Source organism: Triticum urartu, unplaced genomic scaffold (genome assembly GCF_056163025.1).
Source record: "Triticum urartu cultivar PI428250 unplaced genomic scaffold, HENAU_Tu73 scaffold2, whole genome shotgun sequence".
Classification (NCBI taxonomy): domain Eukaryota; kingdom Viridiplantae; phylum Streptophyta; class Magnoliopsida; order Poales; family Poaceae; genus Triticum; species Triticum urartu.
In genome coordinates this window covers 10147150-10204649 of record NW_028260368.1, presented here as the reverse complement: position 1 = coordinate 10204649, position 57500 = coordinate 10147150, and the positions used below count along the sequence as shown (strand labels likewise).

General features: G+C 36.8%; 10 non-coding genes across 10 annotated transcripts; 5 read left to right on the top strand and 5 right to left on the bottom strand.

Moving 5' to 3' along the window:
- Positions 1-12490: 12490 nt before the first annotated feature.
- Positions 12491-12578, bottom strand: TRNAS-GCU (transfer RNA serine (anticodon GCU)). The gene has a single exon. It is a non-coding gene; the product is annotated as a tRNA-Ser (tRNA).
- A 3628-nt stretch (positions 12579-16206) lies between these two features.
- TRNAS-UGA (transfer RNA serine (anticodon UGA)) lies at positions 16207-16294 on the bottom strand. The gene has a single exon. It is a non-coding gene; the product is annotated as a tRNA-Ser (tRNA).
- Positions 16295-19680: 3386 nt separating this feature from the next.
- TRNAT-GGU (transfer RNA threonine (anticodon GGU)) lies at positions 19681-19752 on the top strand. Its single transcript has one exon. It is a non-coding gene; the product is annotated as a tRNA-Thr (tRNA).
- Positions 19753-20259: 507 nt separating this feature from the next.
- TRNAY-GUA (transfer RNA tyrosine (anticodon GUA)) lies at positions 20260-20341 on the top strand. The gene has a single exon. It is a non-coding gene; the product is annotated as a tRNA-Tyr (tRNA).
- Positions 20342-20699: 358 nt separating this feature from the next.
- TRNAD-GUC (transfer RNA aspartic acid (anticodon GUC)) lies at positions 20700-20773 on the top strand. Its single transcript has one exon. It is a non-coding gene; the product is annotated as a tRNA-Asp (tRNA).
- A 2622-nt stretch (positions 20774-23395) lies between these two features.
- Positions 23396-23466, bottom strand: TRNAC-GCA (transfer RNA cysteine (anticodon GCA)). The gene has a single exon. It is a non-coding gene; the product is annotated as a tRNA-Cys (tRNA).
- Positions 23467-40989: 17523 nt separating this feature from the next.
- Positions 40990-41061, bottom strand: TRNAR-UCU (transfer RNA arginine (anticodon UCU)). Its single transcript has one exon. It is a non-coding gene; the product is annotated as a tRNA-Arg (tRNA).
- Positions 41062-49680: 8619 nt separating this feature from the next.
- On the top strand, positions 49681-49767 carry TRNAS-GGA (transfer RNA serine (anticodon GGA)). The gene has a single exon. It is a non-coding gene; the product is annotated as a tRNA-Ser (tRNA).
- Positions 49768-50986: 1219 nt separating this feature from the next.
- On the bottom strand, positions 50987-51059 carry TRNAT-UGU (transfer RNA threonine (anticodon UGU)). The gene has a single exon. It is a non-coding gene; the product is annotated as a tRNA-Thr (tRNA).
- Positions 51060-52727: 1668 nt separating this feature from the next.
- TRNAF-GAA (transfer RNA phenylalanine (anticodon GAA)) lies at positions 52728-52800 on the top strand. The gene has a single exon. It is a non-coding gene; the product is annotated as a tRNA-Phe (tRNA).
- Positions 52801-57500: the final 4700 nt, after the last annotated feature.

Below are 57500 nucleotides of genomic sequence, written 5' to 3'. Positions count from 1 at the left end.
GAGCATTCCCCGTAGAAGTATTCCGGAAATCTGGGCCTGGCGCTCTCCTCTATCTTCTGAGGTCCTTAACCATCTCCCTGAGAAAAGTAGACAGTAAAAGCCAAAATAGACTAAATATATATAGCCTGAACGATCCTAAAAATCCCTCGAAGGAGATAATAAAGAACCCAAAGCAGATGGTATCCTACTGCAAGGGTGGTCTTAAGAATCCAAAAGAGGTTGCTCAGAAGAGATAGATGTATCCCAACCTCTATTGCTCTCGCGTAAAGACTTTTTTTTTACGCGACAGGAAAAAGTGACTACGAATTCCCCTTTTTGTTTGCGAATCCCTGTTTGTATCCTTTGAGCGCACGCCCATTAAGTAGCGATCAAATCAAGGAAATCGATCAAACGATCCCCGTGCCAGCCCAAATCATGATCTTCACCAACTTGGATTTGGTTCTCTCGCGAAAATCGCGAGTTGCAGAGATGAGAACCATGAAAAGCAAGATCCCGAATAAGAAAACAGAAACCGAGGAAGAGGAAACCACAAGAGTGAAGACTAGTAGAGTCTCGTCTTTTGTCATTCTTTGCTCCTTTTTCACTCAATGATTCCTTCGAATTTGCCGACCAAAAATTCTATATGTCTATTCTATCTATGATATTTCTATATATATAGAATATGATATCTAATATGACATCCGATTTGTCAAAGGGATTGGATTGGTGACTTACCCATTCAGTGACTTTGGCACTGGACGTTCCAAAAACGGGTACTATCGGATCGGGTGAATTAGAGAATAGACAGAGGTCCGTTGGCATTTCAGCCTTTCTTCTCCTTTCAGGGCCTATCCGAAAGAGAATCCAGTACCTCTTGGTCCTGAATATCAGAATAGGACGAACGAACCGGCCTCCGCGGATATCTTTGCTTCGGAACAAAACCCTGCAATCAAATAGATTGTCCCAAGGGCGCCATATTCTAGGAGCCCAAGTTATGCTATTGAAAATTCGTTCCTCTAGCAGTTCCGGTTTGAGCATTCCGTTCCCTTTTTCAAACTCCACTTCTTTTCATATAGCAATCCCTGATCAAAGAGAGAACAATATCCATTTCAAAACATTTCTAACAGATTCCTTAGTTCGGACCGACGAAGTAATGTCACTCGACTATTATCAACCTGACTGCAATCTTTTTCTGTCGGTAAGGATTGCACCAGAGCACCTTCTACTTCTAATAGGCCATGAACTATAGATAGAGAAGAATCATTCTGAGCGAGTACATAAGAAGCGATCCACTTTTTTTCATCGGTTCCAGGGGAAGACCAAAGATCTTGCGCGGCAGGTCCGCCAGAAAAACTCAAAAGAGAAAGAAGTCTCGTTAATCTCTTCATGCTCGTTCCAAGTTCGAAGTACCTTTTGGCCAAAGAAAAACCCGCTTCCTGACACGATTGCCTCTTTATCTTTATATAGATAGATTCTATGGGGTTATTACTTAGTAAGTCTATTTTGTACAAGAGCCCCTCCTATCTGATAGAAAAGGGTCCCATGATCCCGAGCCGATCTTACCTTGGCTCGCAAACCCCAAGTTTGTCTATGAAGAGCTAATCTAATTGTATTTTTTTCTAGAATGGATTTCTTATGTGGAATACTAATGGATAGGGCTTCGTTGCTAAGTGCTACAAGATCTAGTGCACTGGAACTCGTGGTTATGGACCCGAATCCTTTAGTATGGAACATTGTCTTTTCCAAGTAAAAACCCCTAGTATATGAAAGAATGAAAAGGTGCTTTCGTTCTTGTGGAATAAGAAGCCCTCGTACCTTAATGAAAGGAAAATCGTAATTTTTCGTTAGGTATTTGACCAAATAGGATCGTCCAGTTCCTACAGAACCTATCACTAAAATACCCGATAGGGCTAAGCGGAACGAAAAGGGTTTTCCATGAGATGGTAAATGAAAACGATTAGTCCCACACGAGGTTTGGGAATAAGTGATTGTCTGATAATGAGCAAGGAATATACGTCTTTCTGCTAAAGAGGATCTATTAAACTCATAATTCATTAGATCCTTGTTATCAATGCCAACTAGGTATCATAAGTAAATGGATCCCGGTTGTTCAATCCTTTGATAACCAAGGTCATTCTTTGCTAAAGAGAAATGATCACTATGAGTCAGACTCAATAGAATTGGATCCATTCCAAATAGCGAGAATTAGGATTCTTGATCCCTCTCAATCTCTCTTTCAATTCGAGGATCCAGAGAGGTGTTTTCATAGTCATCTCCGAATATTTGCCATCTCGGAATATTTTCGATTTCATTTTTCTATGATATGTCTTTCTATATGAAAATTGGTTATTTACGATGTACGATGATCCCTGTTAAGCATCCATGGCTGAATGGTTAAAGCGCCCAACTCATAATTGGTAAATTTGCGGGTTCAATTCCTGCTGGATGCACACGAACGGGAACATTCCATAAGTCTATTGGAACTGGCTCTCTATCCATGGAATCTCATCCATCATCCATACATAACGAATTGGTATGGTATATTCATACCATAACATAAGAACAATAAGAACTCGAATTCTTATCGATACTGGAACTCAGAGCATAGGAGGGAAAGTCGATTTATGGATGGAATCAAATACGCAGTATTTACAGAAAAAAGTCTTCGTTTATTGGGAAAGAATCAATATACTTTTAATGTCGAATCGGGATTCACTAAGACAGAAATAAAGCATTGGGTCGAACTCTTCTTTGGTGTTAAGGTGGTAGCTGTGAATAGCCATCGACTACCTGGAAAAGGTAGAAGAATAGGACCTATTCTGGGCCATACAATGCATTACAGACGTATGATCATTACCCTTCAACCGGGTTATTCTATTCCACTTCTAGATAGAGAAAAAAACTAAAGGAGAATACTTAATAATACGGCGAAACATTTATACAAAACACCTATCCCGAGCACACGCAAGGGAACCGTAGACAGGCAAGTGAAATCCAATCCACGAAATAATTTGATCCATGGACGGCACCGTTGTGGTAAAGGTCGTAATTCCAGAGGAATCATTACCGCAAGGCATAGAGGGGGAGGTCATAAGCGCCTATACCGTAAAATAGATTTTCGACGGAATCAAAAAGACATATCTGGTAGAATCGTAACCATAGAATACGACCCTAATCGAAATGCATACATTTGTCTCATACACTATGGGGATGGTGAGAAGAGATATATTTTACATCCCAGAGGGGCTATAATTGGAGATACTATTGTTTCTGGTACAAAAGTTCCTATATCAATGGGAAATGCCCTACCTTTGAGTGCGGTTTGAACTATTGATTTACGTAATTGGAAGTAACCAATTAGGTTTACGACGAAACCTAGAAATCGATCACTGATCCAATTTGACTACCTCTACGGGATAGACCTCAACAGAAAACTGTTGAGTAACGGCAGCAAGTGATTGAGTTCAGTAGTTCCTCATAGAAAATTATTGGCTCTAGAGATATGGTAATATGGAGAAGACAAAATTGTTTGAAGCACGCACAGAACCGGAAGCGCCCCTTGTTTCAAAGAGAGGAGGACGGGTTATTCACATTTAATTTGATGGTCAGAGGCAAATTGAAAGCTAAGCAGTGGTAATTAAGACCCCCGGGGGAAAATAGGGATGTCTCCTACGTTACCCATAATATGTGGAAGTATCGACGTAATTTCATAGAGTCATTCGATCTGAATGCTACATGAAGAACATAAGCCAGATGACGGAACGCAGAGACCTAGGATGTAGAAGATCATAACATGAGCGATTCGGCAGATTTGGATTCCTTTCCTATATATCCACTCATGTGGTACTTCATCATATGATTCATATAAGATCCATCTGTCTAGAGATCGTCATATACATCTAGAAAGCCGTATGCTTTGGAAGAAGCTTGTACAGTTTGGGAAGGGGTTTTTTGAGAGAAAAGAAGAATCTACTTCAACCGATATGCCCTTAGGCACGGCCATGCATAACATAGAAATCACACGTGGAAGGGGTGGGCAATTAGCTAGAGCAGCAGGTGCTGTAGCGAAACTCATTGCAAAAGAGGGTAAATCGGCCACTTTAAGATTACCATCTGGGGAGGTCCGTTTAGTATCCCAAAACTGCTTAGCAACAGTCGGACAAGTGGGTAATGTTGGGGTGAACCAAAAAAGTTTGGGTAGAGCCGGATCTAAGTGTTGGCTAGGTAAACGCCCCGTAGTAAGAGGGGTAGTTATGAACCCTGTGGACCACCCCCATGGGGGCGGTGAAGGGAAAGCTCCCATTGGTAGAAAAAAACCCACAACCCCTTGGGGTTATCCTGCGCTTGGAAGAAGAACTAGGAAAAGGAAAAAATATAGCGATAGTTTTATTCTTCGTCGCCGTAAGTAAATACGTAACTAGGAATATGGAAAATTGCATTTTTGGAATTTGCAATAATGCGATGGGCGAACGACGGGAATTGAACCCGCGCATGGTGGATTCACAATCCACTGCCTTGATCCACTTGGCTACATCCGCCCCTTATCCAGCTAAAGGATTTTTTTCTTTTTTCCATTGATCATTATTCTATTTATTCTGACCTCCGTACTTCGATCGAGATATTGGACATAGAATGCCACTCTTTAAAAAGGAAAAAAGGAGTAATCAGCTGTGACACGAAAAAAAACGAATCCTTTTGTAGCTCATCATTTATTGGCAAAGATAGAAAAGGTCAATATGAAGGAGGAGAAAGAAACAATAGTAACGTGGTCCCGGGCATCTAGCATTCTACCCACAATGGTTGGCCATACAATCGCGATTCATAATGGAAAGGAACATATACCTATTTACATAACAAATCCTATGGTAGGTCGCAAATTGGGGGAATTCGTGCCTACTCGGCATTTCACGAGTTATGAAAATGCAAGAAAGGATACTAAATCTCGTCGTTAACTGAATTCTGAATAGAAAGATTAAGAAGAAAAAAAGATTCAAAATAAAGACAGAAATACCCAATATCTTGCTAGAACAAGATATTGGGTATTTCTGTCTTCAAAAATTCTTATATGTTAGCAGAAAAACCTTATCCATTAATAGATGGAACTTCAACAGCAGCTAAGTCTAGAGGGAAGTTGTGAGCATTACGTTCGTGCATTACTTCCATACCAAGGTTAGCACGGTTGATGATATCAGCCCAAGTATTAATAACGCGACCTTGACTATCAACTACAGATTGGTTGAAATTGAAACCATTTAGGTTGAAAGCCATAGTACTAATACCTAAAGCAGTGAACCAGATTCCTACTACAGGCCAAGCAGCCAAGAAGAAGTGTAAAGAACGAGAGTTGTTGAAACTAGCATATTGGAAGATTAATCGGCCAAAATAACCATGAGCAGCCACAATATTATAAGTTTCTTCCTCTTGACCAAATTTGTAACCCTCATTAGCGGATTCATTTTCAGTAGTTTCCCTGATCAAACTAGAGGTTACCAAGGAACCATGCATAGCACTGAATAGGGAACCGCCGAATACACCAGCTACACCTAACATGTGGAATGGATGCATAAGGATGTTGTGCTCTGCCTGGAATACAATCATAAAGTTGAAAGTACCAGAGATTCCTAAAGGCATACCATCAGAAAAGCTTCCTTGACCAATAGGGTAAATCAAGAAAACAGCAGTAGCAGCTGCAACAGGAGCTGAATATGCAACAGCAATCCAAGGACGCATACCCAGACGGAAACTAAGTTCCCACTCACGACCCATATAACAAGCTACACCAAGTAAGAAGTGTAGAACAATTAGCTCATAAGGACCACCATTGTATAACCACTCATCAACAGATGCAGCTTCCCAAATTGGGTAAAAGTGCAATCCGATCGCCGCAGAAGTAGGATAATAGCACCAGAGATAATATTGTTTCCATAAAGTAAAGAACCAGAAACAAGGCTCACGAATACCATCAATATCTACTGGAGGGCAGCGATGAAGGCGATATAAATACAGAAGTTGCGGTCAATAAGGTAGGGATCATCAAACACCGAACCATCCGATGTAAAGACGATTTTCAGTGCTAGTTATCCAGTTGCAGAAGCGACCCCACAGGCTTGTACTTTCGCGTCTCTCTAAAATTGCAGTCATGGTAAGATCTTGTTTATTCAAATTGCAAGGACTCCCAAGCACACGTATTAACTAGAATATAGATAATAGAAGGCTTGTTATTAACAGTATAACATAGACTATATACCCATGTCAACCAAGTCAGCCCAAAGATTAGCTATCCATATAACTAAATTAACCAAACCAATAATTTTGTATTTGTAAATGAAGTGAGTCAAAGTGAAAAACTTTGATGGGTCTTTTCTATATGGGTGCCCGGGACTCGAACCCGGAACTAGTCGGATGGAGTAGATAATTCTCCTTGTTACAATAGAGAAAAATCCCTCCCCAAATCGTGCTTGCATTTTTCATTGCACACGACTTTCCTATGTAGAAATAGCCAATTTCTATTCCAAAGAGAAGTTCTACTAATTTTTTTAATTAGTAAGTTGATTCACCTACTCTTTATTATAATAAAAAGAACATTTCAGAATGAAAAATAGAAAAGTTTTTTCTTGATCATTTATCAACCCTTTCTGTTTCTTAATTTCGTCTAATGATTAATTAAGAGGGTTGACCAGGTCATTGATACGTATAATATCCAAATACAAATACGCTCAGTGTGTGATCCACAGAAAGAAAAAAGAGTTGTTTTGGTGAACATCAAAGAAAAAACTTGCTCTTCTTCCATAAAAAATTCTTCTAAAAATGCCGAACCCAATCGTTGCATAAAAGTTCGTACCGTGCTTTTATGTTTACGAGCTAAAGTTCTAGCACATGAAAGTCGAAGTATATACTTTAGTCGATACAAAGTCCGTTTTTTCGAAGATCCACTATGATAATGAAAAAGATTTCTACATATCCGACCAAATCGATCAAGAATATCCCAATCTGATAAATCTGTCCAAATGGGTTTACTAATAGGATGCCCCGATCCAGTACAAAATTGAGCTTTTGATAAGTATCCTATGAGGAGAGTAGCGGGGACTATGGTATCGAATTTTTTCATTCGAGTATCTATTAGAAATGAATTCTCCAGCATTTGATTCCTTACTAACAAAGAACTTTTTGTACACTTGAAAGGTACCCCATAAAATCGAAGCAAGAGTTTGCTAATTGGTTTATATGGATTCTCGCGGCTGAGTCCAAAAACAGAAATAATATTTGCCAGAAATTGATAAGGTAGCATTTCCATTCTTCTTCAAAAAAAAGTGCCTTTTATGCAAGAATTGCCTTTCCTTGATATCGAACATAATGCATAAGAGGATCCATAAAGAACCATAGGGTTTTCCGAGAAAAACCAGGGTACATTATCCCAAAATGTTCCATCTTCCTAGAAAAGTGGATCGTTCCAGAAAAGTTCCAGAAGATGCTAATGGTAAGCAAGAAGATTGTTTACGAAGAAACAACAAAAAAAATTCATATTCTGATACATAAGAGTTATATAGGAATTGAAATAGTCTTTTATTTTCTTTTTGAAAAAAAAAAATGGATTCATTGAAGTAATAAAACTATTCCAATTCGAATAATAGTTTGAGAAAGAATCGCAATAAATGCAAAGATGGAACATCTTGGATACGGTATTGAAGGAGTTGAACCAGGATTTCCAAATGGATAGGATAGGGTATTTCTATATGTGATAGATAATCCAAATGCAAAAATTTGTCTTCTAAAAAGGGAAATATTGAATGAATAGAGCGTAAATTCTGAAACTTTGGTATTTCTTTTTCTTTCAGACAAAAAAATTCCCGTAGCGAGAATGGGATTTCCACAACGATCGCAAACCCTTCAGATAGAATCTGAGAATAAAACTCAGAATAAAAATAATTTTTGTAATCCAATAATCGATCTTGGTTAGGATGATTAACCGAGTTATCCAAAAAATTCTGCTGATACATTCGAATAATTAAACGTTTCACAAGTAGTGAACTAAATTTCTTGTTATTACAACTAACAACTATTTCCACAGGTTCAGAACCATTTAATCCATAATGGTGGGCAAATGCATAAATATATTCCTGAAAGAGAAGTGGGTAGACAAAGTATTGTTGACGAGATTTATGTTTTTCTGAATACCTACGAATTTTTCCATTTGTATTTCTACTTGAATCAGAGAGAAGAAGCATTTCTCGGTTTATCGAATGATGATACATAGTGCAATATGGTCAGAACAGGGTGTTGCATTTTTAATACAAACCCTGGAAAGAAAGGAGTCTAATCCACAGATCTTTTTCTGCTCCTTTTCTACCCAATTAGTTTATGTTTGTTCTAATTAAAAAAAAAGAACAGAACAAGTTTTTTATTTTTGCAGGCCAATCGCTCTTTTGACTTTGGAATACAGCCTCTTTATCAATATACTGCTTCTTTTACACATTCAATCCATAACATCCTTATTCAATCATAATCAAGAATAATTAGGATTTCTAAAAAAAAAAGAAAAAATAAAGGGTCCACTCATAGGAAAACCCAACCTTTCCCCGCATCCGGCACTAATCTATTTTTAACGTCTAATTAGAGCGGGGAATCAATTGCCAATTAGGAAGTTCAGCTCGTTGCTTTTTATTTACCAGAATTGAGCCAGCTCTATCCATTTATTCATTAGACCCAGAAAATCGTAATTTGGATTCCATTCAAAAAAGATTGATTTTATTACGACATCTATTTTTTCCATTCATTACCTTTGAGGATCAGTCGTGGTCTTCTAGACTCTACAAGAGTCTGGACGAATTTGTTGTTTCATCCAATGTGTAAAAGATCATAGTCGCACTTAAAAGCCGAGTACTCTACCATTGAGTTAGCAACCCAGATAAAAAAGGATCTTAGATACGATCGAAATCCAAAAATCAATGGAATTACACCGCGCGCTTCTGTCAAAACATTGAACTAGCAAGACATCAAAAGATTTTTTTTATCGACCATGAAAAACACTCAAATGCCAAAACGAACAGGTCCGGTGAAATTCCACTAAAGTAAAGTTAAAAAAGAGCGACCCTAATCACGATGGCCAAATTCTCCTTATTTTAGCGATTTTTATTACCAAAAAATATATATTATAAAAAATATATATTATATTGATGAGAATACATGCAAGAGGAACACCCTTATCATTTGAGCGAAGTGTAGGCGAAAAATTGAATATGGAGTGAGGATAAGAGACCCATCTATCTACAAATTCTATTTGTTCAATAGACCTTTGTCAATGGAAATACAATGGTAAGAAAACAAATTAGATAGAAAAAGTAAATAAAATAGGGGCTTATGTTGGATTGGCACGATATAATATAAATCCAAATAGGATTAAAAAAGAGGTAAATTGTGTCTAAATAATTAGACAACTAGGAATACTATTAATCTTCTCCTATCCTATTTTTTGATTCATTTAGTTCTTCAATTAACTCAAAGTTCTTTCTTTTTCTTTAAAGAATTCTGCCTTCCTTAAAATATCATAAACAGTTCTTGTTGGTTGAGCACCCTTTTCAAGGAAATAGAGAATAGCTGGAACATTTAAACAAGTTTGATTCTTTATCGGATCATAAAAACCTACTTTTTGAAGATCTCTTCCTTCTCTTCGAGATCGAACATCAATTGCAACGATTCGATAGACAGCTTATTGGGATAGATGTAGATAAACAACGCCCCCCCTAGAAACGTATATGAGGTTTTCTCCTCATACGGCTCGAGAAAATGATTCGAATTTCTGTCGATAATAATAGAAATTAGACTATGACGTGCATTAATTTCCTTACAGAAAAAACAAATTTCATTATACTCATGACTCAAGTGGCTAATTTTGCTTGACAAACTTCGAAGGCAAAATCCTTCCAAAATTTTTGAGTCGTCTTTAAACTCTTTTCTTTGTCTCATTTCGAACTGAATTGACTTTTATTCCTTATTCCTAATCCAACTCTGTTGTTGAGACAATTGAAAATTGTGTTTACTTGTTCTGGAATCCTTTATCTTTGATTTGTGAAATCCTTGGGTTTAGACATTACTTCGGGAATTCCTATTTTTTTCTTCAAAAGAGTAGCAACATACCCTTTTTTCTTATTTCCTTCGATAAAGCATTTATCTCTTCTATAGAAATCTAATAAGAGGGATTGATTCTGATATACTTTTATTGGACTTTCTTCTTATTTTAACCTTTCGATTTATTTCATATATTAGGATAGACTGACAAAGTTGGCCTAATTTATTAGTTTTCACTAACCCTAGATTCTTTCCCTTGATAAAAAAAATTCTGTCCTCTCGAGCTCCATCGTGTACTATGTTACTTAAACCCAGCGCAAATTTGGTTCGGAACGAATAGAACAGGCTATGTCGAGCCAAGAGCATTTTCATTACTATGGAAAATGATGGATAGCAAAATCCACAATCGATCATGTCCTTCAAGTCGCACGTTGCTTTCTACCACATCGTTTTAAACGAAGTTTTACCATAACAAACATTCCTCTTTTCATTGCAAAGTGGTATAGAGAATTGATCCAATATGGATGGAATCATGAATAGTCATTGGTTTAGTTTTTTTATACTAATTAAAACTTGCTATCTATGGAGCAATATGGATAAAAGAAAGTAAGTATTTATCCGGGAAGCCTCCGCCAAGATCCAATTTATTTAAACCCATATTAAAATTCTATCATATGAATGAAACATAGTTTGAAAAAGACGACTAAACAAGTTTGCTTAAAACTTATTTATTCTTAAATTTCCACCCTCAACGGATGGCTCGAGATGATCAATCTTGAAGTGAGAAAAGAAGGATTGACTCTTCCTCAATAAATAAACTATCAACCTCCAAAAAAGTTTAATTAATTTAATTACTAGAATTAGAATTCTAGTAGTAATATATTTTTTCAGTACCAAAAACAATTAACTATAATAACTAAATAAACTATTCCAATGAAAAGATTGAAAGTTTTTGGTAGTTATAGAATTCTCGTACTTCTTCAACTCGAATACCAAAAGGAAGAAAAAAATATGACTAAGTGATTTTATAGTAGAGGCATATCCTGAATGTGCTTGATAGATCCCATTTTTTCATGAAAATAAAGATAGTCAATTTGACTGGACTTAAGACTTTATTATGTTTTCTGAGAAAGAATAAGATATCATTATTCTCTTTAATAAACTTTTGTCTCGTACGGAATACTATATGATTTCACCGTTTGTTTCATCAGAAACAATCTGGGACGGAAGGATTCGAACCTCCGAGTAACGGGACCAAAACCCGCTGCCTTACCACTTGGCCACGCCCCATTTCGGGTTTTATGCGACACTAATAAACACTAGTATGTTTATTTGTTATTCGTCAATACCATTTCAATTACATAAAAAAGGAGGGATATTCTCTTGCTAGTATTCTACACATGCGGATAATATAGAATCAAAAAAATGCATTGATCATTACATGGAATTCTATTAAGATATTATATGAAAGTCGAATTTATTCCACTCTCATTTGAGAGTGCGAATACAAGGAGGTATTTTGTGTTTGGGAAAGTCCGAAGAAAAAAGATTTTGAATCTGCCTTTTCCTTCTTTCCCTTAAAAAAATAACTCAAGAAAAATCCAATTATTTACTCTACAAGAATGAAATGCTTGTTATGCCTAATATACTTAGTTTAACCTGTATCTGTTTTAATTCTGTTCTTTATCCTACTAGTTTTTTCTTTGCCAAATTACCCGAAGCTTATGCTATTTTCAATCCAATCGTGGATATTATGCCTGTTATACCTCTATTCTTTTTTCTATTAGCCTTTGTTTGGCAAGCTGCTGTAAGTTTTCGATGAAATCTTTAGTACTCTGTATGCCAAATTGAATGATGTGTTCATTCCAAAAAAATTTTAAAATGGGTAAAAGCCGAGAAGTTTTATATTTTTATATTATGAACCTTCGATTCTAAAATTTAAATTCTTCTACATTGAATGGGTAGCTACAGCAATAAATTTGGATCAGCCTTTCTACTCCCCTGCACCTAGGTTGAGCAGGTACCTAAAGGTACCTACACAATACCTAACCACCTAACCCTATTTTTGCTATTGATAAGAGTGCTTATTATAAAAGAATTCTTGCAATTTTTTTCAAGAATTCTTTTTTGCATTTTTAGGTATAAAAAAAAACCATCCTAGTGGATCCGTGTGGTAAGGAAAAACTGGTAATCTATTCCTTAAAAAAAAATCTTGGAGATTATGTAATGCTTACTCTCAAACTTTTTGTTTATACAGTAGTGATATTCTTTGTTTCACTCTTTATCTTTGGATTCTTATCTAATGACCCAGGACGGAATCCTGGACGCGAGGAGTAAAAATTCAGTTTTTTTTTTTCTTATTGGATTTGTTTCGTACATTTATCTATGAGAAAATCCGGGGGTCAGAATTCTTTCCAATTCGAAAGTCCCAAATGATCCAAGGGAGCGGAAAGAGAGGGATTCGAACCCTCGGTACAAAAAAATTGTACAACGGATTAGCAATCCGCCGCTTTAGTCCACTCAGCCATCTCTCCACGTTCCAAAGCGAAAGGTTTCCGTGATATGATATAGGCAAGAAATAAGAAATAACGGTTGCAAAAAACCCCTTTTTTTTCTTTCAAAAGTCTATAAAAATTATATTGCCAATTCCATTTTAATTATATTCTTTTTTCTTAATGTTAATAAAAAAAGAAGAAAATTCTTGTTTTTTCTTTCTAAAAATCGATATTGGCCGAGAGACAATCAAATAGATTTTCTCTTTAGCGGGCATTTCCATATAGGACTTGTTATAATTATAATAAAACAAGCAGGTTATATAAAAAAAAACGCTTTTTTTGTCGATTATTTATCAAGAAAGCAAAAAGGGTTCTTATCAAATCCACCATAAAATTGGAAAGAAGCATAAAGTAAGTAGACCTGACTCCTTTAATGATGCCTCTATCCGCTATTCTGATATATAAATTCGATGTAGATGAAATTGTATAAGCGAATTTTTTTTATTTCCTTAGACTTAGACCGCGCAAGACAAGAATTTTTCGCTATTTACGATTTCATATTCTTGTTACTAGATGTTCTATAGGAATAAGAAGAAATCGCAACTCCTTTGCGCTACACATAAAATTGGATTTCGAAGGTCCATTTTTTTTTTTCAGAATCCTCTATTATTTTAGTTCTTCCACCCATGCAATAGAGAGGGAATGGGAAAAGAAGGGTTACTTTTATTTGCATTTTTCCCTTAAAAGATAGACTTTGAAATAGGAGTCTTGGAATAATGCTGAATTCAAAGGTTTATTTCTTTCTATAGTATAAGAAAAACAATTTATTTCTATTTCTATAGTATAAGAAAAACAAATAAATAGTATAAGAAAAACAAATCGAATCAAATTCATGGATTTACCACGACCTCGGTTGTGACTGTGACTCCATAGATAAAAATGGGAAATTTCTCTCTTCGAGACCATTGAAAAAGGGCATTGAACGAGAAAGAAATCGTCCACAGATAATAAAACTATCATATGCCTTGGAAAGTGATATGAGGTGCTCGGAAATGGTTGAAGTAATTGAATAGGAGGATCACTATGACTATAGCCCTTGGTAGAATTCCTAAAGAAGAAAATGATCTATTTGATACTATGGATGACTGGTTACGAAGGGACCGTTTCGTTTTTGTAGGATGGTCTGGCCTATTGCTCTTTCCTTGTGCTTATTTCGCTTTAGGGGGTTGGTTTACAGGGACAACTTTTGTAACTTCTTGGTATACCCATGGATTGGCTAGTTCCTATTTGGAAGGTTGTAATTTCTTAACCGCAGCAGTTTCTACCCCTGCCAATAGTTTAGCACACTCTTTGTTGCTACTATGGGGGCCCGAAGCACAAGGAGATTTTACTCGTTGGTGTCAATTAGGCGGTCTATGGACTTTTGTAGCTCTCCACGGGGCTTTTGCACTAATAGGTTTCATGTTACGCCAATTTGAACTTGCTCGGTCTGTTCAATTGCGGCCTTATAATGCAATCTCATTCTCTGGTCCAATTGCTGTTTTTGTTTCTGTATTCCTTATTTATCCACTGGGGCAATCTGGTTGGTTCTTTGCGCCGAGTTTTGGCGTAGCAGCGATATTTCGATTCATCCTTTTCTTCCAAGGATTTCATAATTGGACGTTGAACCCATTTCATATGATGGGAGTTGCCGGAGTATTAGGTGCGGCTCTGCTATGCGCTATTCATGGAGCGACCGTAGAAAACACTCTATTTGAGGACGGTGATGGTGCAAATACCTTCCGTGCTTTTAACCCAACTCAAGCTGAAGAAACTTATTCAATGGTCACTGCTAACCGCTTTTGGTCCCAAATCTTTGGTGTTGCTTTTTCCAATAAACGTTGGTTACATTTCTTTATGCTATTTGTACCCGTCACCGGTTTATGGATGAGTGCTATTGGCGTAGTTGGCTTGGCTCTGAACTTACGTGCCTATGACTTTGTTTCCCAGGAAATCCGTGCAGCGGAAGATCCTGAATTTGAGACTTTCTACACCAAAAATATTCTTTTAAACGAGGGTATTCGTGCGTGGATGGCAGCTCAGGATCAGCCTCATGAAAATCTTATATTCCCTGAGGAGGTTCTACCACGTGGAAACGCTCTTTAATGGAACTTTCGTTTTAGCTGGTCGTGACCAAGAAACCACCGGCTTTGCTTGGTGGGCTGGGAATGCCAGACTTATCAATTTGTCCGGTAAACTGCTTGGAGCTCATGTAGCTCATGCCGGATTAATCGTATTCTGGGCCGGAGCAATGAACCTATTTGAAGTGGCCCATTTCGTACCAGAAAAGCCCATGTATGAACAAGGGTTGATTTTACTTCCACACTTAGCTACTCTAGGTTGGGGAGTAGGGCCAGGGGGGGAAGTTCTAGATACTTTTCCGTACTTTGTATCTGGCGTACTTCACCTAATTTCCTCCGCAGTCTTAGGCTTCGGTGGCATTTATCACGCGCTTCTGGGACCCGAGACTCTTGAGGAATCTTTTCCATTCTTTGGTTATGTCTGGAAAGATAGAAATAAAATGACTACAATTTTGGGTATTCACTTAATTTTGTTAGGTCTAGGTGCTTTTCTTCTAGTACTCAAGGCTCTTTATTTTGGCGGTGTATATGATACCTGGGCCCCTGGGGGGGGAGATGTAAGAAAAATTACCAATTTGACCCTTAGTCCCAGTGTTATATTTGGTTATTTACTAAAATCTCCTTTTGGTGGAGAAGGGTGGATTGTTAGTGTAGATGATTTAGAAGATATAATTGGTGGGCATGTATGGTTGGGTTTTATTTGTGTATTTGGCGGAATTTGGCATATTTTAACCAAACCCTTCGCATGGGCTCGCCGTGCATTTGTATGGTCTGGAGAAGCTTACTTGTCTTATAGTTTAGCTGCTTTATCTGTCTTTGGTTTTATCGCTTGTTGTTTTGTATGGTTCAATAATACAGCTTATCCGAGTGAGTTTTATGGACCCACCGGGCCAGAAGCTTCTCAAGCTCAAGCATTTACTTTTCTAGTTAGAGACCAGCGTCTTGGAGCTAATGTGGGATCCGCTCAAGGACCCACAGGTTTAGGTAAATATCTAATGCGTTCCCCAACTGGGGAGGTTATCTTTGGAGGGGAAACTATGCGTTTTTGGGACCTTCGTGCTCCATGGTTAGAACCTCTAAGGGGCCCCAACGGTTTGGACTTGAGTAGGTTGAAAAAAGACATACAACCTTGGCAAGAACGACGCTCAGCAGAATATATGACCCACGCTCCTTTAGGCTCTTTAAATTCCGTGGGTGGCGTAGCTACCGAGATCAATGCAGTTAATTATGTCTCTCCTAGAAGTTGGTTATCAACTTCTCATTTTGTTCTAGGATTCTTCTTTTTTGTGGGCCATTTATGGCATGCAGGAAGAGCCCGAGCTGCTGCAGCAGGTTTTGAAAAGGGAATCGATCGTGATTTGGAACCTGTTCTTTACATGAACCCTCTTAACTAAGATTTTCTTATTTATACCTGTTCTACTTTTTTTCTGTTCTGGCTCGGTTATTCCATCTAGCCGAGCCATTCATTCCTTTTTATGAAAGAAAGATAAGGGACAGAAAAAAAAAATAAATAAAAATGAAAGAAACAAACGTATTCAATAAGCAAAAGGAGAGAGAGGGATTCGAACCCTCGATAGTTCCTAGAACTATACCGGTTTTCAAGACCGGAGCTATCAACCACTCAGCCATCTCTCCACAGCCTAATCCTTATTTTACTCCTACAAATAGAACATAGCCATATAAAAAATAAAAAGATTTATTAGCCTCTAGAAAGATATCAGATACAAGTTCCTTTTCGATATATCTCTGTATACTGTATACACGGATACAGGATCCGCTATACCCGCTTGTGAAATAAAGAGTAAATAATCTCTTCTCACCCCCATATCCAAATAAAAAAGCGGTTTAAGTAATAAATTTGAATTAAAGAGAAGAATCAATGGATTCATGATTAAACCCCTCCTACTTCTTGTATTTTTTTACAATTTTGGTTTAAGTGAGGGATCAAATATGTAGTCAACTTTATTTGATGGTAGCTTGGAGGATTAGAAATATGACTATTGCTTTCCAATTAGCTGTTTTTGCATTAATTGCGACTTCCTCAGTCTTAGTAATTAGTGTACCCCTTGTATTTGCTTCTCCTGATGGTTGGTCAAATAATAAAAATGTTGTATTTTCCGGTACATCATTATGGATTGGACTAGTCTTTCTCGTAGCTATTATTCTGAATTCTCTCATTTCTTAAATGAAATTTGGTTAATATTTATTAACCTCCATAAAAAAGAAATAATAAAGGCCATTTCTTCTAAAAAATTAGAATAGTGAGACGTATTAAAACGCGATTTGCGTTCGAATTGCTAGCTCTTCTCTTTCAGTATTATGAAATTCCATTCCCATTAGAATATTCAGTGACAGATATAAAAAAAGGAAAACTCTAATATAATAGAAAATGAAATGAAACGGTCGACCCAGACATAGAAGGTCGACCCAGGGCGGATATACGCTATAAAATATATACCGTAGCGAGCGTAGTTCAATGGTAAAATATCTCCTTGCCAAGGAGAAGATACGGGTTCGATTTCCCGCCGCTCGCCCGCTTAATTATCAAAGTACTATGATAAAAAGTTTAGTCTAGTAACTGTTTAACCTACTTATATTAAATTAAGTATTAATTAGGTGTTAGTCTAGTGCCGTATCCCTTACTATCTTACCCTTCCTTGGCATCCCACCTCAAAAAAAGAGGGCGCTCCAGAGGCAGAACTAGAACTCGCCAACTGAGCTCCTAAATTTGGGTATTAACTGAGACAAACAACGGGGCAAACTTTTTTAAAGGGAAGGGAGAGGTAGACGGTCCCTTTCGTTTCATTTTTATTTTCGCAGGGTAGGGAGGAGGCCTTGCGCCTTCTTTTTTGAAGGCAAGTGACTTCGCAACTGCTCAATTTTGCCCTCTAGGGCCGGGAACTAATGAATAAAAAAGGGTTGGATACGCCCCTCTACCATACATATCTAGAGAAAATAGAATAGTTCCTTTTATACAGACTGGCTAAGTGCGGAGACGGGAATCGAACCCGTGACCTCAGGTTATGAGCCTCGTGAGCTACCAAACTGCTCTACTCCGCTCTGGAGTACCAGAAACTGGTGGACAAAAAAGGCTTGAATACAAGCCTCTAACAGGTCTAGACAAATAGAATACTCCTTTTATACAGAATGGAGCGGGGTAGCGGGAATCGAACCCGCATCGTTAGCTTGGAAGGCTAGGGGTTATAGTCGAACGTTGGTTGATTATTTTTAACGTCTCTAATTCAAAACCGAACATGAAATTTGATTTCATTCGGCTCCTTTATGGATATTCTCACCACTTAACATCTATGTCAGCTTTTCTATTTGAATGGAACCAAAGCTCTCCGCTTTCTAGATGATCCTTATAGAGTAGGAGATAGAAATTCTATCTAAATTCATCTAATCTACTTACTTCGTTCCCCTATTGTCATTCAGAGATCCTGAGGAAAAGAATTGGGTTTCCACCGAGCTGAAACAATATGCGGATGGTTCTAGTAAACCAAAACTATCGTTTGTTAGCTATTTGGCTTCCTTATTCCTTATTTTAAGAAGATTTAGTTACGATTGGAAATACAACCTTTTTTGTATCTTCATCCATAGATCCTTTACTCATATTTCAAAATTGGAATACTTAATCCAATGCAAAATTATGCTTCGCGACTCTGTACTCATAATCCTATTTATTTTGGATGCAATTTAAATTAGTCTTTGTGATACAAATCGCCAGAATGTATTCTTCTCAATATGCTATTGAGAGGAAAAGGATTTAATCCTTTATAAGAACTAAATTTTCATCGGAATATAAAATAAAAAACTTAAGGATGCCTTAAGTATATTCATTTCAAATTCAGTTATTAATAGAACGAATCACACTTTTACCACTAAACTTATACCCGCTACATTGTAGATTATGGTATAAATGGTACCCTTTGTCAAGGATAGCCATTTGACAAGAAGGCTAATTCCCCCTTATTGAATCAGATGGAGAAGGTTCATGACACTGAGCCGTTGGTACTTCTACTTCGATCGCTCTGCCTTTACTTAGGATTTAGATAGCCCCTCTGGTCTGTAAAAAAAATCTTTTCTTACCATGCTAATAGCGCCTGAACCAAATGTATTTATTTTGATTAGGTTAGGATCCTATTCTACGGTTACGACTACAATAATAATTATTTACTTTGCAAGGACGTAAGTGTGTCAGACTGCTAAATTGTTTTATTATTCCTACAATATAAACTAGGGGATATAGGGGGTAACACTGTCCCTATAAATTCCTTTTTTCCTTTTCTTTTTTGTCCAGAATTGAACAAAAAAGAAATTATGGAAGATGTTTTCTTCCCCCATTAAGTCCGAGCCATAGAGTAAGAGTGAGATGAGTTTTCCAAATTCATCATAGACTTTCCCTATGGCTTGATAGAAGTAAGCAGCAAAGAGTCGTAACTTAAAGAAAAAAACGGACAGGGCCGACAGATTTACCTGATGTAAAGAAGATCCTAAAAGTCTCTGATTAGTCGACTCTCTCCATTTAACACTTTCCTCTCTCTCCTTTTTTCCACTGACTCAATTCTAGTTTATTAGATTCTTGTTTAAAAGAATGCAAAAAGTTCAATAGAACTAAGAACACATAAAAAATAGCATAGAGGATCAAGGCCATTACCAAAAGTTCCTCCCAAGGATCCTATATCCTATTGGGTATCTGTTCCCCGCCTTTTCCCGCTAGGATCGGAAATCTTATATTTTCCATATCCATATACCGTTGAATCCTTGGGGTTCCAGAATCCGCCTATTTTACTAGTCTTCGGAAACGGAAAACCCTGAACCAAGAAGAGTTGGATATGTTATGTAGGGTATGTTTTTTTTTATTAATTTTATTTTGAGCTCTCAAGATATCGATATATACATATACAATCTCTACATAATGTCTCTCTCTCTATCTCTATATATTATATATATAATATGTACATTATGCAGTAGACCCATAATGGGAAATCCAAGTGGCTAATTTTTGAATTAAATAAAAAGCCCTTTTAACTCAGTGGTAGAGTAATGCCATGGTAAGGCATAAGTCATCGGTTCAAATCCGATAAAGGGCTTTTTAAATTAGTGGTAGAGTAATCTCGTGCTAAGACGTAAGTCGTTGGTTCGAATCTGATAGAGTACTTTTCTACTAAATTGATTCACTTTTTTTCTTTGTTTTTGAAACTTTCTCTATATTTTTAGAGAATTTTATGACTTAGTGCGGGATGGATGCATTTTTGGTATGAACACTAAATGAAGCACGGAGAATTAATCTATAACGATCAACTAAAAAAAATCCTAGATGAAAACATAACAGAAAAGTTGGAAAAACTCTTTGCTTTGGATCTATTTATACTTTTCGAGTATATTGACAATTCCAAAAAACTGCTCATACTATGATTATAGTATAATCACGAGCGGTTGTATATGGCCCTATCGTCTAGTGATGCCCCTATCGTCTAGTGGTTCAGGACATCTCTCTTTCAAGGAGGCAGCGGGGATTCGACTTCCCCTGGGGGTAGGGAGTATTATGAAAGGAGGTTAATCATAGATTAGCAAAAACCCTAGAATAAATTCTTCCTGGGTCGATGCCCGAGTGGTTAATGGGGACGGACTGTAAATTCGTTGACAATGTCTACGCTGGTTCAAATCCAGCTCGGCCCAAACCAAAAATCTAGGGCTTCGTGAGTATGAACTAAATCCTTTTGTTTTTCTTCCATAAAATAAAATGTCTGATCTATAGAAATAAAAGATAAAGAAAAAAGGGAAATTTTTTTTTCTAATCCATATCTCTCTCATTCCTTTCTTACAAACAAAAGAGTTTTTCTTATTGAAGGCTGGATTATTATCCATTTTTAGTGATAAAAAATCACGACATACTAGTTATGTCACTCTCACTATACCCACGTATAATATAATATGTGGGTATGTAGTATATGATTCGTCTATTTCTTAGAGTACGAAAGACGAATCGAATCTTCTTATGGTTCTATTTAAGAATGGGTATGCCATACACCCCGCGGGGATTGTAGTTCAATTGGTCAGAGCACCGCCCTGTCAAGGCGGAAGCTGCGGGTTCGAGCCCCGTCAGTCCCGAACTAGGGTTCAATGAATGGAGAAATTGATATTTCCTTTTTCCATGAAAAAAAGGGGCAGGGAGCAAGATCAAATACCCACAGGGCACCCTTACTTCACTTTTTTATTTTGCATCTCTCATTAAAGAGGGAGGGAGGGCATATAGGAATTTTTTTTTCACTACTCCCAATCGATAAAGAAAGACACACATACGATATGTGGATTAGTAGAATTTAGGATATTATATTACTCTATCTTTCTTTATGATGATACCATCCTCATCTTAATTTCCTATTCCACTCTTATGGAATAGAGTACCGGTATTTTACCGGAATCCATACATAAATCGTATTCCCTTTTTATTTCAGACCTCTTTTCCCCATCTCACTTCTACTGCTTATTTGGATGTCTATGTGACCCATAGAAAGTGAAAGTTGGTCATATAATACATACATAATTGTATGTATAACTATAAGAAAAAGGAAGGGAAATTGTATAAGATTAAGAAAGTATAAGATTAAGAAAGCTCGTGGGTTAGAGATATAGAAAAGAAAAAGTAGAAAAGGATTAAAAAAGAGGGAATTCCTAATCCAATCAAAAAACCCATTTTGGTCTTAGTGTGGATAGAGGATCTTCCTATGTTATACTATATAACTCTCATCCGTGAAATATAACTCTCATCCATGAATTGATTTGATAGATCCGATATTCATAATATTGAATTGATTCAGTATTATCAGAATGCAAGCCCTACCCTTGAATTTACAAGATACCCCTTTTTCCTCTCCATGGGATTACATCCCGAGTTATTGTGAAAATAAAAAATAAAGAGGTTATGGAAGTCAATATTCTCGCATTTATTGCTACTGCACTGTTCATTCTAGTTCCTACTTCTTTTTTACTTATTATTTATGTAAAAACAGTCAGCCAAAATAATTAATTGGAATTCCAATTAATCATTGAAGAAATTAAAAAGGGATTAAATAAAAAAAATCCAAGTCTTAAATGAAAGGATCTGGTTGGAATCTTAAAGTGTGGTAGAAAGAACTACATATAGTTTTTTCTACGACACTTTAGATTCTTTCTATTATATTATCTTTGAATCTACATAGAATAGATTAGTAGATTGAAATAGTTAAGTAGTCTAATTCAATTTCTTTTTTCATTGCATCCACTTAATTTCAATCAGGTCAAAATAAAAAAATCTAAGACAATTCTTGACCAAAGAATCCATGGAAGGAAAGAAAAATAATATGAAGAATAGACTATAGTAAAAAGTAAAAGGAAATGGAAAATGTGTGATATGCCGTGAATAGTTCCGTGGAAGAAAGTCTAATTTTCTTATGTATAGAACTTTTTTTAACCATTCGTCATTTCTAGTAGAAATTCTGAATTGGTATAATGGCTCTTTCTTACATTACAACTTACAATACAAGAGTTTCTTACAGGAGTGAAACAAAACTAAAGAAAAAGATTAAAGAATAACGTTTGACAAAATGATTAATGCAAAATGATCCATTAAAGAAAAGAATTGATACAACAATTTGATTACTTAATCAATTAGTAGTATCCCTAGAGTCCACTCCTTCCCCATACTACTAGTGAAAGAGAAAATGTAAAGACTACCATTAAAGCAGCCCAAGCGAGACTTACTATATCCATCTAAATTATGTCTCCTCCATCTAAATTATGTCTCCTATTTCTATGAAGGGATTATCTACTATTGATCAATAATCATAGTGGAATCAAGGGTACAGAGTCAAAAAGGGATCTCCGCCCTAAGGCCATGGATCAATCAGTTCAAGGAATTTACTCCCTAACAAATTCTTATAGGAATTCTGGTAGAATTAGAGAGCATTAAAAATACGAGATACTATAGCCCTTTTTTCCTTAAAAAAGAAAGAGTACGGGAATGATGTCCTGAATAGAAGAAGCGGGAATAGGAAGATTTTTTATTCCTTTTGTTACTCTTTTTTTTTTTTTTTAAGCAAAGGACGCCGAATATACCATAAAATTATCGATAGATAAATATTTATTGGATACCTACCTTACCTAATGTTTATTTTTGACCTAAACCCTGCAGCCTTGCTTTGTATCATTCTATGAAAGAATGAAGAGATTTTATCCATAATACAACTCCTAAATTGATTTTTGATCGACCTATTTAATCTGATTCTCGTTAGAATTAAGTAGTCCCTTACTTTAGTGTATGTAGGTAACATAAGATGTCGATAAAAAAATGTATAATAATTAGTAAGTCTTGATATTCTTTCGTGGAGTCCCTTCTTGAATCTTAGATTGAAAAAAAAAAAAGAATGCCCCTTAGGGACCTTTCTTTGGATACCAAGATTTCTGACATCTTATCCTCGTATTTTAAAATTATCAAATCGAATCTCAATTAAGAACCAATTCAAATTCCTATAATAAAAAGAATAAGGAAACACTACCTCACCCCTATTGATAACCATTTTGGCCACTACCGTCAAAACAAACCCTAACCCTAGTTTGAGGATAGAACTATGGTATGGTTTCTCTAAACCCAGTATCGGCAGGCCCAGTTACTCTCTTGCCCGAACTTATGCGAAGTAAAAATTTATCGAATTCGATCAGCACTATAAAAAAAACCTAAGTATTTTATTGATCAGGCGGCACCCAGATTTGAACTGGGGATAAAGGATTTGCAGTCCCCTGCCTTACCGCTTGGCCATGCCGCCAAAAAATCCGATCAAAAATCTAGAAAACAGCAAGTATTCATCCACGTTTTCTTACGAAAAGCCCCTTTTATTTTGAATATAATTCTACTTACTTTTTTCCAATCTTTTTCAAAAAATCTATTCCTGCTTTTTTGATCCAGTTTCTATTATTCTCCTCGATAGATTCTATCTTAAAACATACATTGTTAACACAATAAAACTTCCCCATTTCTTTCTATTGAGATGAAAAAGAAGAAAAAGTGGATTTCTATTCACAGGCTGCAAAATTCAGAATAAATTGGAACCGTAACTAGAATTCTCTTTTTTTTATTGCAGTAGTGAACTACTCTTAAATCGGTATTATCTCCCCCCCCTTCAATGGCATAATAAAATATTATGGCTTTATGCTTAATCCGTGTATAGGTAAAACTTTAGGTCCGAACAGCATTATTATCCAAAGATCCCCTTTATGTACATATCTCTATGGGGAATCATGCTTTAATTTTTCAAAGTATTAAATTAAATATCTTGAATAAAAAAAGGAAATTTGCTCTGATATAGAGTATAACCTGACTATCTTGGCGTACCCAAGTGAAATTACGATAAAAGAAAAGCATGGATATGGGGAGAGGTGGATAACTAGATTGGCATGTACTTAAAAAAGGGACTTACTTTATTTTAGAATTCCACAATGAAATACTGAATTTTCTAGCAATTATACTACTCCGATCCGAAATAAAAAAGAACCCTCAAATTATTTTGAGAAATTAAAGTAAGCACGCCTATTCTAAATCGAAGTAAAGTCAAACTTTCTAGTATATTATATTACGGCTTTATTACATTCATAGAAAGGAGATAAAATGAGAAATCTTTGCCATCCAATCTGATTAGAATATCATAACATAAAGTATAAGTGGCAGAATTTTTTTTGTAGGAATGTTTTATCAATTTCATTTTCATTTCATTTGTACCCCTGGCAAACTCGAACTTTCGTCCAAATGGTCTCTATTCATATGTATGAAATACATATATGAAATACGTATGTGGAGTTCCCTAGAATTTCATGTGATTCAGTAAACAGAATATAGATTCCATGATTGCTAGATCGATCCATAGGGATTGATGAAGAGTGAGCTGATAATGGAATTTTTCTTTGATAAACAGGAAACTTAAGATTAAGATGCTCCGGAATGGAAACGAGGGAATGTCCACAATACCCGGATTTAGTCAGATCCAATTCGAGGGATTTTGTAGGTTCATTAATCAAGCCTTGGCAGAAGAACTTGACAAGTTTCCAACAATTAAAGATCCAGATCACGAAATTGCATTTCAATTATTTGCGAAAGGATATCAACTGCTAGAACCCTCGATAAAAGAAGAGATGCTGTGTATGAATCACTCACCTATTCTTCCGAATTATATGTATCTGCGAGATTAATTTTTGGTTTCGATGTGCAAAAGCAAACCATTTCTATCGGAAACATTCCTATAATGAATTCCTTAGGAACCTTTATTATAAATGGAATATACCGAATTGTGATCAATCAAATATTGCTAAGTCCTGGTATTTACTACCGCTCGGAATTAGATCATAAGGGAATTTCTATCTACCACTGGCACTATAATATCAGATTGGGGGGGGGAGATCGGAATTAGCAATTGATAAAAAAGAAAGGATATGGGCTCGCGTGAGTAGAAAACAAAAGATATCTATTCTAGTTCTATCATCAGCTATGGGTTCGAATCTAAGAGAAATTCTGGATAATGTTTCCTACCCCTGAAATTTCTTGTCTTTCCCGAATGCTAAAGAGAAGAAGAGGATTGAGTCCAAAAGAAAAAGCTATTTTGGAGTTTTATCAACAATTTGCTTGTGTAGGTGGGGACCTGGTATTTTCGGAGTCCTTATGCGAGGAATTACAAAGAAATTTTTTCAACAAAAAATGTGAATTAGGAAGGATTGGTCGACGAAATATGAATCGGAGACTAATCTTGATATTCCTCAGAACAATACATCTTGTTACCACGAGATGTATTGGCCGCTACGGATCATTTGATTGGAATGAAATTTGGAACGGGTTATACCTTGACGATGACCGATATGAATCACTTGAAAAATAAACGTATTCGTTCGGTTGCGGATCTGTTACAAGATCAATTCGGATTGGCTCTTGGTCGTTTACAACATGCAGTTCAAAAAACTATTCGTAGAGTATTCATACGTCAATCGAAACCGACTCCCCAAACTTTGGTAACTCAACTTCAACTTCAATTTTATTAATAACTACTTATGAGACCTTTTTTGGCACATACCCGTTATCTCAAGTTTTTGATCAACGAATCCATTGACACAAACTGTTCATGGGCGAAAAGTGAGTTGTTTTAGGTCCTGGAGGGTTGACGGGGAGAACCGCAAGTTTTCGGAGCCGAGATATTCATCCGAGTCACTATGGGGCGTATTTGTCCAATTGACACGTCTGAAGGAATCAATGTTGGACTTACTGGATCCTTAACAATTCATGCGAGAATTGATCACTTGTGGGGATCCATAGAGAGTCCGTTTTATGAAATATCTGCTGAGAAAGCAAAAGAAAAAAAAGAGAGACAGGGGTGGTTTATCGTATCACCAAAATAGAGATGAATATTATATGATAGCAGCAGGAAATTCTTTGTCCTTGAATCAAGGTATTCAGGAAGAACAGGTTGTTCCGGCTAGATACCGTCAAGAATTCTTGACTATTGCATGGGAACAGATTCATGTTAGAAGTATTTTTCCTTTCCAATATTTTTCTATTGGGGGTTCTCTCATTCCTTTTATTGAGCACAATGATGCGAATCGGGCCTTTAATGAGTTCTAATATGCAGCGCCAAGCAGTTCCGCTTTCTCGGTCCGAGAAATGCATTGTTGGAACTGGATTGGAACGCCAAACAGCTCTAGATTCGAGGGTTTCCATTATAGCCGAACGCGAGGGAAAGATCATTTCTACTGATAGTCATAAGATACTTTTATCAAGTAGTGGGAAGACTATAAGTATTCCTTTAGTTAACCACCGTCGCTCTAACAAAAATACTTGTATGCACCAAAAACCCCGGGTTCCACGGGGTAAATCCATTAAAAAGGGACAAATTTTAGCAGAAGGAGCTGCTACAATTGGGGGCGAACTTGCTTTAGGAAAAAACGTATTAGTAGCTTATATGCCATGGGAAGGTTACAATTTTGAAGACGCAGTACTAATTAGCGAACGTTTGGTATATGAAAGATATTTATACCTCTTTTCACATCCGGAAATATGAAATTCAGACGGATACGACAAGCAGGGCTCCGCTGAAAAAATCACTAAAGAAATACCACATCTAGAAGAACATTTACTCCGCAATTTGGACAGAAATGGAGTTGTTAGGTTGGGATCCTGGGTAGAAACTGGTGATATTTTAGTAGGTAAATTAACGCCTCAGATAGCGAGCGAATCATCCTTATATCGCGGAAGCTGGATTATTACGGGCCATATTTGGCCTTGAGGTTTCCACTTCAAAAGAAACTTCTCTGAAATTACCTATAGTGGAAGAGGGCGCGTTATCGATGTGAAATGGATCCAAAGGGACCCGCTCGACATAATGGTTCGTGTATATATTTTACAGAAACGTGAAATCAAAGTTGGGGATAAAGTAGCCGGAAGACATGGGAATAAAGGGATCATTTCCAAAATTTTGCCTAGGCAAGATATGCCCCTATTTGCAAGATGGAACACCCGTTGATATGGTCTTCAATCCCTTAGGAGTACCCTCCCGAATGAATGTGGGACAAATATTTGAAAGCTCGCTCGGATTAGCGGGGGATCTGCTAAAGAACATATAGAATAGCACCCTTTGATGAGAGATATGAGCAAGAGGCTTCAAGAAAACTTGTGTTTTCAGAATTATATGAAGCCAGTAAAGAAACAAAAAATCCATGGGTATTTGAACCCGAGTACCCGGGAAAAAGCAGAATATTTGATGGAAGAACAGGCGACCCCTATGAGCAACCTGTTCTAATAGGGAAGTCCTATATCTTAAAATTAATTCATCAAGTTGATGAGAAAATTCATGGGCGTTCTACTGGGCCCTACTCACTTGTTACACAACAACCGGTTAGAGGAAGAGCCAAGCAAGGGGGACAACGAGTAGGAGAAATGGAAGTTTGGGGCTTTAGAAGGATTTTGGTGTTGCTCATATTTTACAAGAGATACTTACTTATAAATCTGACCATCTTATAGCTCGCCAAGAAATACTTAATGCTACGATCTGGGGAAAAAGAATACCTAATCATGAGGATCCTCCAGAATCTTTTCGAGTGCTCGTTCGAGAACTACGATCTTTTGGCTCTAGAACTGAATCATTTCCTTGTATCTGAAAAGAACTTCCAGGTTAATAGGGAGGAAGTTTGATCGGAATAAATATAAATTCTTTTCTTATTTCTATTTTATGATTGACCAATATAAACATCAACAACTTCAAATTGGACTCGTTTCCCCTCAACAAATAAAGGCTTGGGCTAACAAAAACCTACCTAATGGAGAAGTCGTTGGCGAAGTCACAAGGCCCTCTACTTTTCATTATAAAACCGATAAACCAGAAAAAGAATGGATTGTTTTGCGAAAGAATCTTTGGACCCCATCACAAAGCGGGATTTGCGCTTGTGGCAATTCCTCGAGCGAGCGGAGCTGAAAACGAAGACGAAAGATTTTGCCAAAAATGCGGGGGTCGAATTTGTGGATTCTCGGATACGAAGATATCAAATGGGATACATCAAACTCGCATGTCCCGTGACTCATGTGTGGTATTTGAAAGGTCTTCCTAGTTATATCGCGAATCTTTTAGATAAACCTCTTAAGAAGTTGGAGGGCCTAGTATACGGCGATTTCTCTTTTGCTAGGGCCCAGCACTAAAAAACCCACTTTTTTACGATTACGAGGTTTATTCGAAGAGGAAATTGCATCCTGTAACCACAGCATTTCTCCCTTTTTTTTCTACCCCAGGCTTTGCAACATTTTCGAAATCGGGAAATTGCGACAGGAGCAGGTGCTATTAGAGAACAATTAGCAGATTTGGATTTGCGATTATTATAGAGAATTCTTTGGTCGAATGGAAGGAATTAGAAGACGAAGGGGTATAGTGGAGATGAGTGGGAAGATAGAAAAAGACGATTAAGAAAAGTTTTTTTGATTAGACGCATGCAATTGGCGAAACATTTTATTCAAACAAATGTAGAACCAGAATGGATGGTTTTGTGCTTATTACCGGTTCTTCCTCCCGAATTGAGACCTATTGTTTATAGGTCTGGAGATAAAGTGTGACTTCAGACATTAATGAACTTTATAAGAGAGTTATCCGTCGGAACAACAATCTTGCCCTATCTATTAAAAAGAAGTGAATTAGCGCCAGCAGATTTAGTAATGTGCCAGGAAAAATTGGTACAAGAAGCCGTGGATACACTTCTTGATAGTGGGTCCCGCGGGCAACCGACGAGGGATGGTCACAATAAAGTATACACAATCACTTTCAGATGTAATTGAAGGTAAAGAGGGAAGGTTTCGCGAGACTCTGCTTGGGAAACGGGTCGATTACTCGGGGCGTTCTGTCATTGTTGTGGGTCCTTCGCTTTCATTACATCAATGTGGATTACCTCTAGAGATAGCAATAAAGCTTTTTCAGCTATTTGTAATTCGCGATTTAATCACGAAACGCGCCACTTCTAATGTAAGGATTGCTAAAAGGAAAATTTGGGAAAAAAGAACCCATTGTATGGGAAATACTTCAAGAAGTTATGCGGGGACATCCTGTACTGTTAAATAGAGCACCTACCCTGCATAGATTAGGCATACAGGCCTTTCAACCCACTTTAGTAGAGGGGCGTACTATTTCTTTACACCCATTAGTGTGTAAGGGTTTCAATGCGGACTTTGATGGAGATCAAATGGCTGTTCATCTACCTTTATCCTTGGAAGCTCAGGCAGAAGCCCGTTTACTTATGTTTTCTCATATGAAACTCTTATCTCCCGCTATTGGGGATCCTATTTGCGTACCAACCCAAGACATGCTTATCGGGCTTTATGTATTAACGATTGGAAAGCGTCGAGGTATTTGTGCAAATAGATATAATAGTTGCAGAAACTACCAAATCTAAAAGTAAATTACAATAATAATAATAATTTTAAATATAGGAAAGATAAAGAACCCCATTTTTCTAGTTCTTATGATGCACTGGGAGCTTATAGACAAAAACTAATCAGTTTAGATAGTCCCTTGTGGCTACGATGAACCTGGATCAACGCGTCATTGGGTCAAGAGAAGTTCCGATTGAAGTTCAATATGAATCTTTGGGGACTTATCATGAGATTTATGCCCACTAACTAATAATGGGAAATAGAAAAAAAGAAATTCGTTCGATATACATTCGAACCACTCTTGTCATATTTCTTTTTATAGAGAAATAGAGGAAGCCATACAAGGATTTAGTCAGGCCTATTCATACACTACCTAAACAAGAAAGTTAGATTCGGCGATGCCCCTCCCCTTTCGGGGGGCATTCCGATTTCCCTAGTATCATCATTATTTGCCACGCGAATCCAGATTGAGATTGAGGCAATTAAGTTAATTAAATTTTCGAATCACTGACTCAGGCCCATTGTCGAATCCTACTCAGCAATTGTCGAATCCTACTCAGCCGAAAAGGGGGTACTTATGTATGGCGGAACGGGCCAATCTGGTCTTTCATAATAAAGAGATAGACGGAACTGGTATGAAACGACTTATTAGCAGATTAATAGATCATTTTGGAATGGGATATACATCCCATATACTGGATCAACTAAAGACTCTGGGCTTCCATCAAGCCACTACTACATCGATTTCGTTAGGAATCGAGGATCTTTTAACAATACCCTCTAAGGGATGGTTAGTCCAAGACGCGGAACAACAGAGTTTTCTTTTGGAGAAACACTATTATTATGGGGCTGTACACGCGGTAGAAAAATTACGCCAATCTGTTGAGATATGGTATGCGACAAGTGAATATTTGAAACAAGAAATGAATTCAAATTTTCGGATAACGGATCCTTCTAATCCAGTCTATCTAATGTCTTTTTCAGGAGCCAGAGGAAATGCATCTCAAGTACACCAATTAGTAGGTATGAGAGGATTAATGTCGGACCCTCAAGGACAAATGATTGATTTACCTATTCAAAGCAATTTACGCGAGGGACTTTCTTTGACAGAATATATAATTTCCTGCTATGGAGCCCGCAAAGGGGTTGTAGATACTGCTGTGCGAACAGCAGATGCTGGATATCTTACACGTAGACTTGTTGAAGTAGTTCAACATATTATTGTGCGTAGAAGAGATTGTGGTACTATCCGAGGTATTTCTGTAAGTCCTCAAAATGGGATGACGGAAAAACTTTTTGTCCAAACACTAATTGGTCGTGTATTAGCAGACGATATATATATCGGTTCACGATGCATTGCCGCGCGAAATCAAGATATTGGAATTGGATTAGTCAATCGATTCATAACTGCCTTTCGAGCACAACCATTTCGAGCACAACCAATATATTAGAACCCCCTTTACTTGCCGAAGCACTTCTTGGATCTGTCAATTATGCTATGGCCGGAGTCCTACTCATAGTGATCTGGTCGAATTGGGAGAAGCCGTAGGTATTATTGCAGGTCAATCAATTGGGGAGCCAGGGACTCAACTAACATTAAGAACTTTTCATACTGGCGGAGTATTCACAGGGGGTACTGCCGACCTTGTACGATCCCCTTCGAATGGAAAAATAAAATTCAATGAGAATTTGGTTCACCCCACACGTACCCGTCATGGGCAGCCTGCTTTTCTATGTTATATAGACTTGCATGTAACTATTCAGAGTCAAGATATTCTATATAGTGTGAATATTCCCTCAAAAAGCTTGATTCTAGTGCAAAATGATCAATATGTAAAATCCGAACAAGTAATTGCGGAGATTCGTGCCGGAACGTCCACTTTACATTTTAAAGAAAGGGTACAAAAGCATATTTATTCTGAATCAGACGGCGAAATGCACTGGAGTACTGATGTTTACCATGCGCCCGAATATCAATATGGTAATCTTCGCCGATTACCAAAAACAAGCCATTTATGGATATTGTCAGTAAGTATGTGCAGATCCAGTATAGCGTCTTTTTCACTCCACAAGGATCAAGATCAAATGAATACTTATGGTAAAAAAGATAGGGAAATTCTTGATTATTCAACGTCGGATCGAATCATGTCCAATGGCCATTGGAATTTTATCTATCCTTCTATTTTTCAAGATAATTCAGATTTGTTGGCGAAAAAGCGAAGAAATAGGTTCGTCATTCCATTACAATATCATCAAGAACAAGAGAAAGAACTAATATCCTGTTTTGGGATTTCGATTGAAATCCCCCTTATGGGTGTTTTACGTAGAAATACTATTTTTGCTTATTTTGACGATCCCCGATACAGAAAAGATAAAAAGGGTTCAGGAATTGTTAAATTTAGATATAGGACCCTAGAAGAAGAATATAGGACTCGAGCGGAAGACTCAGAAGAGGAATATGAGACCCTAGAAGACGAATACAGGACCCGAGAGGACGAATATGTAAATATGGAATCCTAGAAGACGAATACGAATATGAAACCCTAGAAGACGAATATGGGAGCCCAGAAAACGAATATGGGAACCCAGAGAACGAATATAGGACTTTAGAGAAAGACTCAGAAGAGGAATATGGGAGCCCAGAGAGCAAATATAGGACCCAAGAGGACGAATATGGAACTCTAGAGGAAGACTCAGAAGACGAATATGGCAGCCCCGGGGAAAGCGCAGAGGAAAAATATGGTACTTTAGAGGAAGACTCAGAAGAAGATTCAGAGGACGAATACGAGAGCCCAGAGGAAGATTCCATCTTAAAAAAAGAGGGTTTGATTGAGCATCGAGGAACAAAAGAATTTAGTCTAAAATACCAAAAAGAAGTAGATCGGTTTTTTTTCATTCTTCAAGAACTTCATATCTTGCCGAGATCTTCATCCCTAAAGATACTTGACAATAGTATTATTGGAGTGAATACACAACTCACAAAAAATACAAGAAGTCGACTAGGCGGACTGGTCCGAGTGAAGAGAAAAAAAAGCCATACGGAACTCAAAATATTTTCCGGAGATATTCATTTTCCTGAAGAGGCGGATAAGATATTAGGTGGCTGTTTGATACCGCCAGAAAGACAAAAAAAAGATTCTAAGGAATCAAAAAAAAGGAAAAATTGGGTCTATGTTCAACGGAAAAAAATTCTCAAGAGCAAGGAAAAGTATTTTGTTTCCGTTCGCCCTACAGTGGCATATGAAATGGACGAAGGAAGAAATTTAGCAACACTTTTCCCGCAGGATCTCTTGCAAGAAGAAAATAATCTCCAAATTCGACTTGTCAATTTTATTTCTCATGAAAATAGCAAGTTAACTCAAAGAATTTATCACACAAATAGTCAATTTGTTAGAACTTGCTTAGTAGTGAATTGGGAACAAGAAGAAAAAGAAAAGGCTGGTGCTTCCCTTGTTGAGGTAAGAGCAAATGATCTTATTCGCGATTTCCTAAGAATTGAGTTAGTCAAGTCCACTATTTCGTATACACGAAAAAGGTATGGTAGGACAAGTGCAGGACCGATTCCCCATAATAGGTTAGATCGCGCCAATATCAATTCTTTTTATTCCAAGGCGAAGATTGAATCACTTAGCCAACATCCAGAAGCTATTGGCACTTTGTTGAATCGAAATAAAGAATACCACTCTTTGATGATTTTGTCGGCATCCAACTGTTCTCGAATTGGTTTATTCAAGAATTCAAAACATCCCAATGCGATAAAAGAATGGAATCCTAGAATTCCTATTCGAGAAATTTTTGGGCCCTTAGGCGCTATTGTAGCTAGTATATCGCATTTTTCTTCATCTTACTATTTACTAACGCATAATAAAATCCTGTTAAAAAAATATTTGTTCGTTGACAATTTAAAACAAACCTTCCAAGTACTTCAAGAACTTAAATACTCTTTAATAGATGAAAATAAAAGGATTTCTAATTTCGATAGTAACATAATGTTGGATCCATTCCTTTTGAATTGTCACTTTGTCCATCATGATTCTTGGGAAGAGACATTGGCAATAATTCACCTTGGACAATTTATTTGTGAAAATGTATGTCTATTTAAATCGCACATAAAAAAATCCGGTCAAATTTTCATTGTAAATATGAATTCCTTTGTTATAAGAGCAGCTAAACCTTATTTGGCCACTACAGGAGCAACTGTTAATGGTCATTATGGAGAAATCCTTTACAAGGGAGATAGGTTAGTTACGTTTATATATGAAAAATCGAGATCTAGTGACATAACGCAAGGTCTTCCAAAAGTGGAACAAATCTTTGAAGCGCGTTCAATTGATTCATTATCCCCGAATCTCGAAAGGAGAATTGAGGATTGGAATGAGAGCGTATACCAAGAATTCTTGGGGTCCCTTGGGGATTCTTGATTGGAGCTGAGCTAACCATAGCCCAAAGTCGTATCTCTTTGGTTAATAAAATCCAAAAGGTTTATCGATCCCAAGGGGTACAGATCCATAATAGACATATAGAGATTATTATACGCCAAGTAACATCAAAAGTGCGGGTTTCCGAAGATGGAATGTCTAATGTTTTTTCGCCTGGGGAATTAATCGGACTATTGCGAGCGGAACGAGCAGGACGAGCTTTGGATGAATCGATCTATTATCGGGCAATCTTATTGGGAATAACAAGGGCTTCCCTGAATACCCAAAGTTTCATATCTGAAGCAAGTTTTCAAGAAACTGCTCGAGTTTTAGCAAAAGCTGCCCTACGAGGTCGCATTGATTGGTTGAAAGGCTTGAAAGAAAACGTAGTTCTGGGGGGGATTATACCTGTTGGTACCGGATTCCAAAAATTTGTGCATCGTTCCCCACAAGACAAGAACCTTTATTTCGAAATAAAAAAAAAAAATCTATTCGCGTCGGAAATGAGAGATTTTTTGTTTCTCCATACAGAATTAGTTTCTTCAGATTCTGACGTAACAAACAATTTTTATGAGACATAAGAACCCCCATAAAAATATTTTTTACTTTACTAGACTTTTGAACTTAGAACACTAACAGGTCAAATTTTAGATTTTTAAGATTTTTATTTTAATAAGTAAAACAAGTCAGTTAATTCATTAAGGTGGTTATGTTTATACCATGTATCAATGGCCAACTCTTATCTTAGTACAAGGTTCTCTCGGAACAATTATTATTTATTTCAAGCTATTTCGGATCTTTCTTAATCTTCAAAAAGAACTAAATTCCGTAATGGAATGGTAGGATTAAAAAAAAGGAAGTGTGGAAAAAATGACAAGAAGATATTGGAACATTAATTTGAAAGAGATGATAGAAGCAGGAGTTCATTTTGGTCATGGTATTAAGAAATGGAATCCTAAAATGGCCCCTTACATTTCGGCAAAGCGTAAAGGTACTCATATTATAAATCTCGCTAGAACGGCTCGTTTTTTATCAGAAGCTTGTGATTTAGTTTTTGATGCAGCAAGTCAGGGAAAAAGTTTCTTAATTGTTGGTACCAAAAAAAGAGCAACAGATTTAGTAGCATCAGCTGCAATAAGGGCTCGTTGTCATTATGTTAATAAAAAGTGGTTCAGTGGTATGTTAACGAATTGGTCGATTACGAAAACTAGACTTTCTCAATTTAGAGACTTAAGAGCAGAAGAAAAAATGGGAAAATTCCACCATCTCCCAAAAAGAGATGTGGCAATCTTGAAGAGAAAATTATCTACTTTGCAAAGGTATCTCGGCGGGATCAAATATATGACGAGATTGCCAGACATTGTGATCGTCCTTGATCAGCAAAAAGAGTATATAGCTCTTCGGGAATGTGCCATTTTGGGGATTCCTACTATTTCTTTAGTCGATACAAATTGTGACCCGGATCTCGCGAATATATCGATTCCAGCCAACGATGACACTATGACTTCAATTCGATTGATTCTTAACAAATTAGTATTTTCAATTTGTGAGGGCCGTTCTCTCTATATAAGAAATCGTTGATTAAGAATATATAGTGAATTCTTGGGCAACTGCGTAAATTTATGGAATCACTTACTTTACTATATCTTTTTTTTTGCATAGAATTTTTTTTGCATAGAAAAAAGAAGGGGAATATTGATATATATTAGAGGGTATTGATATATATTATGATCTGATGTGCTTTCTTGGTATCCTAAATATAAGATTAATACTTCAAGTTGCTGAGTTGAGAAAGAGATGGTTGAATCAAAAGAATTCCTTTTTTGAAGTTCAATTTTTATCAGAGGACAATATGAATATTATACCTTGTTCCATTAAAACACTCAAGGGGTTATACGATATATCGGGTGTAGAAGTAGGCCAACACTTCTATTGGCAAATAGGAGGTTTCCAAATTCATGCCCAAGTACTCATCACTTCTTGGGTCGTAATTACTATCTTGCTAGGTTCAGTTGTCATAGCTGTTCGGAATCCACAAACCATCCCGACCGACGGTCAGAATTTTTTTGAATATGTCCTTGAGTTTATTCGAGACTTGAGCAAAACTCAGATTGGAGAAGAATATGGTCCCTGGGTTCCCTTTATTGGAACTATGTTCCTTTTTATTTTTGTTTCGAATTGGTCGGGTGCTCTTTTACCTTGGAAAATTATAGAGTTACCCCATGGGGAATTAGCAGCGCCCACGAATGATATAAATACTACTGTTGCTTTAGCTTTACTCACGTCAGCGGCATATTTTTATGCTGGTCTTAGCAAAAAAGGATTGAGCTATTTCGAGAAATATATTAAACCAACTCCAATCCTTTTACCAATTAACATCCTAGAAGATTTCACAAAACCATTATCGCTTAGCTTTCGACTTTTCGGGAATATATTGGCGGATGAATTAGTCGTTGTTGTTCTTGTTTCTTTAGTCCCCTTAGTAATCCCTATACCGGTCATGTTTCTTGGATTATTTACAAGCGGTATTCAAGCTCTTATTTTTGCAACATTAGCCGCAGCCTATATAGGTGAATCCATGGAGGGTCATCATTGAATTGACTCTTTTTGGAAATAGTATTTTTTTTTTTTGCAGCTTAGCTCAATTCATGCATGGTTCCAGATAATCTGCTTGGTTGCAAAAAAATAGTTAGAAATGCGTATGAATATATAGCCTAGAGTTGTAGGAGAGAGAATAGAATAGACTATATTATGGAATTTTCAAAGTATATATGCATTAAGGAGGGTGGAGTCAGGCTAGATCTATACTATAATATCCTTAATGTCTATAAGTGGAGTCCTCTTTTATGCAGGTTTCCACTTTAAGCAATGATTTTAGAATCCGATTCAATAGAAAATGAGAAAATATGCAAACAAAATAGAAGAAACAAATGTATATATATAGGATATTATATTATATATTCCTAGGTTAGATTCATTATCTAATCCGATATATGGATATGGAATTCCCTTCTATGTAGTTCGGACAATTCACATTATCATTTCAATTTGATTTCAATTTGTACTTTTTAGTTACTTTACTTCTCCCCAATAGAGCTTAGAAGTAAGAATTTATTGGTTGATTGTATCCTTAACCATTTCTTTTTTTTGACACGAGGAACTACTCACCATGAATCCACTAATTGCTGCTGCTTCTGTTATTGCTGCTGGATTGGCCGTAGGGCTTGCTTCTATTGGACCTGGAGTTGGTCAAGGTACTGCTGCAGGACAAGCTGTAGAAGGTATTGCGAGACAGCCAGAAGCAGAAGGTAAAATACGAGGTACTTTATTGCTTAGTCTAGCTTTTATGGAAGCTTTAACAATTTATGGACTAGTTGTGGCACTAGCGCTTTTATTTGCGAACCCTTTTGTTTAATCTTAAAAAAAAAATTCTTTCGATTTCGATTAGATACTTTTTTCTTTTTTTAGTAAATTGGTATTTGCTTCCACAATTCCAATTATATCAATACTTTATTTAATTTACTCCTATTTATTACTCCTGGAATTATCTATTTATCGGGACAGATAATACCCCATTCTAGGAAGGGCTGAGTTGAGTATTATTAATTTAGAAGATATGCTCACCTTCTTATTTCCCGTCCTTAGTTTAGGAAAGTGGAAAGTTTTTTCCTTTTATTTTAGGAATTTTGGGAACAGAACATTTCAACAAAGGAAGTCTTTCACCGGTCAAACAAGACGTAAGACTTAATCTAAAAGAAATTACTAGATTGAATCTATTTGCATTAAAAAAACCGATCAAAAAAGGGCGAGCGAAGTAAGTGATCGAAAAACTTTGTTCTTTGTTCGTCCTATCTATAAGAGGAGAGCATATGAAAAATGTAACCCATTCTTTCGTTTTTTTAGCTCACTGGCCATCCGCTGGCAGTTTCGGGCTTAATACCGATATTTTAGCAACAAATCTAATAAATCTAACTGTAGTGGTTGGTGTTTTGATTTTTTTTGGAAAGGGAGTGTGTGCGAGTTGTCTATTTCAAGAATAGATTGGATCTATCCGGCTGCACTTTATAATATTTTTTAGTATTTTTCGGATAAATAAGAAAAGGGTGCACGATCTCGACGAATTACTTCTGAATAAATTCAGAAATCATATGGAAGAACCATAGCATTTCGCGACTCATTGGTAAATCAACTTTGATTCTCTATAAACCAAGAATGTGAGACCATTAACACGGTTAAAGCTAAACTGCTTGAAGTCCAGGCAAAAAGAGGTACTCTTTCTACAACTATATTAGTATTAGTACCAATTTAAACGGGAAATAGCTAATGTAAAATTTATCTGATATAGAACACTCATATCGATAAAATGGTTTGAACTATTTACTAGAAAAAAAAGGGGGCACCCTGCCCTTTTTTAACCAATGCCGAATCGACGACCTATGTATAAAAAAGAGAAATTTTTTGGATTTGAAGAAAAAAAAAATAAAAAAGAATTCTATTAATTTTCATTTTCCATTTATTTAGTTAGTTTTTCTTAATGAAATTGAAATTATTAACTAGAGGGCAAATAAAAATAAAGAAACAACTTTGCTGACCATGATATATTTTTATCTAGGCGGAAGAGTCCTCTTAATATTTATCTAGTCTTATATAGGTTTCGGTATATTGAAATATAAACATAAAAAAGAAGATAGAGGATAGGCTCATTACTTAAAAAAAAGATATGGAAATAGCTATAGAAAAAAAAAAAGGAGCGTGAGAGCCAAATGAATCGAAAGATTCATGTTTGGTTCGGGAAGAGATCATAAAAGTTGTAAACTTACAAAATAATCTACTTTCATTAAAAGATTTATTAGATAATCGAAAACAGAGGATCTTGAGTACTATTCGAAATTCAGAAGAATTGCGTAGAGGGACCATTGAGCAACTCGAAAAAGCTCGGATTCGATTACAGAAAGTCGAACTAGAAGCGGATGAGTATCGAATGAATGGATACTCTGAGATAGAACGAGAAAAAGCAAATTTGATTAATGCTACTTCTATTAGTTTGGAACAATTGGAAAAGTCTAAAAACGAAACCCTTTATTTTGAAAAACAAAGGGCAATGAATCAGGTCCGACAGCGGGTTTTCCAACAGGCCGTACAAGGAGCTCTAGGAACTCTGAATAGTTGTTTGAATACCGAGTTACATTTCCGTACGATTCGTGCTAATATTGGCATTCTCGGGTCCCTGGAATGGAAGAAATAATTAAATTAATTAGGCCTTGAACTTCTACTTTCGTTTAGAATTTAGGCATTATTTTTCCCCTTGCTTCCGAAAAAAGAGTCAAGAAACACTAATGGCAACCCTTCGAGTCGACGAAATTCATAAAATTCTCCGCGAACGTATTGAACAATATAATAGGAAAGTAGGGATTGAGAATATAGGTCGCGTAGTTCAAGTGGGGGATGGGATTGCTCGTATTATAGGTCTTGGTGAAATAATGTCAGGTGAATTAGTCGAATTTGCAGAAGGTACTAGGGGTATTGCTCTGAATTTGGAATCCAAAAATGTTGGGATTGTATTAATGGGCGATGGGTTGATGATACAAGAGGGAAGTTTTGTAAAAGCAACAGGAAGAATTGCTCAGATACCCGTGAGTGAGGCTTACTTGGGTCGTGTTGTAAATGCTCTGGCTAAACCTATTGATGGGAAAGGCGAAATTATAGCTTCCGAATCTCGCTTAATTGAATCTCCTGCTCCAAGTATAATTTCCAGGCGTTCCGTATACGAACCTCTTCAAACAGGGCTTATTGCTATCGATTCGATGATCCCTATAGGGCGCGGTCAGCGAGAGTTAATTATTGGGGACAGACAGACTGGCAAAACAGCAGTAGCCACAGATACAATTCTCAATCAAAAAGGGCAAGGTGTAATATGTGTTTATGTAGCTATCGGTCAAAGAGCATCCTCCGTAGCTCAAGTAGTAACTACTTTCCATGAGGAGGGGGCCATGGAATACACTATTGTAGTAGCTGAAATGGCGGATTCACCTGCTACATTACAATACCTCGCTCCTTATACGGGAGCAGCCCTGGCTGAGTATTTTATGTACCGCGAACGGCATACTTTAATAATTTATGATGATCTCTCCAAACAGGCACAAGCTTATCGCCAAATGTCCCTTCTATTAAGAAGACCTCCCGGACGTGAGGCTTATCCAGGGGATGTTTTTTATTTGCATTCACGCCTTTTAGAAAGAGCCGCTAAATTAAATTCTCTTTTAGGCGAAGGAAGTATGACCGCTTTACCAATAGTTGAGACTCAATCTGGAGACGTTTCCGCCTATATTCCTACTAATGTAATCTCCATTACAGATGGACAAATATTCTTATCTGCGGATCTATTCAATGCCGGAATTCGACCCGCTATTAATGTGGGTATTTCTGTTTCCAGAGTAGGATCCGCGGCTCAAATTAAAGCCATGAAACAAGTAGCTGGCAAATCAAAATTGGAACTAGCGCAATTCGCAGAGTTACAAGCCTTTGCACAATTCGCCTCTGCTCTCGATAAAACAAGTCAGAATCAATTGGCAAGGGGTCGACGATTAAGGGAATTGCTTAAACAATCCCAGGCAAATCCTCTCCCAGTGGAAGAGCAGATAGCTACTATTTATACCGGAACAAGAGGATATCTTGATTCGTTAGAAATTGAACAGGTAAATAAATTTCTGGATGAGTTACGTAAACATCTAAAAGATACTAAACCTCAATTCCAAGAAATTATATCTTCTAGCAAGACATTCACCGAGCAAGCGGAAATCCTTTTGAAGGAAGCTATTCAGGAACAGCTGGAACGGTTTTCTCTTCAGTAACAAATAAATTTTGCATGTCTACTCTTGTTAGTAGAATAGGAATCGTTGAGAAAGCTTTTTCATTTGAATCATGCAAAAAAGTTTTCTTTGTTTTTAGTTTAGTATAGTTATTTAAAGAATAGATAGAAATAAGATTGCGTCCAATAGGATTTGAACCTATACCAAAGGTTTAGAAGACCTCTGTCCTATCCATTAGACAATGGACGCTTTTCTTTCATATTTTATTCTTTCTTTTATTTTTTTGCTTCTTCCGAGAAAAAACTGTTAGACCAAAACTCTTTTAGGAAATCAAAAAATCCAGATACAAATGCATGATGTATATATTATATCATGCATATATCATAAAGAAGGAGTATGGAGGCGGTAGTGGGAATCGAACCCGCAACCCCAAGGTTATGAGCCTTATGAGCTACCAAACTGCTCTATACTCTTAAACTAAAGAGGGGTAACTAGTGGATAAAAGAGGGTTGGATACGCCCCTCTACCAATATCTATACAAATAGAATAGTCCATTTATACAGAATGGTAAAGAGGGCTCCTCTATGATTATCAATTCCAGAAATCCATACAAATACGAAAGGGTATTTTATCCTTACCAACTGGATCTTGTTGCACCCGGTAACAAACATTCATAAACCATTTCTCGAAGTACGTGTCCGGATAGCCCAAAATGTCGATAGTTAGCTCTAGGTCTTCCGGTCAAAAAACAACGTCGATGAAGGCGTGTAGGTGCACTATTACGCGGTAGGGATTGCAATTTTTCTCGCATTTTCGTTTTTTCACTCAAACTCAAGGGAGAAACTTTGCTTCTTATCTTTTTTTTTAAAGATTGACGAATCAAATGATATTTCTGTTCTAATTTCTGCCGCTTCTTCTCCCTCTGAATCAAACTTTTTTTTGCCATAATGTGTCGTTGCTATTATTACCAAGTATACGGTTCTAATCCTAGATGGAAAAATAAATAGAAAAAGAAATCTAAAAAGGCAGATCCTCCCTCTCTATCAAGAGTAATGAACTAGGTGCTGATACAGTACAAAAAAACAAACTAAATTAACCAAACTTGCCTGATGTTGAGGCAATCAAGAAAGCTGCATAAGTGAATATATAACCCACGGAAAAGTGAGCTAATCCAACCAATCTTGCTTGCACAATGGAAAGAGCCACGGGCTTATCTCTCCAGCGAATTAAATTAGCTAAAGGTGTGCGTTCATGAGCCCATGCTAAAGTCTCAATTAATTCCTGCCAATACCCCCGCCAGGAAATTAAGAACATAAATCCAGTAGCCCAAACAAGATGTCCAAATAAGAACATCCACGCCCATACCGATAAACTATTCATCCCAAAAGGATTATATCCATTGATAAGTTGTGAAGAGTTTAACCATAGGTAATCTCTTAACCATCCCATCAAATAAGTGGAGGATTCATTAAATTGTGAAACGTTGCCCTGCCATAATGTGATATGTTTCCAATGCCAATAAAAAGTAACCCACCCAATGGTATTTAACATCCAGAAAACTGCCAAATAAAATGCGTCCCAAGCAGAAATATCACAAGTACCGCCGCGCCCTGGGCCGTCACAAGGAAAACTATATCCAAAATCCTTTTTATCTGGCATTAATTTGGAACCGCGTGCATCTAAAGCGCCCTTTACTAAAATCAATGTAGTTGTATGCAAACCTAGAGCAATAGCATGATGAACCAAGAAATCCCCAGGTCCTATTGTTAAGAAAAGCGAATTACTATTCTCATTAACAGCATTCAACCATCCGGGCAACCATAGGCTTCGACCCGCATTGAAAGCGGGGCCATTCGTTGAAGATAAGAGTATATCGAACCCATATGTCGTCTTGCCATGAGCAGATTGTATCCATTGGGCAAATATAGGTTCGATCAAGATTTGCTTTTCTGGAGTACCAAAAGCAAGCATGACGTCGTTATGAACATAAAGGCCCAAGGTATGGAATCCTAGAAAGAGGCTAGCCCAACTTAAATGAGATATGATAGCTTCTTTATGGTCTAACATTCTTGCCAATACATTATCCTCATTCTGTTCCGGATTGTAATCCCTAATGAAAAAAATAGCTCCATGAGCAAAAGCCCCTGTCATGATGAACCCTGCAATATATTGGTGATGAGTATATAAAGCAGCTTGAGTAGTAAAGTCTTGTGCTATGAATGCATAAGGAGGTAAAGAGTACATATGTTGAGCTACTAAGGAAGTAATAACCCCTAAAGAAGCTAGAGCAAGACCTAACTGAAAATGAATCGAATTGTTGATTGTGTCATAAAGGCCCTTATGCCCACGCCCTAATCGACCCCCCGGAGGAGTATGCGCTTCTAAAAGATCTTTAATACTGTGCCCAATTCCGAAGTTAGTTCGATACATGTGACCGGCAATGAGAAAAATAAATGCAATAGCTAAATGATGGTGAGCCATATCGGTCAGCCACAAACTTTGTGTTTGTGGATGGAATCCCCCAAGAAGAGTTAGAATGGCAGTTCCCGCTCCTTGAGCGGTACCAAATAAATGATTACTCGAATCAGGGTTTTGGGCATAAAGATTCCATTGACCCGTCAAAAGGGGTCCCAACCCCTGGGGATAGGGTAATACATCTAAGAAATTATTCCATCGAACGTACTCCCCCCTGGATGCGGGAATAGCAACATGAACTAAATGTCCTGTCCAAGCCAAAGAACTTACCCCGAAAAGTCCTGACAAATGATGATTGAGACGAGATTCCGCGTTTTTGAACCACGAAAGGCTTGGTTTCCATTTGGGTTGTAGATGTAACCAACCCGCTATTAAGGACAGCGTAGAAAGAAATAATAGAAAAAGAGCTCCAGTATAAAGATCCTCATTGGTGCGTAATCCTATTGTATACCACCACTGATAAACTCCAGAATAAGCAATATTCACTGGACCAGCAGCACCTCCTCGAGTAAAGGCTTCCACAGCGGGTTGACCAAAATGAGGATCCCAAATCGCATGAGCAATAGGTCTTACGTGTAAAGGATCCTGTATCCATGATTCAAAATTTCCTTGCCAAGCTACATGAAACAGATTTCCGGACGTCCATAGAAAGATTATTGCTAATTGCCCAAAGTGAGAAGCAAAAATGTTCTGATAAAGACGTTCTTCAGTAATATCATCATGACTTTCGAAATCATGTGCGGTAGCAATACCAAACCAAATACGACGAGTAGTGGGGTCCTGAGCTAAGCCTTGGCTAAACCTGGGAAATCTTAATTCCATAATGCCTTTCAAATCCTCCTAGCCACTATCCTACTGCAATAATTCTCGCTAAGAAGAATGCCCATGTCGTGGCAATTCCACCCAGAAGGTAATGGGTTACTCCTACAGCGCGTCCTTGTATAATGCTCAAGGCTCTAGGCTGAGTAGCAGGAGCAACTTTTAATTTGTTATGAGCCCAAACGATAGATTCAATGAGTTCTTGCCAATAACCACGGCCGCTGAATAAAAACATTAAACTGAAGGCCCAGACAAAATGAGCACCTAAGAAAAAAAGACCATATGCAGATAATGAAGAACCATAAGACTGAATGACTTGCGATGCCTGTGCCCACAAGAAATCTCGAAGCCACCCATTAATCGTAATGGAACTCTGTGCAAAGTTTCCCCCTGTAATATGAGTTACCACCCCTTGATCACTTATAGTACCCCAAACATCCGACTGCATTTTCCAACTGAAATGGAAAATGACTACCGAAATTGCATTGTACATCCAGAATAAACCTAAGAAAACATGATCCCAGGCGGATACTTGACATGTTCCCCCTCGGCCAGGCCCATCGCAAGGAAAGCGAAAACCTAGATTTGCTTTATCGGGTATCAAACGGGAACTCCGAGCAAATAAAACACCTTTCAAAAGTATTAATACAGTCACATGTATGGTAAATGCATGAATGTGATGGACTAAAAAATCTGCGGTTCCTAATGGAATAGGTAACAAAGCCACTTTGCCACCTACTGCTACTAACTCGCCGCCTCCCCACGTTAAGCTAGTACTTGTTGTTGCACCAGGAGCTGTTACGCCAGGCGCAGTAGCATGGATATTTTGTACCCATTGAGCAAAGATAGGTTGTAATTGTATGGCAGTATCCGAAAACATATCTTGTGGACGGCCTAAAGCACTCATGGTATCATTATGAATGTACAAGCCAAAACTGTGAAAACCTAGAAATATACATACCCAGTTAAGGTGGGATATGATTGCATCGCGGTGTCTAAGGACGCGATCTAATAGATCGTTGTATCGAGTAGTTGGATCATAGTCTCTTACCATAAAAATTGCTGCATGTGCAGCAGCACCGACTATTAGAAATCCGCCAATCCACATGTGGTGTGTGAACAAGGAAAGTTGTGTACCATAGTCAGTAGCTAGGTATGGATAGGGAGGCATAGAATACATATGATGAGCTACAACAATGGTTGTAGAGCCTAGCATAGCTAGGTTAAGAGATAATTGAGCATGCCATGACGTTGTTAAGATTTCATAAAGACCCTTATGGCCTTGTCCTGTAAATGGGCCCTTGTGAGCCTCCAAAATATCTTTAAGTCCATGGCCAATACCCCAATTGGTCCTATACATATGACCTGCGATTAGGAAAAGAATAGCAATAGCTAAATGATGGTGCGCAATATCGGTCAGCCAGAGACCACCGGTTACTGGATCTAGTCCTCCGCGAAAAGTCAGAAATTCTGCGTATTTGGACCAATTTAAAGTGAAAAAAGGGGTTGCTCCTTCGGCAAAACTAGGATAAAGTTGAGCCAAAAGGTCCCGATTCAAGATAAATTCATGAGGAAGTGGTATCTCTTTAGGATCCACCCCAGCGTCAAGAAATTGGTTAATTGGTAAAGATACATGAATTTGGTGCCCCGCCCAAGAAAGAGACCCAAGTCCTAATAATCCCGCTAAGTGGTGATTCAACATGGATTCTACATCTTGGAACCAGGCCAATTTGGGAGCGGCTTTGTGATAATGGAACCAACCAGCAAAAAGCATTAACGCTGCAAAAATCAATGCACCAATTGCAGTACAATAGAGTTGTAATTCACTAGTTATTCCAGATGCTCGCCAAAGCTGAAAAAAACCAGAGGTTATTTGGATTCCTCGGAAACCCCCGCCTACATCACCATTCAATATTTCTTGCCCTACTATAGGCCAAACTACCTGAGCACTGGGTCCAATGTGAGTAGGATCACTTAGCCATGCTTCATAATTGGAAAAACGGGCGCCATGAAAGTACATGCCACTCAACCAAAGAAAGATAATGGAAAGTTGCCCGAAATGAGCACTAAAGACTTTTCGAGAAATCTCCTCCAAATCACCAGTATGACTATCGAAATCGTGAGCATCAGCATGTAGGTTCCAGATCCAAGTGGTAGTATCAGGGCCCTTAGCTAGTGTTCTTGAGAAATGGCCGGGTCTGGCCCATTCCTCAAAAGATGTTTTTACAGGATCCCTATCCACAACAATTTTTACTTCTGGTTCCGGCGAACGAATAATCATTAAGTCCTCCTCTTTCCGGACAAGACATACAAAGAGACCCGCCAACTGTCTTTTTAGTGAATCTTTGAAAGATATATATTTTGAAAGATAGATTTTGAAAGATAGATTTTGAAAGATAGATATTGTGATTAGTTCTTTTCTTTACTATCTACCATCCTTCTATTTTTTTTTTAGTTATTCACTGGAGCAATTATATATTGAAGTCAATCCGAGGCAAGTGTTCGGGTCTATTATGACATAAAGATTAGGTGCCTAACGGACATTGTTTATCTTGAAAAACAAATATTTCTCGACGTAAGAAAAAAATCTTTTTTATTTTTAATTTAAGAAACTAGTGTATTTTTTTTGAGGGCATAAGCTCCTATCTATATCTACTTTCCTTGAGCATAATATAGGGTTTTTTATTTGATTCTAAATTCCAAGATAACTCATTAGAATTATTAATAAGATGGTCCTAATATATTAGCAATATTTAGATTGCCCCCTCTTTTTATTCACTTTATTACTTCTATTCTAGACCCTATCCCTATGGTTTATTCTTATGAAATATCATATAAAATAGAAGGTATAAGAAATGGATATAATGAAATTCTTGATTCGATCTTACGACCTAATTTATTTGATTAATGGATCAACAACCAAACCACCCATTTTATGAAAAAGAAGGAGCATGGTCTTATTCAAATTCAAAGCGCTTCGTAATCTTCAACCAGTTCTGTGCTTCAATATAATTTCCCGGAGTAAGCGCTATAGCTTGTTTCCAATATTCAGCAGCTTGATCAAACCAAGCTTCCGCAATTTCCGAATCACCCTGTAGAATGGCCTGTTCTCCTCGGTCGGAATAGGAAGTTCCTTCCCTTAGAACCGTACTTGAGAGTTTCCTACCTCATACGGCTCAGAAATTGCTATCTGAATTTCCCCTATCTTAACTGAATTCGATTTATCAAAAATCGATCCAATTTGTTCTTGGGTTAAGCAGAAGAAATTAATTACCTAAGTTTCAAACCCTAATTTTTATCAATAATCAGTTTGATCTTTTTTCCCACCTTCAGAAGAATGAAGCATAGATAGATATAGAGCCTTCGTTCAAATTTTCTGAGAGGTAACTATCCCGGTTTCATATATGAAATCTCTATAGAATCCTTGAAAAAGACTTTTTTCCATAAGAAAGAAAAAAGAACTTACTATCTTTGGGATCTGATACTACACCGCTGCTTAATCCCTTAGTGGATCGGCTCTATTACATAAGCGGATTCCTAAATTTTGCCCCATATCATGGGATAAGTAAGCAGTTTTTTTTAGTTGTATCGACCCAGTCGCTCACTAATTGATCTTTACGGTGCTTTCTCTATCAATTTGAGAAACTTTATCCATAGAGTAGTAGTATAGGCCATACTTTCTTCGTTTTTTGATTCTCGTGAAGTGTCCTTCCTTCCTACAGCTGATAGGGAAAAATCGTTGTTTTTACGATCCCTATGTAGAAAGCCCTTTTTTTCTAGTATTTACTAGAAAATTTGATCCTCTCTTTTTTTTTTTTCTTTCTATAGTGGAGATAGTCGCACGTAATGACAGATCACGGCCATATTATTAAAAGCTTGCGGTAAGAAGGGGTTTCGTTCTAGTGCCCGGAAATAATATTCCAAAGCCTTTGTATGCTCTCCATTGCTTGTGTGTATAAGGCCTATGTTATAGAGTATATAACTTCGATCATAGGGATCGATTTCTAGTCGCGTAGCTTCATAATAATTTTGCAAAGCTTCCGCATAATTTCCTTCGGATTGAGCCAACATCCGTTACGGTCGTTCATTCTATTCAAAAAATCTCCGTTCCAAAACCGTACATGAGGTTTTCATCTCATACGGCTCCTCCCTTCTGTACATAATAGTACTAAGCGAAATAATCTATAGAATCAAAATAGAATTAGTCCCGTCTCATTATGAACCGAAAGGGGCTGGTATTTTTCCAAGAAATCTCTAGCCAACCTTCCCACAAGAGGTTTTTCTTAACACCAATGAATTCTATTAATGCTAGAGGAAAACGATAGCTCCAATAATTTCTTTGTTCTCAACGCCTCCTATTTAGAGGAATTAGCTACTTCAACGATCTTTGATGGTTATAGGGGTATCCAAAGTACAAACCTGATGGTTGTTTGTTATCCCAACCATTCTTCCCAGCCCTGATACCGATCAGGAAAGGGGTAATTTCTAACAAAGTTTTTCTCTTGTTGATTCCTATTTCTAGGTGTAGTGCTTTTCTCCCCTATGCTGCCTACGGATACTAATAGAGTAGGATTGGCCTGTAATCCATACCATACCATATCCTGTAGGTGTAACCTTTCGCTCAATACTCAAATCTACAATTGAAGTATCTGAAGCCGCATCAATCGAGGATACACGACGGAAGGAATTGTTAGTTCGCCTCACCTTCCCGAAGCGTGGGTTTGTTTGCTTTACAAATTTGGTTCTCTCTATGCCAACCCCCCTCTCTTTTTCGTAAGACTGAGAGATAGGTAGGGCTAAAAAAAAGCAAAAAAAAGAGTCAAATCGCACCATCTCTATAATAAGTAAATGCCTTTTTTTCTCCTGAGGTTGTCGGAATTATTCGCAATAAAATATTGGCTACAATTGAGGAGGTCTTATCAATGAAATTTCCATTTCCACGGGATCTAGGCATAATTCCCAACCCATTCTATATAGAATTGTTTTCATTCCTTCACAAAATAACATAAAAACAAACACATTCGATTCTTATAATTATAAATAGATTGATCCATATGCTCTACTCTAAATCCATATGCTTTAAATGGATAAGAGAGATATGGATTTTCCGCTCAGCTCAAATTGTATCCTTTTCCTTCTGCTTGGACACGAAGAGATATGAAATATTTGACTAAGACTGGATTTCATTCCACTTTCCTATTTCTGAACAACAACTTATGTTATCAACTATTTCGTGTTTTCAAAGTTATTAATTGTCTCATACCCTATTTTTGATTTCGATAGTATGGTGTAGCGTATCTTATGCAAACGGAATTCTAAGGTTTCTTTATTTTATTATGCAATAAGAAGAATTCTTCCATTTTCTTTTTCTTTAGTTGCGGGAAAACCCAAATTAAAACTTTTATTTTATAGCGAGCGCAATTTCTAGTAAAAAATCCTGTATCCTTCCACTTAGATCAAAAGGAATTTTTCCAATAGAACTATGGAACCCCCGAGTGGTTGCGGTTGTACCTGTACTGCAGGAATAAGAAAACTCGCTATTCACTCAGTTTATTTTCCATAATAAGTTATGTAGGAGAGATGGCCGAGCGGTTCAAGGCGTAGCATTGGAACTGCTATGTAGACTTTTGTTTACCGAGGGTTCGAATCCCTCTCTTTCCGTTTTTCTTAATTCATCAACGTTAAGGATCACAATGTATCAAATCAAATAACAATTTTTTCCAGCAATAATATAATATCTTATATTATCTTATTTTGATTTAATAGAAATTAGAAATTCTCTATAGCAAATTACTGTGGTATGTAAAATACACATAGAGGAAAAAAGAAAAAAGGATCCTAATCCTAGGGTTAATCAATTTTAGCTAGTTGATGGGAAAATACAAATTAATGGTAATGGTCTTAGGGCGATTTAGTTCGGGGAAAGGGGAAGGGGAAGAAAATTCTATGAACCTTTCCTTTTTTCGTTAAGTTCAAGTCTGACGAGAGTAATATTCTACAACTAACAACTCATTTATTTTGAGACCGACCCACTTCCTATCTAGGATTTTATTTACTAGTCCTTTATATTCCAACGTGTCAATCGCCAAATGCTTTGGCAATTTCCCCGGGTCCGATGAAGCAATATAATTTTGAACCAGACCTTTTGATCTTTGGTTATCTTTCGTAGTAATAATATCTCGGGGTTTGCAACGAAAACTTGGTATATTGACTATACGACCATTAACTAAAATATGTCTATGGTTGACTAATTGGCGGGCCCCAGGAATGGTTGAAGCCATACCCAATCGAAAAAGGATATTATCCAAACGCATTTCAAGTAATTGTAGTAAAACCTGGCCTGTTGACCTTTTTGCTTTTCCAGCGATATGTACATATCTAAGTAATTGTCGTTCTGTCAGACCATAATGAAAACGCAATTTCTGTTTTTCTTGAAGACGAATACGATATTGCTCCTTTTTCCCAGAATTGAATTTTTTTTTAAGATTACTTCCGGATTTAGGTGTTTTTCTAGTGAGTCCTGGTAAAGCTCCCAGACGGCGTATTTTTTTTAAACGAGGTCCTCGATAACGGGACATGAAGACTCCTTTTTTTATTTTATTGAAATTTCATTTTACACAATTAATTTCATTGTATTTACATTACAGAATACATCGAAATTAAAACTGAATTAAACTACAGGATAAACAGAGTAAAATCAACTAAAGTACCCCAAAAAATGGAATTTCATCAAAATCTTTTTTTTTTGTATATATATTATTTATTTTATTGTTTTGTATCTAGCAAAATTGTAAGGTAAAAAACATAAAAGATCCTGGATTCTCCATTTAATTCGGAAAAAAAGAGATTCTTGTTCGTAGAACATCGATAGAGAAAAAAAAGCCGACTATCGGATTTGAACCGATGACCCTCGCATTACAAATGCGATGCTCTAACCTCTGAGCTAAGTGGGCTTACATAACGGAAATAGTGTAACAAATAGAAATAGGTATAGTATAGGAAATCCGTAAAATCTCAGATATTAGTTATTAATCTTAGCTATTAACTAGTTCTAAATTTGAAGTTATACTTATAAAAATAAAAAAATACTAAAACTTCTTAAAGATAAAGTTAGCTTGATATGCTTAACTATAGGATATTAAAAAATAAAATTATAGAATTTATTGGTATTTTCATTCGATCATTATAGACTTTATTATTTGTTAATAATTTGAGGATTAATATTTCACTAAGGGGAACATAGAGTCAGAGTAAATAAAATTGCTAATTCTGATTAGAAAAAAAGAATAAATATCAAGCGTTATAGTATAATTTTGAATACTATAAAAAAGTAAGACGGGAGGTGGGGGAGATAAAAACTTTTGGATATATTGATTCGGATTGAATTGCAAATACATCAAGGATAGAATCAATTCAATTCTGAATTGCAATAAGCAAGCGAGGTCTCTCAAATAGAGTCGAACTGAACTGCTAGACTACGTTGAGTGATGAACTCAATGATTCAAAAAAAAAACTAAGAGATGGATGAAATTACACAAGGAATCCTGGTCTCAAAGAAGAGGGAAATGGGGATATGGCGAAATCGGTAGACGCTACGGACTTGATTGTATTGAGCCTTGGTATGGAAACCTGCTAAGTGGTAACTTCCAAATTCAGAGAAACCCTGGAATTAAAAAAGGGCAATCCTGAGCCAAATCCGTGTTTTGAGAAAACAAGGGGTTCTCGAACTAGAATACAAAGGAAAAGGATAGGTGCAGAGACTCAATGGAAGCTGTTCTAACGAATCGAGTTAATTACGTTGTGTTGTTAGTGGAATTCCTTCTAGTTCTAAATTAGAGAAAGAGGGGTTTTATACCTTATACATTTAATAAACACGTATAGATACTGACATAGCAAACGATTAATCACAGAACTCATATTATATTCTAATTATAATATAGGTTCTTTATCTTTTTTAAAAATGAAATTAGAAATGATAATGATTATGAAATAAAAAACTCATATCATAATTTTTTTTTTTCATTATTGTGAATCCACTCCAATCGAATATTGAATAATCAAATTCTTCAATTAAAATTCAAAGTTTTCGAGATCTTTAAAAAAGTGGATTAATCGGACGAGGACAAAGAGAGAGTCCCATTCTACATGTCAATACTGACAACAATGAAATTTCTAGTAAAAGGAAAATCCGTCGACTTTATAAGTTGTGAGGGTTCAAGTCCCTCTATCCCCAAATCCTCTTTTATTCCCTAACTATACCTATATTATTATTATTTATCCTCTTTTTTTTTTTCTTTTTATCAATGCACTTTTTTTTCTTTTTATCAATGCAATGGGTTTAAGATTCATTAGCTTTCTCATTCTACTCTTTCACAAAGGAATGCGAAGAGAACTCAATGGATCTTATCCTATTCATTGAATAGATTTCTTTTTTATTAGAGTATCGGCAAGAAATCTTGGTTATTCACTCTATTTTTAAGTTTTATTTAAGTAAACCATGCACAATGCATAGGACTACCCCCCCCATTTTCAAATTTAAAATTTGAAATACTTTAATTAATTTTTAGTCCTTTTAATTGACATAGATACAAATACTCTACTAGGATGATGCACAAGAAAAGGTCAGGATAGCTCAGTTGGTAGAGCAGAGGACTGAAAATCCTCGTGTCACCAGTTCAAATCTGGTTCCTGGCAGAGAAAAAAAAAAAAAAGATCCACCGAATAGGTATTGATCCAAATACCTCGAGATGGATTGTGATACATATTCATTAATAATATTTATTCATCTAAGTGGATAAATCTATAATATAAATATAGAGGCACTTCTTTTTCTTTTTAAAGAAGTTTTAAAATATATCTTTTCTTTATGATAAAGAAGGGGGTGAGATTCCCCTTTATTTTTTTGCGTTTCTTAATTTTGTATTCCGCTATTCCGACGAATATTTTTTTAGTCTTGCTTATCTTTATCTTATCTTATTTTCCTAGTTGTGCTAAGTAATGTGCGCGGTACAAAGTTCCTGGTAGAGAACTTCTTTGAGTCATCCTATTTTTCTGTTCATATGAAGGAAATTAATATGCGATTTTCAAAATAGGGGAATCCAAATGAAACCCTTTTTTTGCTCAGTCTATCTGGAATGCTTTTGTATAATTAGGAATTAATTATAAATAGGTATTCCGTTTCATCTAGGAAAAGAACCTAAAAATATTCCTTGACTTGAATAAAATCTGGAGTTGTGTTGTATAAGTGAGCATGAATTTCTTATCATTCAATGAGCATCTTGTATTTCATAAAAATTGGGGGTTATATAATCCTTACGTAAGGGCCAGCCTATCCAACTTTCAGGCATTAGGATACGTTTAAGGCGCGGATGATTATCATAAGAGATTCCCACCATATCATAAGATTCGCGTTCTTGAAAATCGGCACTTCTCCAAATCCAGAAGACAGACGGAATTCTAGGATTATCCTTTTGGGCAAAGACTTTTATGCAGACTTCTTCTGGATTATCTATACCATATTGTATTCTCGTAAGATGATACACGCTAGCTAAAGATCCACCGGGTGCTACATCATAAGCACATTGGGAGCGTAAATAATTGTAACCATATACATATAAAATGACAGCAATGGAATCCCAATCCCCTGCTTTTATTTGTAAAGTCTCTATTCCTCGGTGATCAAAGCCCAAAGATCTATGAACCACCTCATGTTTGACTAGCCAATTAGATAACCAACCCTGCTGCATTGTCTTCATCTCTCCCTCTTTGTATAAATATTTCACATTTCGGATGCAAGTTTGAAAGATTGCCCTGCTTTTTATTTTTCTACACAAAAGAGCCCCTCTCCTAATTCACTAATTTGTAGGAAGGTACTGAACTTTTGGATTTGAAAAAAGTTTCAGAAGATATATCTAATGTAGATGGTGATTGATAGAGCAATTCTTGCTCATAAGTTCCTGTATGAGTACTGCGCCTAACATAAAGCTTGTGACTGGTAGTAAAACATCTATTTTTATTTTGAGATAGAGTTTGATCCTCAACTATTTCTCGCGATATCTTCTTACGAAGTTTTGTTAGGGCATCTATAACTGCCTCCGGTTTAGGTGGGCAGCCCGGCAAGTAGACATCCACAGGAATTAACTTATCAACTCCCCGAACAGTACTATAGGAATCCGTACTGAACATTCCCCCTGTAATAGTACAGGCTCCCATAGCAATGACGTATTTTGGTTCAGGCATTTGCTCGTATAATCTCACTAAAGAGGGAGCCATTTTCATTGTTACCGTACCGGCTGTTAAAATTAGGTCTGCTTGCCTAGGACTTGATCTTGGTACCAATCCATAACGATCAAAGTCGAATCGTGAGCCTATTAATGAAGCAAATTCAATGAAACAACAACTGGTACCGTATAGAAGGGGCCATAAACTGGAGAGTCTTGACCAATTCGAAAGATCATTTGGTGTAGTTGAAATAACAGAATTGGAACTTGTTTGGTCAAGTAAGGGAAACTCAATCAAATTCATAACTGTCTCAATAGAATCTTTTCCTTCTTTTTTTTTGTCTAAATATTCAGTTAAGACCATTCCAAGGCTCCTTTTCGCCATGCATAAACTAAACCAACAACTAAGATAAGCACGAAAATCAAAGCTTCGATAAAAACGGATACACCCAATACGTCGAAACTCATTGCCCAAGGGTATAGAAAGACGGTTTCCACATCAAAAACAACAAAAACGAGCGCAAACATATAATAGCGTATTCGGAATTGTACCCAAGCCCCTCCCATGGGTTCTATACCCGATTCATAACTAGAAAGCTTCTCTGGTCCTTCACTAACCGGGGCTAAAAGTCCTGAAATCGAAAATGCCAAAATAGGAATAAGGCTTGCTATTATTAGAAATGTCCAAAAAATATCATATTCGTGAAGCAGAAACATAATGTACTCCCATTAATGTGGAATAGGCGGAACTTAAATTAGTCAATTCAATTCAGCATTGTCAATTTATCCAGAACTTCTCTCTTTTCCTCGGTGAAACAAGAATCTTTTTTGTTCAAACAAAAGCGCTTAGTTTAAGTTTAGCCTTTGTTTCCTCTGTGCTGCATCTTCTTTAAAGATTCATCCAATGGAATCCCAACTCCCTTTCTTTTGGATTTCCATTCTATTTAGATATGGTGTATGTAGATCTAATTCTTATATAAAGAAAACTTTCTCGTTTCACTTTGTCTCGCTTTCTCTAGAATCTCTAGAAAAAAGAATAGCTCTATCCTTTATTTAATATTTAATAATAAAATAATAAGAGACTATTAAATAAAAATGAGAATACTACTAAATTAGAACCTAATTAAGATAGTAGGACTAATCTATGCAGTATAATTAATGAGAAGTAATACTATAAAATAAAAATAAAGAACTCTATTTCAGAACTATGAGACAGAATATTCTGTTTTCTTATTTACTCTTTACTTTATTTTTTCTATTTAAAGTTGATCAATTTACATAATGTATCTATAAACAAAGTAATAAATATACTTAAAACAAAGTAGGAATTCGCAAAATGGATAAAATCATTGCAGTTATTATAGGGAAGTCTAGAGATATCCTATTTGAAGGAGGACGGGATTCAAATCAGGGAAAGGATCCTTTCTTCTATTGATTTGATAGAAATTCGTTTTTCTTTTCCTGTCTGTATGATTTTGATTTTCGATGAATGAGCCTTTGGTAATGCTTTTATCTCTATTCTATGTCGCAGGCGCCTATCCAGTCTATAAACAAATACTAATGAGAAAATGAAAACTATACTAAACTAAAGAAAACATAGGATAGAGATCCTAAAATCTAAAAAAGGGCATATTAGGGCTATACGGATTCGAACCGTAGACCTTCTCGGTAAAACAGATCAAACGGATTATTATCGAAATGATTTGAACTGTTTCAAAGACCCAACATGCATTTTTTTGCATTGGGCTCTTTCATAAACTGATTTAAAGATCAGTTAGTCCACCATAGTTTTTCTTTACGGAAAGATAATGAGATGGCTCCCTGTGCTCTGATTGATTTTTTGTATTATGATCTATCTAGGAGCAATACCAAAGTGTTTCAAAGGAGGATTACCTTGACTTAGGTCTGCCTCCGGTCTAAATTAAATCAACCTAAGTGAAATGGAGTCTCTATCGTTCCACTGCAAGAGTTAACTATGAGACTTCATACACCTTAAAGTTCATAGAACGAAAAGAAGTTTTTTGGAGGCCCTTATCCTCATTACGCCTAGCATTTAGTGGGCTGGATATTTACCTTATCAACTAGCAAATCCATAAGGGTTCTATTTGATTAGGCACCTGAATTGGCACCTGAATCGGACTGAACCGACTGTTTGTCAGGCTACTGTTCTCCTATTCTCTCGAATCTATGAAGTAAGACATTGATTTTGCAATAAGATCGATTATGTTCATTGCATAATAAGCTCCTTTGAAAAGCATTGGCGCACGTGTAAACGAGTTGCTCTACCGAACTGAGCTATAGCCCTTATCAGAGATATCTTAACATATAGATAATTTCTTGTCAAGATGAATATTTTCTAATGCCAGAGGATACCCCTTTGATCTGTATCTGTTTAGTATTTAGTTTAGTATTTAGTATATAACAGACCAATAACAGAGCGGTATTGCTTAGAAAAGGGATTCAATATATAATCGATCGAAGTAATGGGTCTTCCTTTGTGGTGATAAATTGCCTACTTAACTCAGTGGTTAGAGTATTGCTTTCATACGGCGGGAGTCATTGGTTCAAATCCAATAGTAGGTAAGTAGGTAGAAAAATTACTAGATAGCATTGGACTTACTTCGCTTCGCTATCTAATAACTTTTTCTACCCCTCTTCCCTTTTTCTTTGTATCAACTATAAACCACTGGATTGTCTTCAATTGGATGGGGGAATCCAATTGACAGCCTCGATTCGTATCCTAGCTCGTCTGAGAGCGAGCTTCGCTTCAACCAAATCTTTCGTACCCTCAGCTTTACTCAAGTTAGCTTCGGCTATTTCAAGTGCCTTTTGAGCTTCTTCCGGATCAATATCACTACCCAGTTCCGCATCATTTCCTAAAATGATGATCTCATTATTAACTATTCTCGCAAAACCGCTCCACAGAATCGCTGTTAACCATTGGTCGTTGAGGAGGCGTATTCTCAAAGGACCCATATCTACTGCTGTGTTAATGGGGGCGTGGTTTGGTAATACGCCAATTTGGCCACTATTAGTGGATAAAATGATTTCTTTCACTTCACAATCCCAAATAATTCGCTTAGGAGTCAGTACATAAAGATTTAATTTCATTTCTTCGATTTGTTCTCCTCTTCTAAGGTTATAGCTTTCGTGCTAGCTTCATCGATGTTACCC